This window comes from Lithobates pipiens, unplaced genomic scaffold, assembly GCF_037356315.1.
Source record: "Lithobates pipiens isolate NorthernLeopardFrog02 unplaced genomic scaffold, aLitPip1_a1.2 Scaffold_1, whole genome shotgun sequence".
Taxonomy (NCBI): Eukaryota; Metazoa; Chordata; class Amphibia; order Anura; family Ranidae; genus Lithobates; species Lithobates pipiens.
The window spans coordinates 215,431,606-215,503,694 of record NW_027507685.1 but is presented as its reverse complement, the minus strand read 5'-3'; the positions used below and the strand labels follow the sequence as shown (position 1 = coordinate 215,503,694).

General features: G+C 44.9%; 1 protein-coding gene across 1 annotated transcript; it reads right to left on the bottom strand.

Moving 5' to 3' along the window:
* Positions 1 to 30,442: 30,442 nt before the first annotated feature.
* Positions 30,443 to 56,074, bottom strand: LOC143983100 (uncharacterized). The gene is made up of 6 exons (XM_077482374.1): positions 55,608 to 56,074; positions 45,515 to 45,648; positions 40,475 to 40,605; positions 37,460 to 37,604; positions 34,229 to 34,327; positions 30,443 to 30,680 (listed from the first exon to the last, which is right to left on the bottom strand). Exons 1-6 carry the CDS (start codon positions 55,825 to 55,827, stop codon positions 30,543 to 30,545), a joined length of 867 nt encoding a protein of 288 aa, XP_077338500.1. The 5' UTR covers positions 55,828 to 56,074; the 3' UTR covers positions 30,443 to 30,542.
* Positions 56,075 to 72,089: the final 16,015 nt, after the last annotated feature.

The window sequence follows — 72,089 nt, the reverse complement described above, 5'->3', positions numbered from 1 at the left end:
AATCTCATCTATCTCCTTTGGATTCCCCATAGCAGAAGACAGCACGGCCTGTGCAGAAACGCACTTAAGCACTGTGATATTTGTCACATGACACCTCGCAGTCATGTCATCGAACCGGTTGTGCCGTGCCGCTGTAGGTTGGTGTGTGAGCAGGGAATACGCTGTGTATGAATTCTGACACAAGAGCTCTTTAAAGACCTGACTGGAGTGGAAATGTTATGGAACACAGTGTCTTATTCCGTGCTTTATTTCAATCCAAGGTTGTACAAAAACTCTTTAATTATGAACAAGTTTAATATTTTTTTATTATTATTTGTCATTTTTAATACATGTAAAATAATTAACTTAGGCTAAATTATTCTCTTATAGAGTACAATATTTGGGGTACAGTGTCGGAAGGAACTTCAGAGGGAATATATTTAGGGGTGCTTATTTCAGAATATTGAAAAATGAGCAAGCGGTGCACCTGGGCAGTGGGGAAAGAAAGCCGATTTTTGGGGTGTATCATTATAGGGATCACCAGCCGGAGGAGGAGGTCCAGATTCCCCTATATAGATCTTCAGTTTTTACTAAAGGGATCGCCAGCAGGAACAAGGAGGTCCTGATTCCTCTATATAGATCTTTAGTTACCATTAGAGCAGGGGTCTCAAACTGGTGGCCCTTCAGCTGTTGTTAAACTACAAGTCCCATCATGCCTCTGCCTGTGGGAGACATGTTTGTAACTGTCATTGCTGTAACTGCCTTGCATTGCCTCATGGGACTTGTAGTTTCGCAAACAGCAGGAGGGCCACCAGTTTGAGACCCCTGCATTAGAGGGATCGCCAGCAGGAAGAAGGAGGTCCTGATTCATCTATATACATCTTTAGTTATAACTAAAGTGATCACCACCATGAGGAAGGAGGTCCTGATACCATTATATAGGTCTTTAGTTATCACTAGAGGGGTCACCATCAGAAAGAGGTCCTGGGGGTACTTATTACAGATGATTGAAAAATGAACAGATGGATCAGCTTGGCATGGGGAAAGAAAATATATTTTTGGGGTGTATTACTAGTGGGATCACCAGCAAGAGGAAGGAGGTCCTGATTCCCCTATATAGATCTTTAGTTACTATAATACCGTGTACACACAGTACGCCAGACAATTCGATCATGTGTGGGCTCCAGCGGACTTTTTCATCGTAAAGTCCAGCGGACTTAGAAAGTAGTTTTGACTCAAAATTTGTCCGCCGGACTTGGCTTTCAGCGGACAATCCATTCGTCAGTGTGCTAGTCCGGGGGACTAAGAATGACGCATGCTCTGAAGCAAGTAGGAGAAGGAAGCTATTGGCTACTGGCTATAGAACTTCCTTTTTCTAGTCCCGTCGTATGTGCTGTACGTCACCGCGTTAGAAATCGCCAGACTTTCAGAATGTCCGTGTGTGGCCAAGTCCGTTCGTTATAAAGTCCATTATGTGTCACTTACCTGACACAGGAGCCAGCGAAGTCACCGCTGTCCCCTGTAGTCCGGCGCATCCATCTTCTCGTGGGTTTCGATGCTCCACCGCTGTCATTCGGCAAAGCCGCAATGATGTCACTCCCGCACATGTGCACGGGAGCCGCCACTCGCAGCATATCGCTGTTGATCGCAGCGTGCTCAGTGCGCCTGCATGCCGCTGTCTACGGCGCATGCGCCGCAGACAGCGGCGCATGCGCCGTAGACAGCGGTGCATGTCTTTCGGCAAATATCTCCTAAACCGTGTAGGTTTAGGAGATATTTCTTGGACCTACAGGTAAGCCTTAATCTAGGCTTACCTGTAGGTCAAAGTGGTTGTAAGGGTTTACAACCACTTTAATAGATCTTTAGTTACCATTAAAGTGGTTGTGTACCCTTTTTTGTAACTTTTACCTACAGGAAAGCCTATAATAAGGCTTACCTGTAGGTAAAAAAAATATCTCCTAAACCTGTACAGGTTAGGAGATATTCCCCTCGGTATGCGCCGCTGACTGCAGCGGCGCATGCGCACGAGGGGATTCTCGGCCTGAAAATCCGGCAGTGGCCGGCGGCCGGAAAGACGATATCGCGGCTCCGGCCACTCACAGCGCCGGAGCCGCGATACCCGGAAGAAACGCCGAGGGAAACGCCGAGGGAGCATGTCAGCTCCCTCGGCGTGGATCGTGCCAGATGTCGGGGCCTCGTTCTAAGGTAAGTATTTCATAATGAGCTAGTATGCGGTGCATACTAGCTCATTATGCCTTTTGCTTTGCAGGTGTTAAAAAAACAAAAACAAATAGCGGGTCTACTACCGCTTTAAAGGGATCACAAGCAGAAGAAAGGAGGAACCGTTTCCCCTATATAGATCTTTTGTTAACTTAGAGGGATCACCAGCAGGAGAAATGAAGTCCTGATTCCTGTATTTAGATCTTTAGTTACCATTAGAGAGGGGTCACCAGTAGGAGGAAGGAGGTCCTGATTCCCCTATATAGAGATTTAGTTATCACTAGAGGGGTCACCTGTAGAAGGTCCTGATTTCCCTTTATAGATCTTCCATTAGAGGGATCACCAACAGGAGGGAGGATGTCCTGACCCCCCTATATAGAGCTTTATTTATTACTAGATGGATCACCTTTTCATGTGACAACACTGAAGAAATGACACTTTGCTACAATGTAAAGTAGTGAGTGTACAGCTTGTATAACAGTGTAAATTTGCTGTGCCCTCAAAATAACTCAACATACAGCCATTAATGTCTAAACCGCTGCAACAAAAGTGAGTACACCCCTAAGTGAAAATGTCCAAATTGGGCCCATAGTATCAATATTTTGTGTGGCCACCATTATTTTCCAGCACTGCCTTAACCCTCTTGGGCATGGAGTTCACCAGAGCTTCACAGGTTGCCACTGGAGTCCTCTTCCCCTCCTCCATGATGACATCACGGAGTTGGTGGATGTTAGAGACCTTGAGCTCCTCCACCTTCTGTTTGTGGATGTCCCACAAATGCTCAATAAGGTTTAGGTCTGGAGACATGCTTGGCCAGTCCATCGCCTTTGCCCTCAGCTTCTTTAGCAGGGCAGCGGTCATCTTGGAGGTGTGTTTGGGGTTGATATCATGTTGGAATACTGCCCTGGGGCCCAGTCTCCAAAGGAAGGAGTTCATACTCTGCTTCAGTATGTCACAGTACATGTTGGCATTCATGGTTTCCTCAATGATCTGTAGCTCCCCAGTGCCGGCAGCACTCATGTAGCCCCAGACCATGACACTCCCACCACCATGCTTGGCTGTAGGCAAGACACACTTGTCTCTGTACTCATCGCTCCTCACCTCACACACGCTTGACACCATCCAAACCAAATAAGTTTATCTTGGTCTCATCAGACCACAGGACTTTGCAGGCTTTCTTGTGCAACATCTTTAGAAGAGACTTCCTTCTGGGACAACAGCCATGCAGACCAATTTGATGCAGGGTGCAGTGTATGGTCTGAGCACTGACCGGCTGACCCCTACCCCTTCAACCTCTGTAGCAATGCATTTCTTCAGTGTTGTCACATGAAAAGATATAAGAAAATATTTACAAAAATGTGAAGGGTGTATTCACTTTTGTGAGATACTGTAGATCTTCAGTTTTCAATAGAGTGGTCATCAGCAGGGAAAAGAAGGGGCAGGCTTTATGGACCATTTTTTCTGCCATCACTTTTCTATTTTTGTAATATATGTCTAAGACCGAGTCTGGTTGTTCGAGACCTCAATTCATAATATTGAGAAGTATGTTTGATGTATAACTCCCCATTCATCCCTTATTTCTTTATGAAACCAACAGTTGAAACAGACAACAGGTACTCTAGAGAAGGGATCTCCAAACTATGGACCTCCAGCTGTTGCGGAACTACATGTCCAATAAGGCATTGTAAAACTGACATTCGCAGACATGACTAGGCATGATGGGAATTGTAGTTCCTGAACAACTGGAGGGCCATAGTTTGGAGACCCCTGCTCTAGAGGAACAGAACTCCCACCCATTATTTCCTGCCTACACAATGTAATATGATCCCACAGCTGACACAACCTTGTGTTGTGTAAGTTGTATGTGAAGCCAAAACCTTTTTACTTTGTTTTGAATAGAGCAGGGAAGGTTTATAACCCTGTGTTGGGCTGCATGGTGGGCATAGGTAGGCTGCATTGATGGACATGGGCAGGCTGCATTGGTGGACACAGGCAAGCTGCATGGTGGACATGGGCAGGCTGCATTCGTGGCCACGGGCAAGCTGAATGGTGGACACGGACAAGCTGCATGGTGGACATGGGGAAGCTGCATTCGTGGCCATGGGCAAGCTGCATGGTGGACATGGGAAGGCTGCATTGGTGGCCACAGGCAAGCTGCATGGTGGACATGAGAAAGCTGCATGGTGGACATGGGAAGGCTGCATTGGTGGCCACAGGCAAGCTGCATGGTGGCCACAGGCAAGCTGCATGGTGGACATGGGAAAGCTGCATGGTGGACAGGGGCACACTGCTTTAGTGGACATGGGCAAGCTGCATTGGTGGACACATGCAAGCTGCATGGAGGACACGGGCAGGCTGCATTGGTGGACACGGGCAGGCTGCATTGGTGGCCACAGGCAAGCTGCATGGTGGACATGGGAAAGCTGCATGGTGGACAGGGGCACACTGCTTTGGTGGACATGGGCAAGCTGCATTGGTGGACACGTGCAAGCTGCATGGTGGACACGGCCAGGCTGCATTGGTGGACACGGGCAGGCTGCATTGGTGGACACGGGCAGGCTGCACTGATGGGCATGGATAAAGTTGTTGTTAATATTTATTTTTATAACTTAATTCTGCATAAAACATTTAAGTGTCAGTTCATGAGATAATTTATGAGGGCGTGTTTAGGGGTGGAATTAGGGGCGGGGCATGGTAGGGGTTGGGTCAGGCAACTGGTGGTGAGTAACCCTTGAGGCCTGGCTAGTAGCTCAGAACTTGAAATTTTGAGCCCTGTTATTATCACTGAAAGAAATCTTTAGATAGGGACACTAGTTCTGGTGATTTTGGGGGTAGAATTTCCATAATTTTTAGGGATTTCCTTCATTTTCTGTTTGGTTACGGGACAGGAAGTGAAAGAAAATATCCCCAATGGGACACAGATGGTGAAAAAAAAATCTAACAGGGGTTATAACCCTCCCTGACACTATCCAAACTGAAAAAAAAAAAAGTTTGCCTATAGTTCTACTTTAAGCCCTGGTTCATACCAGTGCAATTTGTCATGCGATTTGACAGTTCAAAAGTGCATGACAAGTCGCACCCAATTGCTGGGATAGGAACCATTCAAATTGTTGCGACTCAAGTCGCAGCGACGTACCGGTACTCATACTTGGTCTTAAAAAATTGTTATCGGTGCATCCCTAGTTTTAACCCTCTCTTACTCTATCCAAAATGGGAAAAAAGTTTTGCCTTTAGATCTACTTTATCTTTTTTGACCTTACCAAGTAGCCTTAAAAAGATTTTGCTATTGCCAGATACTCGAAACCTGCCAAGTCCAAAATACCAGGCAGAGCCCTGCGCCACATCTGTATATGCATGCAATATTTCAAAATGGCAGTGTGGAAGAAAGTGGGAAATGTTCCTATTTAAAGTGGCAGTAAACCCAAAACCAAAAATGTTATACACTTTACTACCAAAAGTATTGGGACACCTGCCTTTACACGCACATGAACTTTAATGGCATCCCAGTCTTAGTCTGCAGGGTTCAATATTGGGTTGGCCCACCCTTTGCAGCTTCAACTCTTCTGGGAAGGCTGTTTCCAAGGTTTAGGAGTGTGTCTATGGGAATGTTTGACCATTCTTCCAGAAGCACATTTGTGAGGTCAGGCACTGATGTGGACGAGACGGCCTGGCTCACAGTCTATGCTCTAATTCATCCAAAAAGGTGTTCTATCGGTTGAGGTGCAGGACAGTTAAGTTCCTCCACCCAAAACTCGCTCATCCATGTCTTTACGGACCTTGCTTTGTGCACTGGTCCAAATCATTTGGTGGAGGGGGGATTATGGTGTGGGGTAGTTTTCCAGGGGTTGGGCTTGGCCCCTTAGTTCCAGTGAAGGGAACTCTTAAAGTGGTGTTGCCACCAAAAATATAAGTTAAGTTGTATGTGCAGCAAAGGGTCTTAATAAAATTAATTGGATAAAAAAAATTTTTTTACTTACCTATTTCTTGCGGTTGCTAGGTGGTCCCACGAAATCTGCCTCTTCCATTGCCCAGGCTAAAAACGTCACTTCCCTCGGCAGCCCGGCTCACTAAGGCTCCTGGGAGAAGTGTGTCACCATTTCCCAGGATGCCTTGAGCATCACCGAGGGCTACAATCGCGTTATTTCCAAACAGGAAGTGACGCGATTGCATGTGTAATTATCTCCATTGCCATCACAACGGGGCGGGACTTCCAACGACAACACCCGTTGTCATGGCAACCGGAGCTGTTGACGGCGCTCGATATTGCGCTGACTGCGCAAGCGCGAGATCTTTAATCGAACGGGCGGTGCATGCTGGTCTTTTAGCAGCACACTCTCCCGGAAGAGGATGCCTGTGGGCTTCACATGCCCACAGGCAAAATGACAACCGTCAGGAGACGGTTTTATAAAATCGTTTTTGATGAGAAAACAGCATGCTGCTGTATTGAAAAAAAGAAAAAGTAAGGGCCGGTTCACACTGCAGGCGAGGCGAGGCGACTCCGACTTGCCTCGCCGCGACCTGCCGCGACCTCAGCGGCAACTTGCAGATGACTTCTGTATAGAAGTCAATGCAAGTCGCCCCGAGGTCGCCCAAAAGTAGTACAGGAACCTTTTTTCTGAGTCGGAGCGACTCGAGTCGCTCCTCTCAGAACGGTTCCATTGTACAGAACGGGGGCGACTTGCGAGAGCGCGGCGAGGCGAGTCGTGTCGCTTCGCATCGCCCGCTGTGTGAACCGGCTCTAAGTGTTATATTTAATAATAATAATGATTGTCAGTATGCAAAAAAAAAAAAAAAAGGATAAAGACAGTGGAATCCCGCTTTAAGGCGTCAGCATATCAAGACATTTGGGGCAATTTCATGCTCCCAACTTTGTGGGAACAGTTTGGGGATGGCTCCTTCTTGTTCCTACATGACTGCGCACCAGTGCACAAAGCTAGGTTTGCTGTTGATTACGTGAATGAACGTTCTCATATCTTCCCTAATTACATAATATACGTAAAGCCCTATTTCTCCGGATACACTAGCCCTCCAGTTTAGGTGAGGACCCATTGGTCACTCTGTAATAATAAGTTCCTACTTTTGGGCACACAGTTAGCTCTTAGTTCTTCTGCTGCACCAGTGATGGGCCTGTTGAACCTGGATGCGTGTGGACAGCTGGCTATATGAACAGGTGTACATTGAGCCTATACAGTGACCAATTCTCCATTCAGTGAGACAATCTCTTTCACACTGGTTGCTTGTGATAGTGACCCCATGTGTTTGTATCATTAGGTCTCTGATCCCCAGGCGGGCTAAAACTTCACCAGCAAACTCCCTACATGGGTATAGACACTGTCACAATCAGGGCTCAAGCTTGGAGACCAGTAGCTATAGCAATAGAGAGGCTCCCACCGACCAGCTGGATAAGTAGGTCACCCTGGTGGAAGACATGGGCTCACCTGAGGTGTGGAGTCTAAGTACTAACCAGTATCACCAAAGCTCCTGATGGTGGAGATGGGTTTTCTGCATGTTAGTAGCGGGTTGCAGTCCTTACGCTTGCCCCACCAGGATATGAGCACAATCTCTTTCACACTGATTGCTTTGCGATAATGACCCATGGGTTTGTATCATTAGATCTCTGATCCCTAGGAGGGTCTAAAACTTCACCAACAACTTCCCAACATGGGTATAGATACTCACAGACAGTGCCAGGATAACCACTTGCCGGATGCCGCATGCCAATATACATTGGCACAATAGCAGTGGTGGGCAAATGGGTGTACCTGTACGTCCCCTTTAAGAGGCAGGGATAGCAGGCCTGCCTCACGCGCCCGGACCAGTGGACCGGCGATCGTGTCACGGAGCCGCAGAACGGGGAAATGCCTATGTAAACAAGGCATTTCCCCGTTCTGGCTTGTGCCATGACAGAGATCACCGCTCCTTGTCATCGGAAGCAGTGATCGCTGTCATGTCAGTGGAAGCCCACCCCCCCAGCCATTAGAATCCCTCCCAAGGACACACTTAACCCCTTCATCTCCCCCTAGTGATTAACCCCTTCCCTGCTAGTGTCATTTACACAGTAATCAGTGCGTTTTTATAGCACTGATCGTTGTATAAATAACAATGGTCCCAAAATAGTGTCAAAAGTGTCCGATATGTCCGCCATAATGTTGTAGTTCCGATAAAAATCTCAGATCACCACCATTACAAATAAAAAATTATTAATAATAAAAATGCCATAAAACTATCCCCTATTTTATAGACGCTATAACTTTTGCGCAAACCAATCACTATACGCTTATTCAACAAAAATATGTAGAAGAATACATATCGGCCTAAACTGAGGAAAAAAATTGTTGTTTTATATATTTTTGATGGATATTTATTATAGAAAAGAGTAAAAAATATTGCGTGTTTTTTTCAAAATTGTCGCTCTTTTTTTTGCTAATAGCGGAAAAAAAGGTGATCAAATACCATCAAAAGAAAGCTCTATTTGTGGGAAAAATAGGACGTAAATTTTGTTTGGGTGCAACGTCGCATGACCGTGCAATTGTCAGTTAAATCGACGCAGTGCTGAATCGCAAAAATTGGTCTGGTCAGGAAGGGAGTAAATTCTTCCGGGGCTGAAGCGGTTAAAGCGGAGTTCCAACCATTTTTTTAACTTTACACCCTCCGCATTTGTGATCGTATTATAATGTCTCATTGGACACTTTTTTTTTTTTGCCTTCAATGTAAATACCGTTTAAATACCGCCCGCCCATTGGCTCCTGGGATATGTGTGTCATCAATCCCAGAAGTCAATGGGCATCCGCCGCTTGTAGCATGTAACAATGAGTGCGCCACGCTTTGTATGATATGCGCTTGTGTGAGATTAGGAGGCAGTCGAAATTTTGGGGCCCCTTGCCTACAGGGCACTTACACCCCCTTCCTGCCCAGGCCATTTTTCAGCTTTCAGCGCTGTTACACTTTGAATGACAATTGCGCGGTCATGCCTCACTGTACCCAAACAAATCTTTTAGACTTTTCTTCACACAAATAGAGCTTTATTTTGGTGGCATTTAATCACTGCTGGGTTTTAAATTTTTTACATTAAAAAAAAACAAGACCAAAAAATGGGAAAAAAATATATTTTTACTTAGTTTCTGTCAGTAAATTTTGTAATGATGTAATTATTCTCCTTCACTGATGTGCGCTGATGAGACGCCACTGATGGGCACTGATAGGCTGAACTGGTGGGCATTGATGAGGTGGCACTGATGAGGAGGCACTGACGAGGAGGCACTAATATGCCGCACTTATGGGCACTGATAGGTGGCACTGATGGACACTGTTAGGTGGCATTGATGGGCACTAAAAGGTGGCACTGATTGACATTGATAGGCGGCACTGGTGGGCACGCATAGGCGGTATTGATGGGCATTGATGGACGACACTGATGGGCATTGATGGACAGCAGTGATGGGTATTGATGGTCAGCACTGATAGGCGGGACTGATAGCCAGCACAGACTGGCATCACTAATGGACACTGATTGGTGGCACTTATGGGCAGTGGTGGGCACTGATTGCTGGCAGTGTTGGGCACTGATTGCTGGCACTGGTGGGCACTCATCACTGGCACTGACTTGTGGCACTGGTGTCACTATTGTAATCAGTGCCCTGATTACATCTGTAGATGTCCCCTGTGAGGAGATGCCACTGACCGGCTCTCCTCACCACACACTGTCAGTGTGAGGCGAGAAGCGCCGATTACCAGCATCTCCATGTTTACATGTGATTGGCTGTGATTGGACACAGCCGATCACATGGTTAAAGAGCCGCAGACGTGGCTCTTTACAGAGATCGGGGTTGCACCGTGTCATAGAGTGCCCATTCTGGAACGCCGTCATATGATGGCGTCTAAGAACGAGAGCCACCTCGCCGACTCTGTGCAGGACAGTTAAGTTCCTCCACCCCAAACTCACTCATCCATGTCTTTATGGACCTTGCTTTGTACACTGGGCCAAAGCATGTGGTGGTGAGGGGATTATGGTGTGGGGTTGTTTTTCAGGGGTTGGACTTGACCCCTTAGTTCCAGTGAAGGACAACAATGAACATTTTGGACAATTTCATGTTCCTAACTTTGTGGGAACAGTTTGGGGATGGCCCCTTCCTGTTCCAACATGACTGATCTGACGCCACATGCTTTTGATAAAGTCAGGTGATGAAACGCATCAAGGAAGTTGTGTGTATGTATATATGCACCCAGTGCATCAAGGAAGTGATTTCAAACAGACATACCAGAACAGGAAACACGAAGTCCGCCATCTTTGATACTCTGTGACTGTGTTTTTAGCTTCCTGATACAATGGGAGCAATTTAACGCAGCATGCTGCAGTTCAGCCCTGGGCTGTGTTGCAATGTGAATGGGACACACAGAAAACAATTGTTTGGGCAGGTGTTTGGCACTGCGGTAAAACGCCTATCACCACACCATGTGTGAATTCAGTCTCTGGTCCAATCAGCAGAACAGAACAGATTTCACTTTTGTGACATTCGCATCCCTTCAGTTTTATCATGTGATGGAGGAATAAACAGAGCTTAGCTGCCCCATGTTACATCTATGGACAGGTGGAGGTAAACTTGTATTCATTTACCTTCTTTTACCTCCAATTTGTCATGTTGACATCGGACACCGAGGACTTCCAGCTGGAGATCATGACGTCATCACTCCTCCTCTCAACCCCGTCCAATCTTAGAATGCCTTGTATTTAACCACTTCATTTCCGGAAGATTTACCCCCCTTCACGATCAGACCGTTTTTTGCAATACCGCACTGCATTACTTTAACTTACATGTGCGCGGTCCTGCAACATTAAACCTAAATAAAATTGATATCCTTTTTTCCACAAATAGAGCTTTCTTTTGGTGGAATTTGATCACCTCTGCGGTTTTTATTTTTTGCGCAATTTGAAAAAAAAAAGGCCAATATGTATTCTGTTACATATTTTTGGTAAAAAAAAAATCCCAATAAGCGTATAGTGATTGGTTTGCATAAAGTTAGAATCTCTACAAACTATGGGATATATTTTTCTTCTAGATCAGTGGTCTCCAAACGGCGGCCCGGGGGCCAGATATGACCCTTTGCTTGCTTCTATCTGGCCCTCAGGACACTATTCCTCCAACTGTAAATAATGATGAGGCACCATTCCTCCCACTGACACCATCGATGGGGCACTATTCCTACTACGAAGACCAATGATGGTGCACTATTACCTCCCACTGACACTATTGATGGGGCACAATTCCTCCTACTAAGACCAATGTTGGGGCACTATTCCTCCCACTGACACCATCTATGAGTCACTGTTCCTCTTACGAAGACCAATGATGGGGCACTATTCCTCCCACTGACACTAATAATGGGGCACTATTCCTCCCACTGACACCATCTATGGGGCACTGCTCCCCCTACTAGGACCAATTTTGGGCCACTATTCCTCCCACTGACACCATTCATGAGGCACTGTTCCTCCTACTAAGACTAATGATGGGGCATCATTCCTCCCACTGACCCCATTCACGAGGCACTGTTCCTCCTACTAAGACCAATATTGGGGGCACCATTCCTCCCACTGACACCATCGATGGAGCGCTATTCCTCCTGTTAAAACCAATAACGGAACAGTTTTTACTCCCACTGATGCCAGGAGTATTTCTACTCACACTGGCCAAAGTCCGGCGCCCCCGGAAGCCTGAAGAACTGTAAACTGGACCTTTGTTTAAAAAGTTTGGAGACCCCTGTTCTAGATTGTAAGCTCTAACAAGCAGGGCCCTCTGATCCCTCCTGTATTGAATTGTATTATAATTGTACTGTCTTCCATGATGTTGTAAAGCGTTGCGCAAACTGTTGGGGCTATATAAATCCTGTATAATAATAATAATACTTTACTTTATTACTGGTAATGGTGGCGATCAATGACTTATAGTGGGATTGTATTCGATATTAGAGCAGAGAAAAACGGAACTTTACATGCACCTTGCAGGGTCTAATGAAAACACAAACCATGGAAATTTGTATAAAAAGATAAACAAATACAAATTTCCATAGTTTGTGTTTTCATTAGACCCTACAAGGTGCATGTAAAGTCCCACTTTTTTTCTGCTTTAATATGGTATATGTTCACTATGGGATGGTACCTTTGTAGGGTCATAATTGTATCACACTTATCCCCCATACCCTTTCACTTTATAGCGGGATTGTGATATTGCGGCGGACATTCTGATACTAACTGACACTTTGCCGGAACCAGTGACACTAATACAGTGCTCAGTGCTAAAAATATGCACTGTCACTGTACTAAAGACACTGGCTGGGAAGGCATAGCTCCCAACTGTCCCTGATTTCGAGGGACTGTCCCTGATTTGGAGCAATGTCCCTCTGTCCCTCTTTCCCCCTCATTTGTCCCTCATTTTGGTCCGATCTATATAGTTGTATATAAAATGCACTTTTTATCTTTCAAAAAGTGTTTCCCAGTGCTAAACATTTCATCTGATTTCTAAATTGCTGCATTTGTAAATTTTAAAGGCCAATATAAAGGAATAGTAGTGGTAAAAAAAAGACCTTGTGGAATTAATTAACCTTTTTTTTGTTAATTCTCCTTTAAGGGGGCGTGTCCTATGCCTACATACATTTGCTAGTAGGTGTCTCTCATTCCCATCTCTAAATGTTGGGAGGTATGAGAAGGGTTTTTTTTAAGTTTTTTTTATTCTTTTATTTTTTCATATATCAAAACATACAATCATAACAAATAAGGATTGCATGGGAAGGGGTTAACATCAAGGGTGATCAAAGGGTTACCTGTGTGCCTAGCCAGTGTTTTACTAAACTGTGGGAGGTGCTTTTACTAGGGGAAGAGGTGGAATTTATTCCCTGCTTTCCCTGTTTTCTCCTTCCCCCCTGTCAGGACAGAGATCTGCCTTGTTCACATAGGCAGATCCCCGTTCGGAGCCTCAGCTTGATGATCGGCAGGTGCCGGCAGACATCGAATCTGTGGGAGCGAGCTGCCAGAGGCGCATATTCGCACCCCCTACCTGGAAGTGTCAGATCATTTATATATATACGTGATCTGGCGCACAAGTGCCATCCGGTAGCAGTAAAACTGTTATAGGGCGGTCCTGAAGTGGTTAAAAAAGGCATTCTGTGAATAACGGCGGGGCCAATGTGCAGAGGGGAAGCCATTCGACACAGGACCCAGAAGATTGTGGCTGTCCCTGTAGTAGCGCAGATTATTATAGTGACCCCCCAGGTATGAGGTATATACACGTATATCGTGCCAAGCTGGTCCAATTTGAGGATGCAATAAAGATCAAACCTGGAGATCCCCTTTAATATTTATTGCTGTGTCTGATTTGAACATGTTGGGAGGAAACGCCAAATTTCCGAATCTGAATCTATAAGCGTAATCTAAAATCAATTTACTAGTTTTGAAAACGCTACAAACGTGTTTGCGAAACAAACTCCATTTGATTTTTCTCGTGTTTTTTTTTATAAGTGTAATTGTATAAATGTAGAGGAGGTTTCCTTTTCCTCAGCAGTATCCAAACACCGGGGTGTGTACATGTTCTGGCCACTTCATGACTTATGAATGCTGCGCCTCGGCATACCACAAATGTGCTGACCAAGGCTGTGTATGGGAAGTGGACTTCTAGGATCGTCCACTAGGGGGAGTACAGAAGAGACTCTACGGGGCCTTTTCTAGAACCAGCACAGCTTGCATTAACTCGACTAAACCAGTTCCCACTAATAGTCTTTTCTCCGCACTCTTATATAAAGTGTGGTTGTGTTCATTTTAGAAGAGTCATTCTAATGATTTCACCCATACCTCCATGGAAAATACTCTAGTTGACATCTGAAGAGGAGAATCTGGTTGCTTTGGACAGCAAGAACTGACCTTGTCCTATCAGCACAAGGTCACTTTTACTAAATAAGTTGCTTGTCAAAGAAGCCTTTATTTACTTAGCTTTTCATCTGCCACATCTCTGCTCCACAGCCGCGGCAAGTATTCGACCGTTAGTTGAATACTTGCTCCTCCAGCAGCGTGCGGTGGTTCCTCCTGCCAGCTTATATGTCCCATAGTAATGTATGAGCCAACAGGAATGGCCTCTCCACAGTCCCCCTATCACCGCTCCACAGTCCCTCCCATCACTTCCTCCACATGCCCCCAAATCACTTCTCCACATCTTATTCTAATTCCTATACACTACCATACTGAGCCCTATACACTGCCATACTGACCACTGTACACTGTCCCGCTGACCCATATACACTGCCATACTGACCACTATGCACCACCCTGTTAACTCCCTGTCCTCCTTGCTGACCTCTGTCCCCTGACCTGCTGGCCCCTGTACACTGCCCTGCTGACCCATGTTCTCTCCTCTACTGACCCCTATAATCCGCCTTACAAACTGCTAACTCCTGTACTCTGCCCTATAAACTACTGTCCCCTGTTTTCCACCCTGCTGACCCCCATCCCATCCCCTGCCCTGCTGACCTCTGCCCTCTGTCCTACTGACCACCTGTAATGTCCCTATTTACACCTGTTCTCCACCCTGCTGACCCTTTGTCCTCTGCCCTGCTGAACCTCTTTATACTGCCCTGTTAAAAAGTGTCCTCTGCCTTGCTGACCCACTACACCAGCCTTTCTCAACCTTTTCAACACTGAGGAACCCTTGAAATAGTTCTCCGGTTTCGAGGAACCCCTGCTAAAAGTTAGAAATCTACAACTCATAATACATTAGTATGATGGTCAGTGAGAGGAATGGTCCTTACACGTGTGGTCATTGGGAAGCATAACCTACTTACAGATAGCTAAAAAGATCAATGGTGTCAGTGGGAACTTATCTAAGAGTCAGAAATTGCCCAATGCTGAAGGAACCCCTAGCAACCTCTGGAGGAACCCTATTTAAGAATCACTGCACTACACACTGCCTTGCTGACCCCTGTCCTCCACCCTACTGACCCCTGTCATCTGCCCTGCTGACCCCTGTTCTCTGTCTTGCTGATCCCCATACTCTGTGCGCCTTATTCCTGTCCTATGCTCTGCTGACCCCTATAATCTGCCCTACAAACTACCAGGGCCATCTTTAAGGCAAGGCAAAAGGGGCAGCTGCCCTGGGCCCTGTCATTGTTGTGGGGCCCAAAGCAGCTGCCTCATACTTGCCAACTATCCCAGTTTACATTCCCATGTCCATTGAGGTTTGAGTCCTGTGCTGTGTCCCAATATCTCAGTGTGAAGTGCTGCTACTAATGCTGCCCAGCTCTGACCTATTGTTGTGTACAGATGACTCACCTGCAGACCCTGTGTTTACATGTAAATACTCAGCATTCATATGTAAATATCAGTGACATGCATATGTAAATAGCTGAGGCCAATGACATTGATATGTAAATAAAGGCAGCATTCATATGTATATCAAGCCCCCCTGCAGTGAGGAGATGATGTGCTATAACCTATAGCAATCAGTGAGCAGTATTACTGTACAGTAATCTCTAGCAGCCAATCAACAAGCAGAAATCATGTGCTGTAACCTCTAGCAACTAATCAGTGAGCCTTAAGGAGTGCCGTAACCTCTAGCAACCAGTCAGTAAGCCGTAATGATATGCGGTAACCTCTGGCAACCAATCGCTGCCTGATCTGATACAGTAAACTGATGTTAAGTCTAGCTGCTATTTATTGTATGCCTCAGAGAAGATGGATAGTCAAATTGCATGGGGGGAGGTGGGCACTAAGAAAGTTTTTGCCCAGGGACCAATCAATATTAAAGACGGCCCTGCAAACTACTGACCATTGTCCTCTACCCTGCTGACCCCTGTCCCTTGCCCTGGTGACACCATCCTCTGCCTTTCTAACCAATATTTTCTCCTTCGCTGACCTCTATAAATGTCTGCAGTCTGTTGCCCTCTTCTATAGCTTGTCTGCAGTCTCTTGTCATCTTCTATAGCTTGTCTGCAGTCTCTTGTCACCTTCTATAGCTTGTCTGCAGTCTCTTGTCATCTTCTATAGCTTGTCTGCAGTCTCTTGTCATCTTCTATAGCATGTCTGCAGTCTCTTGTCATCTTATATAGCATGTCTGCAGTCTCTTGTCATCTTATATAGCTTGTCTGCAGTCTCTTGTCATCTTCTATAGCTTGTCTGCAGTCTCTTGTCATCTTATATAGCTTGTCTGCAGTCTCTTGTCACCTTCTATAGCTTGTCTGCAGTCTCTTGTCATCTTCTATAGCTTGTCTGCAGTCTCTTGTCATCTTCTATAGCATGTCTGCAGTCTCTTGTCATCTTATATAGCATGTCTGCAGTCTCTTGTCATCTTATATAGCTTGTCTGCAGTCTCTTGTCATCTTCTATAGCATGTCTGCAGTCTCTTGTCATCTTATATAGCATGTCTGCAGTCTCTTGTCATCTTATATAGCTTGTCTGCAGTCTCTTGTCATCTTCTATAGCTTGTCTGCAGTCTCTTGTCATCTTCTATAGCATGTCTGCAGTCTCTTGTCATCTTATATAGCATGTCTGCAGTCTCTTGTCATCTTATATAGCTTGTCTGCAGTCTTTTACTAACATCTATATATATATAAATGTAGCACCCTGGAGTTTAGGCAGGGATGCTCCTCACAAATTTACTTGCCAGGAGTAGTTATCGTGGTTGATTGTTAGAGATCTATTGATTTCTCCCTAAGTTTTTGTCTTGTTGCACTTTTCTCTTCTACCACTAGGTGCTGGGTACTTAGTGGTATTAGATATTAGAAGGGCAACCCAAGGTCAGGTTATGGGTATATGGGGTATCTCAGCCAATGGGCATGGGTTTTCTTGGATCCCTTGGCTTGCTGGGAGAGCCTATATATTTAGGTGAAGTCAGTTGATCTGTGTTCTGTGCCACCTGTACAGCTGTCTGGGTGGATGTGTGTCATGTGCCCCAGGCTGCTAGGCCGGAGATTGGGCCTATCCTGGGGGCGCCCGGCTGCTAGGCTGTCTGAGGGCCTATCCAGAAGCAAGAGAGCAGTGTAGGGTTGGGATTGTGGCTTGCAGTCCAACCAGAAGTAACGGTTCTGCCGGCTGGAGAACCTGTCTCGTTCGGAGCTAGAGGGAAAGCTGTCGCTACTAAGGGACCAACCACCTTATTACCAGGGACCACTGTGAGTAACTGAAGCAAGTACCAGAGCAGTATTCTCACCAACCGGGCACGGTGGAGAATTGGGAAACTTCAGGCGGTGATCAAGGAGAGAGGGGGCAGCGCCTGTGCACCCTTAATGCACAGGCCACAGGGGTGGACTGACAACTCATGGGGCCCCCGGGCAATAGGAGATTATGGGGTGCCCGGGCAATAGGGGAAGATTAAGGGGCCCCTGGGCAATAGGAGATTATGGGGCCCCCAGGTAATAGATTATGGGGCCACACAGTATACACACACACACATACAGTACACACACAAACACACAATATACACACCAAATATACACACACAGAATGCACATACACATACTGAAAAGGTACTGGAGAGGTCGGGCAGCTTTAATCTTGGGATTTTTAAAAAAAACACTGATTTTTACCTACTGTCCCTGGTTTTATTGAAGCTAGCAACCCTGATGGGGCCCCTTAGTGGCATGGGGCCCTCGGCCAGTGCCCGAGTGCCCGAATAGTCAGTCCGCCCCTGACAGGCCGCCAATGTGTTATACAATGCTACAATTATTACCGCTTTCCTGCCTCCCCCTTGGGGGAAAAATTACCGGGAACCACCTATTTTTCTTTAGTAAATCAATGCTATTAGCTGATTCAGTGAGCTCCAAGATCCTAACAAGAGAGGGAGCCCGTGCACCAGTCCCAGCAAACAGTAGATGAATGCATGCAGTCACTCACATACACAGAGTAGTGACCACGTGAGCAACACATACAAGACAAAACAACCACAGAGCGTGGGGGTGATTTATTAAAGGGGTAGAGACTATTCCCTGGATGCTCACTGTACGGAGTGAATGCTCACTGAGTTTAGTAAATAAGTTGAAGCTTATGAATACCCAATTATAAGCAAGGGAATTGAAAGGAATACAGGATTTTCTCTTGCACGTGATGAGGGGATTGAAGTGAACACAGCTTTGCCATATTTACTAAGCTCATTTTGGTGAATGAATTTCGCTAGCTTAAAGTGACATATCCTTTTTCTCCAAAAATAATCTGTATACATCTACTACCTAATGGTTTTATAATCTATTTTTCATGAAATAGTTTCTTGTTTTTCTGCCTCCTTGTAATATCCTCTGTGAGCTCCCAAACCTCTCCTTCTCAGCCCTCATTTCGAAAATTCGTTTTGGTCATGTGCACTACTCTATGTACATTACAAATCCCATAGGGTCCTTCCACATGGGGCGGATCAGTGATGATCCGCCCCGTGGATATCCGCTTGCTCAGCGGGGATCGCTCCGTCGATCCCCGCTGAGCAGGCAGATGACAGGTCCGTCTCTGCACACTGCATAGGGATGGACCTGTCAGAGCATCGCTCTCCCCTATGGGAGATTGGATGACGACGGATCGCAGAGTCCGTTGTCACCTGATCCAATGACGGAATGGAAAAGTAGGTTTTTCCTCCGTCACACTTTTTCGGATCAGAGCGGGTCGGATGTCAGCGGACATGTCACCGCTGACATCCGACGCTCCATAGACCTCTATGGAGCATCCGTTCAGGTCCGCCTGAAAAACTGACAGGTAGTGTGAAAGAGGCCTTAGTCTATAGCAGTGTTCCTCAACTTTTTGTCAGTCAAGGCACCCTTTAACCGTTTTGTGACCAACTCACGCAGATATACTGCTGTAGAATGGCTCCCCTTGGGCGAAATCCTGTATGGGTACATCCATTCCTTAAGCGGCCACCAGAGGGTGGATGGCGGGGAACCCGATGCGCTTGGCCAGAGGGCACGATCGCACGAGCACCAGCACGGGAATTTGTGTGTGTAAACACACAAATCCCTGTGCTGTCAGGGAAGAGGAGCCATATTGTTTGTTCCTACTAAGTAGTAAAAACAATATGTCTGCTCTCCTAGTCAATCCTATCCCCCCACAGTTAGAACACACTGAGGGAACACACAGTTAACCCCTTTACCCCCCCTCTAGTGTTAACGCCTTCCCTGCCAGTGACATTTACACAGTAATCAGTGCATTTTTATAGCACTGATTGCTGTATAAATGCCAATGGTCCCAAAAATGTTTTAAAAGTCTCCGATCTGTCTGTCGCAATGTCACAGTGCCGTTAAAAATCGCAGATCACCGCCATTACTACAAAAAAAATGCCATAAATCTTTCCCATAGTTTGTAGACACTATAACTTTTGCTCAAAGCAATCAATATACGCTTCATGCAATCTTTTTTACCAAAAATATGCAGAAGAATATATATTGGCCTAAACTGAGGAAGAAATGTGTTTTTTTAAAAACATTTTGGGGATATTTATTATAGCAAAAAGTAAAAAAATATATATTTTTTCTTAAATTGACGCTCTATTTTTGTTTATAGCACAAAAAATAAACATTGCAGAGGTGATCAAATACCACCAAACGAAAGCTATATTTGTGGGAAGAAAAGGACGTCAATTTTATTTGGGTACAGCGCCACACGACCGCACAATTGTCAGTTAAAGCGACGCAGTGCCGTATCGCAAAAAATGGCCTGGTCATTGAGCAGCCAAATCTTCTGGGGCTGAAGTGGTTAAATCTGCATTTATATCACTTTAATGTCAAGTTTTCATTTCTTTGAGATGATTATTTTTTTTCTATTTTTTTTTTTGTAAACAATTTAAGAAAGCTTTATTGTAATTTTATTTCAAAATCAAATCAATAATATTTTGATATGTTCTCACAGGGCACTTAAAGTGGAACGTTAGTCAGAAAATTAGGTCCTGATACAGGGGCGGACTGACAACTCATGGGGCCCCCGGGCAATAGGAGATTATGGGGCCCCCAGGCAATCAGAGATTATGGGGCCACATAGTATACACAAACACACACACAGTATAATATCACACACACAGTACACACAGACATGTTTCTATTGGCTGAGAAGGTACTGGAGAGGTGGGGCAACTATAATCATGGGTTTTACTGAGGCTGGCAACCCTGATGGGGCCCCCTAGTGGCATGGGGCCCTCGGGCAGTGCCCGAGTAGCCCAATGGTCAGTCCGCCCCTGTCCTGATAGATCACTTCAGGCTGGCCCCTTTTGCAGGCATATCTATGTAAAACATTAAAAATAAATGCCTATTCTGTACTTTGTAAAATTCAGCAATGCACTGTCTCACCCTGCTCTGCACATGCTCAGTTGCTTTCTATTCTCTGCACTGTGCCTAAAATCAGAGCCACTAGAGGCCGCTCATTCGACAGCTTTAAAGTGGTTGTAAACCCTTACAACCAACTTTGACCTACAGGTAAGCCTAGATTAAGGCTTACCTGTAGGTCCAAGAAATATCTCCTAAACCTACATGGTTTAGGAGATATTTGCCAAAAGACAGGCAGCGCTGTTTACGGCGCATGCGCCGTAGACAGCGGCACGCAGGCGCACTGAGCGTGCCGCTGTTAACGCCGATATGCCGCGAGTGGCGGCTCCTGTGCGCATGCGCGGGAGTGACGTCATCGCGGCTCCATCGAATGACAGCGTCGGAGCAGCGAGACCCACCAAGAAGATGGAGGCTCCGGACTACAGGGGACAGCAGTGACTTTGCTGGCTCCTGTGTCAGGTAAGTGACACATAATGGACTACTATGCGATGCATAGTAGTCTATTATGCTTTACCTCTGCAGGGAATCAAAGAGGAAGTAAACCCATCAGGATTTACTTCCTCTTTAAGATTTACTGTTGCTGAAGGGGGGAGAAAGCAACAATAGACTGTGTGGAAGGAACACAGATTAGGGAAGGAGATAAAAGCAGGAGAGGTGACAGTACAAACTCTGCTGCCAAGGAGACACAAAAAAGGTTAAACTTACCAGGACAGTGTCCTAGCTTATTACCTTGATATTCCCTCCTTTCTCCCTCCTGCTGCCTGTGAACTTCAGCACTGTAAAGCTTCTGTCAGACTTCCTCTCTATCTGAGCCAAGACACACGATTAAGGCTGGAAATGCACATATTTTAATTGAAGGAAATGACATATAAATTATGAGAGGGGGAGGGTTTCTTATGACTGCTCTGGGCTTCAACAAAATGGCGGCCTCCAGCAAGAAGAAACAGGAACAATGCTGGAGGCAATTTACAGCACACTAATTTTGGTAGCATAATTATGAATGTGAAATGTATGCTCTTTTGTTAACCACTTGACCTCCGGAAGATTGTCCCCTCTTCATGACCAGGCCATTTTTTGCGATACGACACTGCATTACTTCAACTGACAATTTCGACACTACCAAAATAATATTGATGTGCTTTTTCCACCACAAATATAGCTTGTGTTTGATAGTATTTGATCACCTCTGCAGTTTTTATTTTTTTGTGATATAAATAAAAAACAACCAACAATTTTGAAAAAAACAATATTTTTTAATTTATTTATAAAACATATCCAATAAAAAAATTAAAAAAATTGATTTCTTTATCAATTTAGGGCAATATGTATTCTGTTACATATTTTTGGTTAAAAAAAAGTCCCAATAAGCGTATATTGATTGGTTTGGGCAAAAGTTATAGAGTCTACAAACTATGGGATAAATACATTTTTTTTACTAGTAATGGTGGCGAACAGTGACTTATAGCAGGACTGCGATATTCCGGTGGACACATCGTACAACTGATACTTTTGACACTTATGGGGGACCACTTTCCGGGGAAAGATCGCCGCACATTGTGGAGCGAGCTACGTAATGTCCGGCCCCTCCTTCTCCCCCCCCCCCCGCTGCCTTCTGGGAAACACACAGGTCCCAGAAGACAGCAGGGACCATTCAGAAAACGCAGCGTGACTCGCTCATGCACAGTAGGAAACAGGCTGTGGAGCAGTAAGGCTTTACTTCCTGTTTCCCTAAGTAAAGATGCCGGCACCTACACCGTAGCCGAGGGATGGGTCGGCTTCGGGTGCCGACATCGTGGGCTCCCAGGACAGATAAGTGTCCTTATATTACAGTAGTTGGAGCTGCTGACTTTAAATTTTTTTTTACTCAGGTGGAACTCCGCTTTAAAAGGTGTGGGGCCCATAGGGGTCCGGGAATAAGGTGCAGTACTTCCTTTATCCCCCAGGCTGGCAGGCTCCAGTGCTGTTCTCAAGCTCCGGACTGTGGGTGGTCCCTCGGCGTCATCATGTGCCCTGTAAGGTTATTAACCCTACATTGTACAGGAGGAGGCAAACATGCAACCATGGTCTGAAGCTGCTTAGAGAGGATGCTGCTGAAGACCAGTCACTTGGATTGCTTGCAGAACCAGCAGCTGTGACATTTACCATTTACAGCATGCCATGAATGTAACTGTCTTGGGAAATCGTTAATTTTATGGATCTAGTTCCACTTTAATATCTTCATTTTCCAATGTAATGCAATAATAATGCAATTAAACCCAACTATACTATACAGAAATTCACATGACCTGTGACGCAACGCATCGGGAGGAGCCAGTGACACCACTTCCGGGTGTTCTGCTATACCGGATGTGCAGTGAGGAGGAAAGCTGCGTGCACTACTGATTGTTCAATCAGCGGTTTTTAACCGAACCAAATGTGAGTTGATAGTGTATAGTAATCAGGAAGTTATGAATACACAGCAATCTTGCACAATGATGTCTTTTTATCTTTGAGAGCAATTTCTTAGAAATCATAAGTTTGGGGGAAAAACAGACCATCTGAATCAGGGGAAACGTATAAGCTCATTGGAGTGAGGATCCATGTTCTGGAAAGTGTCATTTGACGGTTTTTGTTTTATTCATTTTCTGAAGGTGAATAGGAACTATTTCTAGGTAGGGTTTTTTCTTCGTTGGAACTCTTTTTTCACTTTTTATTATTATCACTGTTTGTGTATTTGGATTTTACCTCTACTCATAGAGGAAGGAGCATTAGTAATTAGTTATTAGTTATTAATTAGTTATTTAGCACATCTGTGGATTATTGATTATCACATTGTTGTGCATTATCTAATATGTATAGTTGGGTTTAAGCACACTATTACTACTATTGCATTATTTTGTATGTGGCAACAGGGCACATTTAAATAGTTTCAGCTGAACCAGTTCTCACACATTAATCAGATTCATATCAGCACTTTAGTGAATCTTTTTTATTATTTTCCAACTTAAGTTGAATCTGAAAAATGGCAGTTGCTAAAATTGTCCAATGAAATTTGAAAATTGCTGTCACATGACTGTCTGCAAAGCTCAATTCACAAAGCCAAAGCACCAGGACAAGGATCCTTATTTTTTTTTTTTAAACAAACAGGTAAGAGATATTTAAGATTACAGTCACATGAGATCCTTATCCTTGTGTAAGGCATTGCTAATTCAGTGTCTTTTCCTACCATTATGAAATGAAAGGCCTTGTGTTATTCTTCTTTTCCAGAGAGCATGCCTTGATCTGTTCCTTCATACCTTGATCTGTTCCTTCATACCTTGATATTTTCCTTCATGCCTTGATCTGTTCCTTCATACCTTGATCTGTTCCTTCATACCTTGATATTTTCCTTCATGCCTTGATATGTTCCTTCATACCTTGATATGTTCCTTCATACCTTGATATGTTCCTTCATGCCTTGATATGTTCCTTTATACCTTGATATGTTCCTTCATACCTTGGTCTGTTCCTTCATACCTTGATCTGTTCCTTCATACCTTGATCTGTTCCTTCATGCCTTGATATGTTCCTTCATACCTTGATCTGTTCCTTCATACCTTGATCTGTTCCTTCATACCTTGATCTGTTCCTTCATGCCTTGATCTGTTCGTTCATGCCTTGATCTGTTCCTTCATACCTTGATCTGTTCCTTCATGCCTTGATCTGTTCGTTCATGCCTTGATCTGTTCCTTCATGCCTTGATCTGTTCGTTCATGCCTTGATCTCTTCCTTCATGCCTTGATCTGTTCTTTCATACCTTGATCTGTTCCTTCATACCTTGATCTGTTCCTTCATGCCTTGATCTGTTCCTTCATACCTTGATCTGTTCCTTCATGCCTTGATCTGTTTGTTCATGCCTTGATCTCTTCCTTCATGCCTCGATCTGTTCCTTCATGCCTTGATCTGTTCCTTCATACCTTGATCTGTTCCTTCATGCCTTGACCTGTTCCTTCATACCTTGATCTCTTCCTTCATGCCTTGACCTGTTCCTTCATGCCTTGATCTGTTCCTTCATACCTTGATCTGTTCCTTCATACCTTGATCTGTTCCTTCATACCTTGATCTGTTCCTTCATGCCTTGATCTGTTCCTTCATACCTTGATCTGTTCCTTCATGCCTTGATCTGTTCCTTCATACCTTGATCTGTTCCTTCATGCCTTGACCTGTTCCTTCATACCTTGATCTGTTCCTTCATGCCTTGATCTGTTCCTTCATACCTTGATCTGTTCCTTCATGCCTTGATCTGTTCCTTCATACCTTGATCTGTTCCTTCATACCTTGATCTGTTCCTTCATGCCTTGATCTGTTCCTTCATGCCTTGATCTGTTCGTTCATGCCTTGATCTGTTCCTTCATACCTTGATCTGTTCCTTCATGCCTTGATCTCTTCCTTCATACCTTGATCTGTTCCTTCATGCCTTGATCTGTTCCTTCATACCTTGATCTGTTCCTTCATGCCTTGACCTGTTCCTTCATACCTTGATCTGTTCCTTCATACCTTGATCTGTTCGTTCATGCCTTGATCTCTTCCTTCATGCCTTGATCTGTTCTTTCATACCTTGATCTGTTCCTTCATACCTTGATCTGTTCCTTCATGCCTTGATCTGTTCCTTCATACCTTGATCTGTTCCTTCATGCCTTGGTCTGTTCCTGTTCTTTTGCATCAGAGGATCTTGTTCTGGTCCCTCATATCAGATTTCTCTGTTTAAAGGCAGCCATATACATTACAGGATGGTCAATTATGCAGACATGATCCGATTGCCCTCAGGTATTTATTTTCCTAAACACAGACAATTGAGTAGCTAAACAATTTTGTTCAGCCTATGGACAGGTGCAGGGGAGGCAGCCTCTGGCAGGGGACAAACAGGAGTGGTTAGATCAATTTTCTCACTTCCCCTCTCTCAAACCTTGGTCAGTAATGTCTGCTGGTGTCCATAGACTGTTACGAGAGCAGTCTTTAACACGGGGCAAAAGGGGGAGCTGCCCCGTGCCCAGTCATTGGTCAGTAATGTCTTCTGGTGTCCATAGACTGTTACCAGGCAGTCTTTAACACGGGGCAAAAGGGGCAGCTGCCTCGGACCCAGTCACTGTTGTGGGGCCCAAAGCAGCTGAGATGCCCCTTGATCCCACGCTGCCCGCAAAAAATGGCTAAGTGGATTTGGCTATCACTCATATGAGGGAGGAATTGAATGTTGGGGGCCCTGGTGATCAGTTGGGTGTTTTGTCTGCAGGAAAGAGAGGGGCTCCAAAAAAGTAACAAAATGCAGTATCTCTTAGAAAAATTCAAGTTTTTTCATCACAAAATATGAGAAAAGCCACCATACCTTCACCATATTAAGATAAAAATACCAGAATGACAACGTTGTCATACTGATATTTTTTATCTTAGTGTAGTGAAGGTGTGGTGACTTTTCTCATATTTTGTGATGAAAAAAATAAATAAAAAAAGATACCACAGTTTGTTCCTTTTTTGGGGCCCCTTTGATGGGCACTTCTCTGTGCTTTCATCTCCTCTCTTTTTCCATTAACCATAGGCTCGAGGAACACCACCTACTAGCTTTGGTGAGTCAGTTGCTATAATTATGCCGCGTACACATGATCAAACAATCCAGTCGAAAAGTCTGGCAAACTCAAGTCCGCCAAACAATCCCCCCATGTGTAGCCTCCGGCATACTTTTTTGACCCGAAAGTACGGCGGACTTAGAATGCCGTGTTGCACACCAATCTTCCCGGCGGACTCGCATTTCGGCGAACAATCCGGCCGTGTGTATGCCAGTCCGCTGTACTTTTGAAATGAGCGGACTTTACCCGCCCGGAGAAAAGTCCGCTCATTTCGAGCGGGTCTCCAGGTAGGCGGGGCCCGTGAAGGAGACGTCGCTGGCCCCGCCGCCTGGTAAGGACTTATAGGGGAACCCCAACGCCGAAAAAAATCGGCGTGGGGGTCCCCCCCAAGTCCACGACAGACCCTTGTCCGAGCACGCTACCCGGCCGGCCAGGAAAGGGGGGCGAGCGAGCGCCCCCCCCCCTCCTGAGCCGTACCAGGCCGCGTGCCCTCAACATGGGGGGTGCCCCCCCACCCCAAAGCACCTTGTCCCCATGTTGACGAGGACAAGGGCCTCTTCCCGACAACCCTGGCCGTTGGTTGTCGGGGTCTGCGGGCGGGGGGCTTATCGGAATCCGGGAGCCCCTTTAATAAGGGGCCCCCGGATACCAACCCCCCACCCTATGTGAATGAGTATGGGGTACAATGTACCCCTACCCATTCACCTGTAAAATAAAAGTACAAAAAAAAACACAACACATGAGATAAAATACTTTATTGCACAGCTCCGGGGGTCTTCCGTCTTCGGGGGGGTCTTCTCGCCGGACTCCTCCGCTATCTTCTTGTAGCTCTTTTACTAGCGGAGGAGTCCGGCTTTCTTCCTCGCCGCCGGCCTCTTCTTCCGACTTCGGGGGTCTTGTCCCCCTCTTCGGTTCTTCTGCCGGGCCATCGCGCCTTCTTATAGCTCTTTTACAGGCGGTGGCCCGGTCTTCTGTCGCCGCCGCCTTCCGTTCTTCTTTTTGTTGTTCTTCTTCTTCTCCTTCTTCTCAAGGAGATGTTGACTCGACGATCTCTCCGGCTGCAATGCCAGGGACGCGCTGCGCGGCCACTTATATAGGGACAAGGGGCGGTGTCACATGGCTTTATGTCACATGGGTTGGTCACATGGGTTGATGTCACATGGGGACTGTGACATCGTAAGGGGGCGAAGGCCGCGGCGACAGAAGACCGGGCCACCGCCTGTAAAAGAGCTATAAGAAGGGGCGATGGCCCGGCAGAAGAACCGAAGAGGGGGACAAGACCCCCGAAGTCGGAAGAAGAGGCCGGCGGCGAGGAAGAAAGCTGGACTCCTCCGCTAGCAAAAGAGCTACAAGAAGATAGCGGAGGAGTCCGGCGAGAAGACCCCCCCCCGAAGACGGAAGACCCCCGGAGCTGTGCAATAAAGTATTTTATCACGTGTGTTGTGTTTTTTTTTGTACTTTTATTTTACAGGTGAATGGGTAGGGGTACATTGTACCCCATACTCATTCACATAGGGTGGGGGGCCGGTATCCGGGGGCCCCTTATTAAAGGGGGCTCCCGGATTCCGATAAGCCCCCCGCCCGCAGACCCCGACAACCAACGGCCAGGGTTGTCGGGAAGAGGCCCTTGTCCTCATCAACATGGGGACAAGGTGCTTTGGGGTGGGGGGGCACCCCCCATGTTGAGGGCACGCGGCCTGGTACGGCTCAGGAGGGGGGGCGCTCGCTCGCCCCCCTTTCCTGGCCGGCCGGGTAGCGTGCTCGGACAAGGGTCTGTTGTGGACTTGGGGGGGACCCCCACGCCGATTTTTTTCGGCGTTGGGGTTCCCCTTTAAGTCCATACCAGGCGGCGGGGCCAGCGACGTCTCCTTCACGGGCCCCGCCTACCTGGAGACACGCTCGAAATGAGCGGACTTTCCTCTGCGTGTGTGGGCGAGTCCGTTCATTTCAAAAGTAGGGCGGATAGTACGGCGGACTTAGTACGCCGTATTAGTCCGCTCAAAAAGTGCCGTGTGTGGGCAAGTAGCCCGTTCGGAAAGTCAGACGGACAGTCTGGCGGAAAGTCCGCCAGACTAAGTACGTCGGACATACCGCTACGTGTGTACGCGGCTTTAGATATTATCTTGAAGGTACCACTGTTTTTTTATCGTTTGGTGTTTTATCTGCAGCCTGTGCAGTGATTGGCCAGCTTAGTAAGGTAAACTTTGTCAGGGGAGAGTGCCTGTCAGTTCCGGGCAGTCACACTGACTCCTTTCCCTCACCATGTTAGACAACCCACAGACCATTGGCCCACTGAAGAACTTCTACGCCGGAGGGTTTGGTGGGGTGTGCCTGGTGCTCGCCTGACATCCTCTGGACACTATCAAAGTGAGACCACTGGGGGGAGAGGGGCAAAGCAGGGGTCTGTGGAGGTAGCGGAGGGGGTCCTGTGTAATGATGGGGGGAGTATGGAGGACGGGGTCCTGTGTAACGATGGGGGTAGTATGAGGGAGGGGGTCCTGTGTAACGCTGGGCGCAGCAAGGTGAAAGGGGAAAGGGGGTCCTGTGTAATGATGGAGGAGGGGAGCCCTGTGAAATGATGGGGGTAATATGGGGGAGGGGGTCATGTGAAATTATGGGGGTTACTACGGAGAATGGTGCCCTGTGTAACGATGGAGAAGGGGGGTCCATATGTGTGTTTGTTTGTATGTTGGGATGGAGAGTTAAATTGCATAGAGAGTGCCAAAGAAAATGTTTGCACAGGGTACAATCACTATTAAAGACTGCCCTGACTGGCACAGTACCCCAAAGATCTGTGTATGCACAGTCAGGGGCATGTCCCATCGTGTGCATCTGCAGTGTGCATGTTAAAGTACTCGAGAATCACTGCTGGGTCTTCCATGATTTTCAGGGTTCCTCGGACTTACAAAGCTCATGGGGTCCATGTGGAGTCTTCAAGGACTTTCAGTGATTCCTGAAACAATGCTGGGCCTGTCCTCTGGCCAGAAGGAAATTAAGCATTAGCCTTTGAAGTGGAGGTTGGAGTGTCTTTTGCCATCTACCTGAGAGCAAAAGCATTATAATACCTGCCAGTTGCCTGTTTGTTGCCGACCCAGACTCACTTGACTACTCTCTTGCTTGCCATCTACTTAGACCTCTGTTCGTTCCTGACTACTCTCTTGCCTGTTGCCAGCCTCATTCTGGCATTTCCCTCGACCTCTGCCTGGGCACGACTACTCTCTTGTCTACAGAATTAAAAAAATTATCTCTTTTCTTTTTTTTCTTTTTATTGCTTTCTCTCTTTTTTCTTTTTCTCTTTCTTTCTCTCATTCTTTCTTTCTTTTTTATTCTTTCTTTCTTTCTTTCTGGAGCGCTGGGCTGTGGAGGGGGTCGGATCAGTCGGCTCAGGCTCTCAGCAGCTTGCTGAGAGGCTGATCCGGTGCCAGTCCAGCCATGTGGGCGGATCCCTACTCCATTGTCGGGATCTTGCCTGGCCCTGGACCGTGCTTCAGCCCGCTGTCTGCTGAAAACGGGTCACTGGAGTGCAGAACAAACTGCACTCCTGTGATCCACAGAAGTACAGACCAATAAGCTTTGGCTGTACTTCTCCTTTAGTGGTTTTATGGGCAAAGTTTTAATCATGTTTTAGTAAAATAAGTAATAATACCTATAAAAAAAATCACGATCCATTTTGTAAGTTTTTATTGTAATTAGTTAGGGACGTGGCACCTTAATCATTGGACTTTATTTATACTCTCTTGTCTACAGCTCTGTGACCACTCTCCACATCGTGGCCTTTCAATCCCATTGGTAGGGCATACTGACAGCCGCAACATGGTATCAGTTTGCAACAAAGAAAACTGGGGCCTCCAGGGTTCCCAGCCCCTCTCCAACATCCGAAGCTCTGTTGAAGCCCAACTGTCAATCCACGTCTTGAGTGTGCCCACATCAGCTGCCAGGGTGCACCATAACATAGATATTATATTCTCTTCTGATCCCGGTGGATTTAGATCAGGGGTCCCAAACTGGTGGCCCTCCAGTTGTTGCACAACTACAAGTCCCATCATGTCTGTGGGAGTCATGCTTGTAACTGTCAGCCTTGCAATGCCTCATGGGACTTGTAGTTTTGCAACAGCTGGAGGGCCACCAGTTTGAGACTCCTGATTTAGATACAGTCATCTTATGTCTGTGGGCAACATAACATCTGTAGTAACTGATCAGTGTGTATCTCTTTTTGGTATAAAAGTAAAAAAAAGTTTTGGTTGCTCAGGGGTAATGCAGAATGCCTGACAATGTTATTTCCTTAGATACAATTACAAATGACAATCTGAGAAATGATTACTTACCATGGTAACTTCATACTAAGCACTGGTGTGATGTGCTTTTTCACCATATATCAGAAAAACTATCACTCATTCAATCACTAGCATTTATTGTAGAAAATATACTTTTCTGTGACATAAAAATCCTTGACATGGCCACCCAATATTACCAAATTGAAAGTCCAAGGGATCATTACACCAGGAGGCTGCGGTTAAAGTCATAGGCCACTTTCAGCCTTGTTTTCCCGCTGGGTTGGGACCAATGCTGGAACAGGGACTGGAGATGGTGGGAAGGGTTAAATCCAGTGACATGGACAGATACAGAGGCCACCTGAGGAGAAAGAAGCAGTCATGTAAGAAATATGCGGTCGCTTCTAAACCTGATCATAAAAACAAAATGGCAGTTCTATCCTTTTTAAAGCAAATCCTTTTAAAATATTAGAAACGCACTGATAAAATGATTTACCTGTTCACACACTAACTACAGACTACTAGGGATAAGGTTCACGTTCACCGCCACCATGGATTTGAGATGAACCATGAGTGTTGATTTCTTTGGTTGGTGTTTTTACCTTTTTTAACCCAAAAGGAGAATTAGGACCACATCTCTTCTGGTCCTACTTCTCCCATGGATCACACAAGTGCACTTAGTTCTACAGCTGTGATTCAGCCGACAGCAGGCTAAAGCCGCTGTTGGCTGAAATCGCTCAGCCTGTCCAGGATCAGGATCAGTCCCGACTTTAATGTAAGGATCCACCCAGATGCCTGGACTGGCAGCTGGCTTAGCCTTTCAGCATGCCACTGAGAGCCTGAGCCAGCCGCTCACACCACCTCCATAGGACAGCACTTTATTTCACATATATCATGGCTACAGCTATTCACGTTTCAACTTTCCATGCACCATAGGTCACGTCGGGTGGAGGAGGTCTTCAGATTGTGTCTCCCATTCTGGGTATCATACACTATCCTCAGCAGTACTGACATCTGAGATTGCTGCCGTCTGGGTCTGGTCCATCTCTTCATTCCGGTGGCCAAGGCTGTGTATTCCCTTCCTCTGGTTGATGTTTTCCTGGTACTTATCACATAAACGCCAACCCGCCCCTCCACTTTTGTGATTGCATTTTTATTCATTCAAGAAATGTACAATATAATTTTTTGTAATAGTTTTTAATACTACACTATGGAGTGTCTACGGCTACGCCATGTCTTTTCTTTTATAGTTGTGTCCTGAATGGAGTGCCCCCTCCTGGTGAATCTGCAGCAACACCCTTATAGTTAGATCCAGTGCTGGAACAAGGATATGTAAGTGTCCTGGGCGAAAAAGCCAACAGCCCCCCCCCCCCCAAAAAAAAAAAAACATTGAGCACTAAAATTCACACTTACCCCCTAAGCATACATTCCTTTGCAAGCCAAAATTCTCTGCGTACACACGACCGGACTTTCCGGCAGACTAGGTCCGACAGAATCCATCCGTTGGACAATCCGATCGGTGTGGGCTAATCTGATAGTTTTTTCATCTAAAAAATCAGACGGACCTAGAAATAGAACATGTTTCAAATCTGTCCGACTGACTCAATTCCTATTGGGAAAACTGTTCGTCTGTATGCTGGTCCGACGGACCGAATACGACGCAAGGGAAACTATTGGCTACTGGCTATTGAACTTCCTTTTTTAGTCCCGTCTTACGTCATCACGTTTAAAATGAATGGACTTTCGAACTGACTTAGTCTGTTTGTGTGTGGCCAAGTCCGTTCGTTCGGAAAGTCCCCTTCTTCCAGTACAAATCCCCCCCTCCCACCTCAAATCCTCTCCCTCTTCAAATCCTCCCTTCTAGCACAAATCTTCTACCCCTTAAATTTCCCTTCTGAGTATAAATCCTCTCCCCCCCCCTCCATATCCCCCGATTCCAACACAAATCTTTTCTAAATCCCTTCATCTAGAACTAATCCTCCCCCCAAAGTTCCCCTCCTAGCACAAATCCCCCCCAATCATCCCTGCGAGCACAAATCTATCACTCCGAATCCCATTTCCTAACATAAATCCCCCCACCAATTCCCCACCGCGCCCAGGGCAGCCGCCTCTCCTGCCCACCCCTTGTCCTGGCCCTGGTTAGATCAATCCATTTATTATAAGATCTAGGCTACCAACATTCATTTAGTGAATATTTATCATTTACTTTTTGTTAATCTATGGTTGGTTTCTTCACTATTGTTTTTGGTCACAAATTGGTGGCAGACACCATATAATTACAATTTTCTTGACATTCTTGGTTGTAGAGTGCTGTGGTTTCTGTGACACAGACACACACGGAACCTCTGATATAACACAATTTTTTTTTAATTAGACACCCCAAGATGATCTAAATTTTTGACACAATTTTTTGGAAATGAAGAAACATGCAGGTAGTGAGGGGGTTAAACAAAGAGAATGGTGCACTAGATAAGATCAGGTCATACACAGAAGAAGAAGGGAGTGAAGGGGTTAATGTACTGGTCACATAGAAATAAACACACAGATCCACATTCTGTCAGGGGAGAGGAGACAGATTGTGTGTTCCTAGTATACAGGAACACCGATCTGTCTCCTCCCCCAGTCAGCCATAGGTGATCATATGGGCAAAATAAAAGAGGCGATATGGTTAACCGCAGAAGGGCACGTACAGGCAGAATCACGTACCTGTTCGTTGCCCTTTAAGAGGCATGGGGGGCACTCGCGCGGGAAGCTCCGTGAGTCGGGTCGCGGGTCACGTGGACTCGATCGCCGCGGGGATATCCGCAATCACCTCACGGAGAGGAAGAACGGGGAGATGCTAAAGTAAACAAGCATCTCCCTATTCTGCCTAGCAACAGTGACACTGATCTCTGCTCCCTGTGATTGGAGCAGAGATCAATGATGTGTAAAACACAGTCACGCCCCCCACAGTTAGCAACACGCCCCTAGGACACACTTAACCCCTACACTGCCACCTAGTGGTTAACCCCTTCACTGCCAGTGTCATTTACACAGGAATCAGTGCATTTGTATAGCACTGATTACTGCATAAATGACAATGGTCCCAAAAAATGTGTCAAAAATGTCCAATGTGTCCGCCATAATGTCACAGTCACGATAAAAATCGCTATAACTTTTGTGCCAACCAATCAATAATCGCTTATTGCGATTTTTTTTACCAAAAATATGTAGAAGAAAACTGAGGAAAAAAAAGTTTTTTTTATATATTTTTGGGGGATATTTATTATAGCAAAAAGTCAAAAATATTGCATTGTTTTTCAAAATCGTCGCTCTTTTTTTGTTTATAGCGCAGGGGTGATCAAATACCACCAAAGGAAAGCTCTATTTGTGGGAAAATAACAACGTCAATTTTGTTTGTTTGGAATTGTCAGTTAAAGCGACGCAGTGCCGAATCGCAAAAAGTGCTCTGATCAGGAAGGGGGTAAATTCTTCTGGGGCTGAAGTGGTTAATGTACCGGTCACATGGAGACAGCATAGAACTGCCATGTGTAGGGGAGGAGGAGGGCACGAAAGGGTTAATAAAAAAACATTCTCTGTGACAATGAAATGGAAAGAATAAAGCTTCAGCTGCTGATCCATGTATTCTTTCCCCCATTGACAAGTGCTCATCTATCGCTTTCCCTTGCTGTAAGGGGAAGGGGAGGGATCAACACTGTAAATGGTACCATGTGATGACCAATCACAGCCATCTTATGATACCCAGCCATTTGGATCAGCTGGGTACAGTGTCTTACAGTACCAAGCCGTCTAATGACGGCTGGGTACACAGCAAATACCAGGCAGATCTGCCACCCAACAGCTATTTATCCAGCACCATTCATAATAAATTGAAAAAAATCCAGAATAGAAGTATTAGAGAGCACTTACCTTCATTAGTTTGAGCTCTCGCCCCAGTCCTGTGCTCATTTTGTGTGGCTGGATCCTCTGTTTAGGAGCTGGAGAGGACCGAGTTTTGTTTGGCGGGATCTGCGCAAAATAAAACCTGACAAAAGTTAAAATCTGAAGAAGTCAAACTACAGTATATATCTTACTGCAGCTAAGAAAAAAAAATATTGTTATGTTTATGAACAAGAATGCAAAATCCCAAATTTTTACATATAGCGTAGATATTTTTTAAGCAAAACTGAAAGTTCCCTTTAATCACTTAAGCCCCGGACCATTTGGCTGCCCAAAGACCAGAGCACTTTTTGCGATTGGGCACTGTGTCGCTTTAACTGACAATTGTGCGGTCGCGCGATGTGGCTCCCAAACAAAATTGACGTCCTTTTTCCCACCACAAATAGAGCTTTCTTTTGGAGGTATTTGATCACCTCTGCGGTTTTTATTTTTTGTGCTATAAACAAAAAAAAAAGCGTAAATTTTGAAAAAAAAATATATTTTTACTTTTTGCTATAATAAATATCCCAAATTTTAAAAAAAACAAAAATGAATTTTTACCTCAGTTTAGGCCGATATCTATTCTTCTACATATTTTTGGTAAATTTTTTTTAGCAATAAGCGTATATTGATTAGTTTGTGCAAACGTTATAGCAGCTACAAAATAGGGGATAGATTTATGGCATTTTTATTACTATTTTTTTTTTTACTAGTAATGGCGGCGATGACATTGCGGCAGACAGATCGGACACTTTTGACACTATTTTAGGACCAGTGACACTTATACAGCAATCGGTGCTATAAATATGCACTGGCAAATATGTGGCAAATATGTGTCAAATATGCAGTGTTTTCTGTGATCTAGGTATGTAGGCAGGTGCAGTCTACTTTCTCCACTGAAGGTGGTACTCTTCCACAGTGTTACTGTAGTTGGAGAGAAATTTAAGAGGAACATGGTTCCTCTATGGTGTCCTGCATCACTGGGGAAGTGATCCATGTGACTCTAGCAGCCATCTTGGGTAAGGCAGAGCCTATTTAAGGCCCTGGCTCCAAGGCTTGGTATGCATTTTGCAAGGGGATAGAGTAGGGACAGGTACCTGTCCACCTGGTATGGACAGAACTAGTGACAGGAAAAGGTTCCTAATGAGGAGGGAAAGCATAGGGCTTGCAACTTCTCTTGGTAGATTCCAGTTTGGTTTGCCTTGATCACCAACACACAAAATATACCTCAAAATATTACTACTTGTGGTCGATTCTTCACATATTTCAATGAACAATCCTCTAGGACAGTCTTCTCAGTTTTACCTCAGCGGAACACACTGATTACTGTAGAAATGTCACTAGCAGGGAAGGAGTTAACACTAGGGGGTGATCAAGGGGTTAACTCTGTTACCTAAGGAGTGATTCTAACTGTGGTGGAGGGGACTGACTAGGGGAGGAGACCGATCGGTGTTCCTATATACTAGGAACACATAATTTGTCTCCTCTCCCCTGACAGGACGTGGATCTGTGTGTTTACACACACAGATCCACGTATCTGTTCTGTCACCAGCAATTGCGGATGTCCGGCAGACATCACAGCCACCGGGCACGCGCATCGGCTCTTGAGTGACGCAAGGGGCGTGCCCCCTATACCGCTGGGAGGCCAAGGACATCATATGATGCCCGCCCTAAGGGACAGAGTGTTCCTGTGGATGTCATATGACAATGGACGGGTAGAGTTAAACATGGTAAATATCTGCAAAAGATAACCAGTAGAATGATATGTGGCAAATATGCAGTGTTTTCTGTGATCTAGGTATGTAGGCAGGTGCAGTCTACTTTCTCCACTGAAGGTGGTACTCTTCCACAGCGGTACTGTAGTTGGAGAGAAATTTAAGAGGAACATGGTTCCTCTATGGTGTCCTGCATCACTGGGGAATTGATCCAATAGGATGCTGCTGCCCCATGTGACTCTAGCAGCCATCTTGGGTAAGGCAGAGCCTATTTAAGGCCCTGGCTCCAAGGCTTGGTATGCATTTTGCAAGGGGATAGAGTAGGGACAGGTACCTGTCCGCCTGGTATGGACAGAACTAGTAACAGGAAAAGGTTCCTGGTGAGGAGGGAAAGCATAGGGCTTGCAACTTCTCTTGGTAGCTTCCAGTTTGGTTTGCCTTGATCACCAACACACAAAATATACCTCAAAATATTACTACTTGTGGTAGATTCTTCACATATTTCAATGAACAATCCTCTAGGACAGTCTTCTCAGTTTTACCCCAGCGGAACGCTTGAAATCATTTTTAGGACTTAGGAAACCCTTTCTAAAACCAATTCATTCAGGGTCAGCTGAAAAAATGCCTCCCACATTGGTGGTCAATATGAAGAATGTCCCTCTTAGCCCTTGTACACACGGTCGGACATTCTGACAACCAAATCCGTTGGATTTTGTCCAAAACTGTTGCATACACACGGTCGGACAAAGTTGTCGGAAAATCCGATTGTACATAACGTGATGACGTTATTTTGTTAGGACGGGACTACATTCAGGCTAGTAGCCAATAGCTTTGTTCTAGGAATTTGATCTGAGCATGCGTGGCACTTTGTCCGTCAGAGTAGGCTACACATGATCGGAGTATGTCCGAACGGAGCATTTTGTGGGAAAATTTTACGGACAAGTTGGACAACTTGGTCCGTCGGATACTCCGTCAGAAACAGTCTGATGGAGACCACACACAGTCGGATTATCCGACAAAACAGTCCAATAGGACACATTCCGTCGGAATCTCCGACCGTGTGTACAAGGGCTGACAGTGATGGTCAGAATCACACCTTTAAAGACAGCTAAAAAAGTAATTGGTGACATATCAAGTGGCTTTGACCTTGAAACTATGCCGTTACCATCAAGTGAGAGTTCATTTAGCCACAGTTCAAGGAACCCCTAGCAACCTCTGGAGAAACCCTTGGCTTCCACAAAAACCTGGTTGATAATGGCTGCTCTAGGAGGCGACTGAATTTCTTGGGAGTTAATAAGGAGAATCCAGTGACTGCAAACTCAGATAAAAAGCAACCTGCCATTACAGTACCAGGGAATCATGAAAACCCTAGAAACATTCAATGGTCCAATAGAGAACCATTTCCACCCCACCCAAAGAAGAAAAGTAGCTTGTTTCTAAATTTGCCCCATCAAGTTTAGGTTAGGTCACGATCATAGACCTTACATACAGCAGAGGGAAAAATAACCTTGTCATTGGGTTTGATGTTTAGGGATGAGAGGTAGGCGCTTCTTAGTTGGGATCCTTCCCATTTATACAGCATATCAGGATCTTGAGTATGGTCAGATGTAGCCCCCCATAGACAGTCTGCCGATCTGTGATCACATGTGTCTCTGGAAGATAACACAAAATATTCATTTCAACAAACACAGGAACAAAAAATCATATCCAAATAAGTTAAATGATACATTTCTAAGATCTTGTTCCCTCTTATTTTTATTCTGACCAAAGAGCTAAAACACTGAGGGTCGGTTCACACTGAGACGACTTGTCAGGTGACTTAGCCGCTTGACAAGTAGCGTCCCGTTTTGTACAATGGAACCGTTCTAATCAGAGCGAAACAAGTCGCTCCGACTTAGAAAAAGGTTCCTGTACTACTTTGGGGGCAACTTGAGGTGACTTGCATTGACTTCTATACAGAAGTCATTTTGCAAGTTGCTGCAGCGGTCGTGTCCAGGTCACCTGAGGCAGTCGCGCTGTAAGTCGTGCTGCCTCAGTGTGATCCTGATCTCACTCCAGTGTAAGGTTCCTGTATATAACTGTCTCTTTACAAATAAGATCACTATTATCAATCCAAACTCAGCCTAAACCTGCCTGAGAATCACCACCAGAAAGGTTTGGGCCATATTTTCCTCCTCTGAGGGCTGCGACCTCCGCCAATGTTCCATATACTTAAATAGAACTTTGCTCCTCCATAATGGGATGGTTTTACCCGCCAAAGGATTTATTTTTTGGACTTCCAGTCCTGAGATTTACACAGCTCTGCAACGCAGCACAGCTTTACTGACAAGGCAGAAAACCTGTTCAGTAACAGGAGAAGCAACAGACTTATGAGCTTATGTCTCTGTCAGTCTACTCTCTCTTCCTATGAGCATGTCCCTTGTTCCTTGCTTCTCCCCCTCCAAGCATGAGCTCTACAGTACAAACACTGCACCAAGCTGATATCAAGTTAAATTCAGGTATGTACACTACTTGCACTTGCACAGATACATTTATGATGTATTAGGGATTACAGAGCTGCATTAAAGGCGAAGTCCACCTCTCTGACAATGTGCATATTACACCCACATCTAGGACATCTAGGACGTATCATAGTAACATGGTCACAGTCTGCAATGTCAACAGAGTTCTTACTTTTGAATAGCATTTTTTTTCTCTCAGACCAGAGTTTAGCGTCAGTTAAATTTTTAGGTTTTAATGTGTTATATATATATATATATATATATATATATACACACACACACAACGAAAGTGAGTACACCCCTCACATTGTGGTAAATATTTTATTATAACTTTTCATGTGACAACACTGAAGAAATTACACTTTGCTACAATGTAAAGTAGTGATTGTACAGCTTGTATAACAGTGTAAATGTGCTGTTCCCTAAAAATAATTAAACACGCAGCCATTAATGTCTAAACCGCTGGCAACAAAAGTGAGTACACCCCTAAGTAAAAACCTCCAAATTGGGCCCAATTAGCCATTTTCCCTCCCTGGTGTCATGTGACTCCTTAGTATTACAAGGACTCAGGTGTGAATGGGGAGCAGGTGTGTTAAATTTGGTGTTATCGCTCTCACAACCTCATACTGGTCAATGGAAGTTCAACATGGCACCTCATAGCAAAGGACTCTCTGAGGATCTGATAAAAAAAAAAATTGTTGCTCTACATAAAGATGGCCTAGGCTATAAGAAGATTGTCAAGACCCTGAAACCGAGCTGCAGCCAAGCGGTTTAACAGGACAGGTTCCACTCACAGGCCTCGCCATGGTCGAGGTTGTCTTTGTGAAATAGACATATGAGTGCTGCCAGCGTTGCTGCAGAGGTTGAAGGGGTGGGGGGTCAGCCTATCAGTGCTCAGACCATACGCCGCACACAGCATCACATTGGTCTGCATGGCTGTCATCCCAGAAGGAAGCCTCTTCTAAAGGTGATGCACAAGACAACTTATTTGGTTCAGATGGTGTCAAGCGTGTGGCAGCAACCAGGTGAACAGTACAAAGACAAGTGTGTCTTGCCTACAGTCAAGCATGGTGGTGGGAGTGTCATGGTCTGGGGCTGCATGAGTGCTGCTGGCACTGGGGAGCTACAGTTCATTGAGGGAACCATGAATGCCAACATGTAATGTGATATACTGAAGTAGAGCATGATCCCCTCCCTTCAGAGACTGTGCTGCGGGGCTGTATTCCAACATAACAACCCCAAACACACCTTCAAGATGACCACTGCCTTGCTAAAGAAGCTGAGGGTAAAGGTGATGGACTGACCAAGCATGTCTCCAGACCTAAACCATATTGAGGATCTGTGGGGCATCCTCAAATGGAAGGTGGAGGAGGGCAAGGTCTCTAACATCCACCATCTCTGTGATGTCATCATGGAGGAGTGGAAGAGACTCCAGTGGCAACCTGTGAAGTTCTGGTGAACTCCATGCCCAAGAGGGTTAAGGCAGTGCTGGAAAATAATGATGGCCACACCAAATATTGACACTTTGGGCCCAATTTGGACATTTTCACTGAGGGGTGTACTCACATTTGCTGCCAGCGGTTTAGACATTAACTGCTGTGTGTTGAGTTATTTTGAGGGGACAGAAAATGTACACTGTTATACAAGCTGTACACTCACTACTTTACATTGTAGCAAAGTGTCATTTCTTCAGTGTTGTCACATGAAAAGATATAATAAAATATTTACAAAAATGTGAGGGGTGTACTCACTATTGTGAGATACTGTATCTGCCTGGAATTCAACTTGAAATACATGGATATGAGGAAATCCATTAAGATTTTAATAGGCCCAAGCCTGAGGTTTGTTAAGAAAGGTTCTACATCATGCATTGTTAAGCATTGGATAGGATTTTCCTATTAAAGCCAACTGAATAGGGTCCTTCAAAACACATAGGAGACATATCTGAATGGCCACGCACGAACATAAAAAAACATGGTGTATGTCTACCCTACATCCATCCCAATACAGGTGTGTCTTACCTGGTATTAGTCTGTCTGTGCCCCTGCAATCCAATGTCATGTAATAATGACTCCAGTGGTGTTATGTCTTCTTCTGTATGTGGATGGGATATTGGAGGAAAACAGTGTTCAAATATGTGTCCGACACTGCTCTACAACATGAAGAGAAGAGGAGAGCATACCATTACATTGTAATCAATAGTACATGTGTATATCAGATAGTGGTATACATGGAGGGTCTTCTGTGTAGCCGAAATGTTTTTTCTATAGACCAGTGATCTCCAAAATGCGGTCCTTTACTTGCCTTTATCCAGCCCTTGGGGCACTATTCCTCCCACTGTCACCATCAAGAAGAAATCATTCCTTCCACTGACAGTCCTACACCAACAGTGGGGAACCATTCCCCTCACTAATAACAACAATGGGGCTTTTTTTCTTCCAATGACACCAATGATGGGACCCTATTTCTCCCATTATTACCAATGATGGGGCACCATTCCTTCCATTAATACCAATGATGGGGAACAATACCTCCCATTAATAACAATGATGGGGTACTATTCCTCCCATAAATAAAATTGATGGGAGACTATTCCTCCTTCTACTGACTACAGGCTTTATGTAATTTTCTTGCTCCCACTGATGCTGGGGCATTTTCTACTTCCACCAGTTACTACGGCCCCCCTATAGTCTAAAGGACAGTCAACTAGCCCTTTGTTTAGAAAGTTTGGAGACCCCTGCTATAGACTGAAAGAGGGATAAAGCCAACCCTTGTCAATAATTTAAAAGAAATTTGAAAAAGTCATCAAACAAAGCCAGAAAGTATTTTTTTGGCATTCTTTTCGTCTGATTTAAAGCTGAATTCCAGGTATGGCTATTTTTGCATTGTTACTCTAGTCCAGCTTGGACCAATGTAATTATGTATGTGTCATACCTGGCTGATCGCCACAGAAGCTGGAAATCACTGTATTAGGCACTGCTACCACAGTGACCTCCACTGGCTTCTGGGTACAGTGTCGAATGGCTGCCTTTCTGTATTGTGAGCACAGGAGGTCGCTCAGTTGGCACGGGTGCCATTCATAGGCTACTTTGCATTTTCTAAGCGGACATGTTCTCCGATTGGAGAAATTGGAGAGGCAGGGTGGTGACATCACCAGTTTCGCATCATCCAATTAGAATGCTATTTGCATTCAGTGAAAAAATGTTCTGTGAATGGCACCCTTGCCAGCCATTGTCGGAGGGCTCTCTCCAGCTGGCTGGCTGCGGACAACCCTAGAAATTTACATTCCCGAATGTGTCAATTTCCCCTCCTAATTCAGGGGACAGGAACTTGTGAACGGAGCGACATTTGATGGCATTTTCACAGGGAAAGGTAGACCTTTATAGTCTTCTTTACTAGGTATTGGACTAGGTATTGGGTAACAGTTTATTTTATTTTATTAAAGTGGTTGTAAACCCTTACAACACACTTTGACCTACAAGTAAGCCTAGATTAAGGCTTACCTGTAGGTCCAAGAAATATCTCCTAAACCTACACGGTTTAGGAGATATTTGCCGAAAGACAGGCACCGATGTCTAAGGCGTATGCGCCGTAGATAGCAGCGTGCAGGCACACTGAGCGTGCCGCGGTCAACGGCGATATGCCGTGAGTGGCGGATCCCGTGCGCATGTGCGGGAGTGACGTCATCGCAGCTTTGCTGAATAACAGCGGCGGAGCGGCGAGACCCACCGAGAAGATGGATGCGCCGGACTACAGGGTGTCAGGTAAGTGACACATAATGGAATACTATGCGATGCATAGTAGTCCATTATGCTTTGCCTTTGCAGGGAATGAAAGAGGAAGTAAACTCATCAGGGTTTACTTCCTCTTTAAAGCGAGGTGAAGTGTTATGTGGGAGAATTTGCATACTATAATCACATGATCGGTTCCAGTGTTGTAGTAAAATAAAACACTGCAGTGGATTAAACAAAGGCAAATAGATTGTGTACTTTGCAAGTGCAGTTGCTCCAGAGCTTTCATTATACAATCGCATGCAAGCAAAAATTATTATTATTTTTTCATTGCATGTGATTGGGTACACTTTGCAAAGTGAAGCGTCACCTCGTTTACTAAGCTCTGGAGCAACTGCCCATGCAAAGTGCACAGTCTCCATTTACCTTTAGTAAATCCATACCACAGAAGCAGTTATGAATGCTGAAAGAACAAAACAAGTGGGCGCATCAGCCTTGCATATTACCTTGATGGATTCTTTTATTCAAGTAATAAAACAGATGTGTACTCACAAACAGCTAGACATATCAAGCTCATCAACATCAACAGCGATCCATATTGCCTGATCCGCTGCACATATTCCAATCTAGGGAAGATACCTTCTGGACTTATACGGCTGATGCGTTTCGAGGGGGCTCACCTCTTCATTAGAGCCCCAGTGATGATTGCTTGTTGCAGTAAAGTAAGATCTCTCGTTTATAAGGCGGGTAAGGTGGCTCTCATTCACTTACATTGATTTTATCATGTATCAGCATTTCAGGACGAATAGGGGCGACTTGGGGCAACTTCAGGTCGGATCCAAAGTCGCCTCTGTGTGAATGGTCTCTAAGACAAGCAAATCTCTCTCACCACGTTGTTTATGGAAAGCACAATGAGGTTCTTGCTACAACTAGTTGATTTCTGCTTGTGGGTAAGCATGCGCCCTTCCCCATCAATAGAGTGTCTCATGGCCAGGCATTGTGTATATGGGTACATAAGAATTGCAGGTCTTCTATAATGCTCAGAGATCACTTTAAACCATTTCATGACACCAATGACACCACACACTAATGACACCACAAAGCAACTTATTCACTCCTTCATTATTTCCCGCCTTGATTACTGCAACTCTCTCCTTAATGGCCTACCCTTACGCAGGCTATCCCCCCTTCAGTCTATTATGAATGCTGCTGCTAGACTAATACACCTCACTAATCGATCCGTGACTGCCGTCCCTCTCTGCCAATCCCTTCCCTGGCTTCCCCTACCCCACCGTATAAAATTAAAAATGCTAACCACAACATCGCCCCCAGCTACATCACCAACCTTATCTGCAGATATTGCCCAAATCGTCCCCTCCGCTCCTCCCAGGACCTCCTGCTCTCTAGCTCCCTTGTTACCTCCTCTCATACTCACCTTCAGAACTCTCCAGAGCCTCTCCCATCCTCTGGAACTCCCTGCCTCAGTATATCCAATCAGCCCCTAACCTGTCCACCTTTAGGAGATCCCTGAGAACTCATTTATTCAAGGAAGCCTATCCCACACCCACCTAACAACTGTCCCCGATCCACCCCCATCAAATTATTCCCTGCATCTATTACCTTTTGTACCACCACCCCCTCCCTTTAGAATGTAAGCTCTACGAGCAGGGCCTTCCCGTCCCTTCTGTATTGAACTGTGCTGTAATTGTGCTGTCCTCCCCTCTACATTGTAAAGTGCTGCGTAAACTGTTGGTTCTATATAAATTGTGTATAATAATAATTTAAAATATGTATTGATGTGTTTCTTGAATAATTCAGTTTTCATCATCAGTTTTTTAAGTTCAGCTGATATTATTACCTACACTGCAGGTAAAAGATGAAATCAAGCTTGCACTGGGAGTGCCTGCTCTCTAATGCCCTGTACACACGGTTGGAAAATTCAGACGGAAAATGTCCGATCGGATTATATTGTTGGAAAATCTAATCGTGTGTGGGCTCTATTGGACAATTTCTGTCGTAAATTCTGACGGACAAAGTGCCACGCATGCTCAGATCAAATTACGAGACCAAAGCTATTGGCTACTAGCCTCTACATCAGGGGTAGGGAACCTCGGCTCTCCAGCTGTTTTGAAACTACAAGTCCCATGAGACATTGCAATACCCTAACAATCACATGCATGACTCCTAGAGGCAGAGGCATGATGGGATTTGTAGTTTCAAAACAGCTGGAGAGCCGAGGTTCCCTACCCCTGCTCTACATAGTCCCGTCGTACACAACGAACGTCATCACGTTCCCGAACGGCCGGATTTTCCGACAACTTTGTCTGACCGTGTGCATGCAACACCAGTTTCGGACAAAATCCGTCAGAAAAAAATCTGACAGATTTTGTGGTCGGAATGTCCGACCGTGTGTACAGGGCATAAGCTGTTTATTAACAGTCCACATAGCATGCAAAACGCCTTAATTACATTTTGGGGTTGATTTACTAAAATCTGGTGCAGCTCTGCATAGCAACCAATCAGCATCTAACTTCAGCTTGTTCAAATAAGCAAAAACCTGATTGATTTCTATGAGAGCTGCACCAGATTTTCCACTCTCCAGGTTTGGTCCCGGGTCACACTTTTGCGGTGCAGAAAGTTGCACATGATTCGGACAAGAATTGCACCCCATTCCTGCTCAAATCACATGCAATTCTTTGCAGTGTGATTTGAGCCATTCATTTTGTATGGCTCAAATCACATTGCAAATCCAGCTGGTGCAGGCATTTTTTTTTTTTTCGCACTAGAATAGGATCACATGGGTGTTCACACCCAATGCGATCCAATTTAGCCATTCGCACTGCATTTTGCTAACCAGTTTTGGGGTGTCATTAACTTAACATTGATACCCACCATGGTTCGCATGCATGCTGTGCGATTGTGATGCGGTGCGGGAAACGCAGGAATCACTGCGAATCCCGCACGGCATCAGTGTGAACGGGGACTCAGTAAATCAAATCCTAGGTCTGCAGAAAAGCAAACTGTGACGATGCATTATTGCCTTCTTTATGCTATGCAGACACTAAGCACAACAAGGGTGGTTGGATCGAAGAATAATCGCTTTGACAAATCAACTCTTTCCTATATATGAGTTCCAGCCTTGTATTTACTACTTGGCTGGTGTTTCACTTTAAATTAAAAGACATAAACGACAAGCACGATGCGTATGTACACTGTTATGTAGCCATTTGTTGTCCCTACACATTCCTTTCTCATCTTATTGCCCTCCATGGTTCAGGAAACTGATGGAATAAAATGGCAGATTACCAATGTATAGCAAACCAAGCTTACTTTGTTCGGAGAATGTTCTCTTGTACAGAGTGTTGTGCTACTTTCACACCACCATCGGCCACCGCATTGTGTTAAGAGTCCCTCCTGATCATCGCTATGCGATTCCTCGCTGTCTCTGAAAGCCACCCAGCTGTCTGTAAACAGAGGAAAGAGAAGATTCTTGAGAGCATTCACATCTTTTCACATAAATTTGTGTCCGATCCTTTGTGTTTTATCCTTTTTGTGAAATTTTGTCTCATTGCTCCTGGTTACTCTTGGATGCAGCTGGTCACAGCTTATTTAGAACAGACCTTCTCAACCTTCTTACCCCTTGAAAAATTTTGAGGTCTTATGCCGTGTACACATGACCGGATCTCCCGGCAGACTAGGTCCGACGGAATCAGTCCGTTGGACAATCCGATCGTGTGTGGGCTAGAATGAACATGTGTGGTTCTTGAAATAGAGCATGTTTTAAATCTGTCCAACGGACTCAATTCCTATTGGGAAAACCATTCGTCTGTATGCTGGTCCGACGGACCAAATACGACGCAAAGGAATATTAGCTACTGGCTATTGAACTTCCTTTTTTAGTCCTGTCTTACCTCATCACGTTCAAAACGAACAGACTTTCGAACAGACTTATGCCGCGTACACACGATCGGAATTCCGGCCAGAAAAAGACCGATGAGAGCTTTTCATCTGAAAATGTGACCGTGTGTATGCTCCATCGGAATTTAGCTGTCCGAATTTCCACCAGCCAAAAATTGATAGCATGTTCTCAATTTTCCCGACGGAAAAACTTTCTATCGGAAATTCCGATTGTGTGTATGCAATTCCGACACGCCAAAAATCACGCATGCTCAGATTGAACTATGAGACAGAAGCTATTGGCTACTGGCTATTGAACTTCCTTTTTCTAGTCCTGCCGTACGTGTTGTACGTCACCGTGTTATAAACGATCGGAATTTGGTGTAACCGTGTGTAGGCAAGACAGCTTGAGCCGAATTCCGTCGGAATTCCGTCGGGAAAACCATCAGAGCTTTTTCCGATGAGAATTCCGATTGTATGTACGCGGCATAAGTCCATTCGTGTGGAGCCAAGTCCGTTAGTTCCGAAGTCCGTCGGAACTCCGCTGAAAAGTCTGTCGGGAAGACTGTCGGACCCAGTCTGCCGGAAAGTCCGGTCGTGTGTACGCGGCATTACAGAACCCCTGCTAAAAAAAAGAAAAAAATTATTGGAGGTTAATGGGAAGAATACCCCTTGCATTGGTAGTAAATAAAAAAGGAGGCCCCCTTTACATTAGTGGTCAGAAAGCCATCCGTATAGGTAGCTAAAAAAGATCTCAGATGTCATGTAGACATCACCAAATAGAAGGGCCATCAGCCACAGCTCAAGGAACCTGTAGAAACCTCTGGAAGAACCCAGAGGTTTCATGGAACCCTGTTTGGGAATAATTGTTCTACAGCATGCACTGTATAATGTACTTAGATGCAGGTGAAGCAAAAAGATGGTACCAGTGTGTCACCAATCTTAAATAAGTAGTCACAGTTAAGCCGTGTACACACGGGCGGACTGTATGGCCAACTTAGTCCGTCAGACAATCCGACGGACAGTCCGTCCTACTTTCGAATGAACGGACTTGACCACACACGGATGCACAAACAGTCCGTCGAAAGTTTGCGCGATGACGTGTACAGCACGTACGACGGGACTAGAAATAGGAAGTCCAATACACAGCAATGCAACCTTTCGCCAGGTAAATCCTTTCTGAGCATGCGCCATACTTAGTCCGTCGAACTAGCCTACTCACGAGCGGATTGTCCGCTGAAACCAAAGTCTGACGGACAATATTACGGAAATTCCGAAATACTTAGTCCGCCAGACTGCATGCTGAAAAAGTCTGCTGAAGCCCACACACGAGCGGACTGTCCGCTGAAATGTGTTTCGACGGACTAAGTTGGCCAGACAGTCCGCCCGTGTGTACGCGGCTTTACACAACAGTGAACAGGACCTCTCAAGACAACTGTCTTTGGTTTCTAGACTGCATGCTTACCAGCTGCACTAGAGACTAATACCGCGTACACACAGCCGGACTTTTCGTCAGCAAAGGGCTGATGGAACGAATCCGGCGGACAATTCGATCGTGTGTAGGCTTCATCAGACCTTTGCTGTTGAAAAATCAGACGGACTTTAGATTTAGAACATGTTTCACATTTTTCCGACGGACTCGAGTCCGGTCGAAAAATCAGTTCGTCTGTATGCTAGTCTGATGGATGAAAACTGACGCTAGGGCAGCTATTGGCTACTGGCTATGAACTTCCTTATTCCAGTCCAGTCGTACGTCATCACGTTCGAATCCGTCAAACTTTGGTGTGATTGTGTGTGTCCAAGTCCTTTCATTTGGAAAGTCCATCAGAAGTCCGCTGAAAGTTCGTCGGAAAAACTGTCGGACCTAGTCTGCTGGAAAATCCGGTCGCGTGTACGCGGCATAACCCCCAACACCCATCAACACCATCTTTTTGTAGTCATTACAAAGCCATATGGTGTTTCTTGCTTTCTAAACAGATTCTCCATTGTATAGCCTATACAAATAATTGGTTACCTTCCTTGCTGCAATAGCGAGGTCAATTGTGTTGGTGAAGCACAAACTATTGTAGGAAAAATTCTCTCCCTGAAAATGCTCCTTTTTGTCTTGAATTTCTCCTGAAAAAGCAGTGCCCTTCCTTTGCCTAGGCACTTCCATTCTATAGCCATATAGCTGTAGCTGTGTACTGTGAGGCAATCTGAGGTGCTGTGCCTCTGGACTAGCGTCTCATCAGATTTAGAATAAGATTTGGTGATGTCACTACTGTTCTGCTCACTGTGTCATGATCAGAGGGTAAGATCACCTGGGACTGTATCTCAAGGTCTAGTGACCAATGCAACAACTAGGGATGGGCGAACAGTTAGGGCCGAGCATAAGTTTTCAGCACAAATTTTCTGTGTGCTCGGCGGGATGTTCATCCGCCAATCGCACCGCCAATAGGTTGTTAAGGAGCAGGTCCGGGAAACTGGCCGCGGCGTCCTTAACAACGGATGAGTTATTAGCTGTCAGTGGGCTTCCCCACTGATACCTGAATGAAAAAAAAAAACATTGCAAAATTAACCGCAAAGAGAATTTTTTTTTTTAATTATTTTTATTTTTTTTAAAAGCATGAGCCCCCCCCCCCAATCTATACCAGGCACCCCACGCAAAAATCAAGGAAAAAAACAGCATGCCTCCCACCACCCAAAAAAAATCCCTACCACACCCTTATTCATCAATTTCCGCCACTGTGCCCATCAAATGCAGCCACTGTGCTATCAAACGCAGAGCCAATGTGCCAATTGCTGCCAATGTGCCCATCAAGTGCAGCCACTGTGCCATCAAACTGAGCCACTGTGCCATCAAACTGAGCCACTGTGCCATCAAACGCAGCCACTGGGACCATCATTGCTGCCACTGTGCCATCAAACTGAGCCACTGTGCCATCAAACGCAGCCACTGGGACCATCATTGCTGCCACTGTGCCATCAAACTGAGCCACTGTGCCATCAAACGCAGCCACTGGGACCATCATTGCTGCCACTGGGCCCATCAAAGACAGCCACTGTGCCCATCAAAGACAGCCACTGTGCCCATCAAACGCAACCACTGTGCCCATCAAATGCAGCCACTGTGCCCATCAATTGCGGTCAATGTGCCCATCAAAGGCAGCCACTGTGCCCATCAAAGGCAGCCACTGTGCCCATCAAAGGCAGCCACTGTGCCCATCAAACGCAGCCACTGTTTCATCAAACGCAGCCACTGTGTCATCAAACGCAGCCACTGTGTCATCAAACGCAGCCACTGTGCCTATCAAATGTCACCACTGTGCCCATCAAATGCTGCCACTGTGCCCAAACGCTACTACTGTGCCCATAAAATGCTGCCACTGTGCCCATCAAATGCTCCCACTGTGCCATCAAATGCTCCCACTGTGCCCCATCAAATGCTCCCATTGTGCCCCATTAAATGCTCCCACTGTGCCCATCGAATACTGCCACAGTGCCCCCCGAACCCGCCATCTGCCCGGCACTTACCCTGTCTCGGTGGGGCAGCGGGTAACGGTGATGGACAGTGTCCTCGCGCTCTTCATGTCCTCAATGTCTTCTTCTCCTGTCCTCTCTTCCCATCCCCTCCTATAATTGGTTGCCTGATAGACATCCAATCACAGCTCCTGTCGTTTCAGCCAATTGGGTGACAGGTAACAGACCCAAGACCCCATTGGCAGAGAGGCGGTTCAGTGTTAGGAAGCAAATATTAATTCGCTTTTCTAACACAGCTGGGTGAACTGCTTGGCGCTCGCTGTTTACCTTTTTTTATGCCTAATAGAAGCTGAATAGGGAGTGGCAGCGGCGGCCATGGATAGATTCATGCATGAATCTATCTATTGGCCATAGAGGGGGTGGCTGGAGAGAGGGGGTGGCGCCTGTGCACCCTTATGGACGCACTGCCACTGGAACTGGAGGAGGGGTAGGCTGAATCAATTGATTTCCTAGCCCAAAAAAGTGTTTCTCTTAATAATGTTCTCATATATCGGGGCTAGATCTCATATAAAAAAACCTATAGGGCTTGATTTACTACAGATAAATAGACTAGGGCACTTGGCAAGCGCAGTTGCACTCATTTTAAATGCGGCAAAGCTTCACTTTGTAAAGAATACCCAATCAGGTGCAAGGAAAAGTAATAAAAAAAAAAAAAAAACATTTTTGCTTGCACGTGATTGGATGATGGAAATCAGCAGAGCTTCACCACATTTACTAAGCTCTGGGGAATGAGAACAACTGCATTTGCAAAGTGCACCGTCTATTTGCCTTTGGTAAATCAACCCCAAGTGACGGGTTCTCAAATCTGTCTGCAAACGTGGAACTACGCTTTAAGTAGTTAAAGTACTACAATTCCCTTCCTGCACAAAGCAAATGCAAACATTTTATCCGAGATAAAACTTGGATATGGCTGGAGTAACAGCATCAGACTGGAGTACGTAAAACTTCTAGAGGTCTTTTTTTTCCCTGATCAATCGAAAACTTCACCCGTTTCCTATGGACAGGATCTGTGTGTCGTATAGCGGTACAGCATGTTATGTATGTAAACAGTAACATTATCAGCCCACAGCGCAGCCCCCAGTTTAGGAATTTATATCCAGATTATACGGAATTAAGAGGGCAAAGCGCAGGATTTGTATATTCAGTAGATCCGAGAAACTGTGTTTAATGCTGCTGCCTGAAATTACAACAAACTGTTATCATTACATTTTTTATCGCCAAAAGATTTGGGGTGTTTAGCGTGTCTATGAACCTTTTACCTTGGACCAGTGCATAACTCCCTGATCTGGAGCAATGTCCCTCTGTCCCTCTTTCCTCCTCATTTGTCCCTCATTTTGGTCTGATCTATATAGTTGTATATAAAACGCACTTTTTATCTTTCAAAAAGTGTTTCCCAGCGCTAAACCTTTCATCCAATTTAAAGCCAATATAAAAGAATAGTAGTGGCAAAAAAAAAGCACTTGTGGGTTTAACTAATCATTTTTTTTGTATAATTAATCTTTAAGGGGGTGTGGCATGGGGGCGTGTCCTATGCCTACATACTTTCGCTAATAGGTGTCCCTCATTCCCATCTCAAAAAGTTGGAAGGTAAGCAGTTCCGGGACAAGGTCATCTAGAGCCCAGGGTGAACATATCAAACTGCGCCTTCCCCCCTGAAAAACACTGAGCGCTAATCTGCATGCTTATCCCCTAAGCATAAATTCCCCCTCCTTCCAGTGCAAATCCAGCCCCCTGATGAAATCCCCCCTCCCAGCACAAATCTTTGCCGCCCATATACCTAATAAAAGAAATTCACCCCTCCTAGCACAAATCATCTACCCCTAAAATTTCCCCTCCTAAAACATATATTCTCCCCTCCTCCACTTCAAATTTCCCCACTCCCCCTCCTAACACAAATCTCCCTAAACCAGTGATGGTGAACCTTGGCACCCCAGATGTTTTGGAACTACATTTCCCATGATGCTCATGCACTAGTTGTGCATCATGGGAAATGTAGTTCCAAAACATCTGGGGTGCCAAGGTTCACCATCACTGCCCTAAACCAACACTCTTAAACCTCTTAAACTATCCCGCTCCCCATTATTTCTCCTCCTAGAATAACACTCACTTCATGCTGCCCTCCTAATTCCCCTTTCCAACACAAATCTCCTCCCCCCAATCTCCTGGTGGCACCATCCCAAGCATGATACCACAGTGCCCAGGTCAGCCACCCCTCCTGCCCATTATCAAACGCAGCCACTGTGCCCATCAAACACTGCCACTATGCCCATCAAACGCTGCCACTGTGCCCATCAAACGCCGCCACTATGCCCATCAAACGCTGCCACTGTGCCCAAACGCTGCCACTGTGCCCATCAAATGCTCCCACTGTGCCCCATCAAATGCTCCCACTGTGTCCCATCAAATGCTCCCACTGTGCCCCATCAAATGCTCCCACTGTGCCATCAAATGCTCCCACTGTGCCCATCGAATGCTGCCACTGTGCCCCCCCACCCGCCGTCTGCCTGGCACTTACCCTGTCTCGGTGGGGCGGCGACGGGTGGTGTCCTCCACTTCTCCAAGTCCTCAATATCTTCTTCTCCCATCCTCTCCACCCATCCTCTCCTATGATTGGTCGCCTAATAGATGTCCAATCGCAGCTCCAGATATCAACATTGGGGCAATATTTCTTCCGCTGACACTAACAATTAGGTACTTTTACTCCCAATGATACCAATGATGGGGCACTGTTAGACCCCCTAATACCAGAAACATTTCCACTGTTGGCCACAGTCCACCCCCCCTAAAGCTTGAAGAACAATAAACTTTGATTTAGAAAGTTTGGAGACCCCTGCTTTAGACTAAGGCAACACTACCAGGGTAAAGACTATTACTACTGCTAGAATTACGATTCCAAAGTTAATCATAATTTTAGCAGAACTATCTTATCAAAACCGTATTGGCAGAACCCAAAATTATGTTACTATGGTGCAACCCTATACCTGAAGCTAGAATCCTGTTACCATAGGCTAGAAACATTTCCAGGATCAGAAATGCATCCCTAGATCAAATAGAAAGAATAGAAACGAGGTCCATCACCCCAAGGGAACCCTGTCGATGGAGGTCAGAATCTTTTTGGGAGAGATAATAATGTGTTTTCAGTCCTAGAATTGCTGGTTAAACTCATGTTAATAGAGCCAGAACATTTTTAAGAGAACCCAAGTCATATAACAAGAACCAGAACCAGTTACCAAAAGCCAAAACCACATAATTAGAACTAAAGTCAAGCTATGAAATTTTACAACTTGTAACCAGAGGACAGAACAATATCAACAAAGCCAATTTAAAAAGGATAGAACATTGCTACCAAAGATTAGATTGACATCAGAAAACCTAATGCCATATCATGTAATCTGGAACCATGTTACCAAAGACCAGAAAGACATCACAGAACCCAAAGCCATATTATTCAAAATATGACCGTATTACCAATGACTGATGGCATTACAAAGCTCAAAGCCATATCAAACAATCTAGGAGTGTGTTACCATATGCCTGAATGACATCACAAAACCCAAAGCCATATCATGCAATCTAGAACCTTGTTACCGAAGATTACATTGACAACATTGACATCACAAAACCCGAAGCCATCTTATGCAATTTAGAACCTTGTTATTAAAGACCAGAATGACATCACAAAACCCAAAGCCATATCATGCAATCTAGAACCTTGTTACCGAAGATTACATTGACAACATTGACATCACAAAACCCAAAGCCATTACATACAATCTATGACCTTGTTACCAAAGATAACATTAACATCACAAAAAAACAAAATCCTACCATGCAATCTAGAACCTTGTTACTAAATGCCTGAATGATGCCACAAAACTCAAAGCCATATCATGCAATCTAGAACGATGTTAACAAAGACAAGAATGGCAACATAAAACCAAAACCCATATCATGCAATCTAGAACTTTGATACCAAAGATTACATTGACAACATTGGCATCATCAAACACAAAGCCATATTATGCAATCCAGAACCACGTTACCAAAGACCAGAATGGTATCACAAAACCCAAACCCATATCATACAATCTAGAACCTTGTTACCAAATATTACACTGACATCCCAAAAACAAAAACCATATCATGAAATCTAGAACCTTGTTACCAAAGACCACAATGAGATCGTAAAACTCAAAGCTATATCATGCAATCTAGGGCTGTCTTACCAAATGTAAAAATTACATCACAAAACAGATGCAATCTAGAACTTTGTTACCAAAGATTACATTGACAACATTGGCATCACAAAACTCAAAGCCATATTATGCAAGCCAGAACCATGTTACCAAAGACCAGAATGGCATCACAAAACCCAAACCCATATCATGCAATCTAGAACCTTGTTCGTGAAGATTACATTGACATCACAAAACACAAAGCCATATTATGCAATCAAGAACCGTCTTACCAAAGACCAGAATGATATCACAAAACGCAAAGCCCTATTATGCAATCTAGAACCACGTTACCAAGATTACATTGACATCACAAAAATAAAAATCATATCATGCAATCTAGAACCTTGTTACCAAAGACCAGAATGGCATCACAAAACCCAAACCCATATCATGCAATCTAGAACCTTGTTAGCGAAGATTACATTGACATCACAAAACACAAAGCCATATTATGCAATCAAGAACTGTGTTACCAAAGACCAGAATGATATCACAAAACGCAAAGCCCTATTATGCAATCTAGAACCACGTTACCAAGATTACATTGACATCGCAAAAATAAAAATCATATCATGCAATCTAGAACCTTGTTACCAAAGATCAGAATAACATCACAAAACCTAAATCATATCACACAATCTAGCACCTTGCTACCAAATACTAGAATAACATCACAAAACCAAAGTCATATCATGTAATTCGAGAACCTTGTTAATAAAGACCAGAATAACATCATAAAACCAAAGTCTTATTATTCAATCTAGAAACTTCTTACCAAAGACTAGAATGACATCAGAAAAGCCCAAAGCCATGAAACACAATCTAGAACCATGTTACTAAACATCAGAATGACCTCACAGAACCCAAGGCCATATTATGCAATCTAGAATCACGTTACCAAAAAAGCAGAATTACATCACGTAACCCAAAGTCATATCATGCAATCTAGAACCTTGTTATCAAAGACCATATTGATATCATGAAACCCAATCCATACTATTCAATATAGGAGCATGTTATCAGAGACCACATTAACCTGGCAAAACCCAAAGCCATATCATGCAATTTGGAACCTTCTTACCAAAACCAAATTGACATGACCAGCCCCAAAGCCATATCATGCAGTCTAGAACCACGTTACCAAAGGCCAGTGTCACATTATCAGGGGGAGAACCTAATGCTGAAATCATATAAAAAAAGCTCCAAACCATGGGACAATAAAACCGTGCTTTCGGAACCACCATATTTAAAAAAAATCAAACGCTTGTTTTCCTAAAGACCTAAATCATATCACAAGAGCCATACCATACTAGAACCTTATTACCGAAGGCCAGAACCACACCATTAGAACCAGAAGCGATCAGAAGCTATAGTGCTAGGCCAAAATTATATGACCAAAGGCCAGAGTCATGCAGCCACAAATGGAGCCATATTTCTTGAGGCACAATCGTGTAAACAGAAGTCTGTTACTAGCATTCAGACCTTATTACGAGAAGTCAGAACCGCATTATCCGGACCAGCAGTATATTATTAAATCTAGAACTATGTTACCTAAGGCAATAACAATATTATCTTTACCAGTATTCTGGTAATGGAGCTAAAATTGTATTACCTAAGGCCTGAGCCATGTTTTCTTTTGTTAGCTAACTGGCCAAGCTTGGAGTTGTGGTTCCTCTATGGATGGAAGACCGAAGCTTATTTCTTAGTATGTGTCTATTATATATCTATAGATATGCATATAGAAGAGACATTTTATCAGAGGTTCTTACCATCAGGCTGGCATGCATGCAGACCCCTTGTGAACCAGTCACCTTCTTCCTCTCCATCGTTCTGCTGTGTGCCTTGAAATTCACCCCAAAGCACCGAGGACCCTTCCGTCCTTGTCTCCTCTGTCTCCAGCCGCCCATCTCCAGCTACGTCTCCGGTTCCTAGCAGAGAGCCGTCCGCCACAGCCGATACATCGACCGGCTCCTCGGCATCTGATGCCATAGTGTGTCCAACAATCGTCTTTGCTTTTTTTTCTGTTTGTTTTTTTTTTTTTTACACGGGGTCTTTTGTGGCCCCCAACAACATCCTCATTCGCTCCGGCTCAGCTGATATCCCTCAAAGCGAGCAGCTGAGCTTACGCCGCATTCAGCTTCCTCCCCCCTCCTTCCATTTTTTTTTTCTGCGCTCCCCCTGCCGCTCTTTGCCTCTCCGAGGAGAAAAGCTGTTTTCTCACATTCTCACAAAAGCAGCAGCACTGCCACCTAGCAACCCGGCCAATTAAATTCATTATCCGTGTGCAGGAGTGGCGTGCTCAGCTACACGCCGCCTGTCCCTACACACTCGCACACAAGCGCTGTCGTTAAACGTTAATACATCGACATTTTACGCTGCAACTTTATTACCAATCATCCCTTTGACAATGAAATCATTCTCCCGCAAATGGGGTTTAGAGTGTCGCCGTGCCGTGTTCAGATCCTTCAACAAACACGCATAAATTTCAGCGTTAGTCGGGTCACATGCACACCCAGCGTCTTTAATTGACATGCATCAATTTTAACCACTTCAGCCCCGGAGGGATTTACCCACTCCCTGGCCAGGCCATTTTTTTGAAATACGGCACTGCGTCACTTTAACCGCGTAAGGACCGAGCCTATTTTTCAGATTCGGTGTTTACGAGTTAAAATCATTTTTTTTTTTGATGGAAAATTTGTAATTTTCCAGCAAAAATTAATTACTAATTAATTAAAAAAAAAATTAATTAAAAGAACCCCCAAACATTATAGTTACATAGTTAGTCAGGTTGAGAAAAAGACACAAGTCCATCTAGTTCAACCATAAAAAAATAAAAAATATATATAATTAAAAGAACTAATTAATTAAAAGAACCCCCAAACATTATAGTTACATAGTTAGTCAGGTTGAGAAAAAGACACAAGTCCATCTAGTTCAACCATAAAAAAATAAAAAAATATATATAATTAAAAGAACTAATTAATTAAAAGAACCCCCAAACATTATAGTTACATAGTTAGTCAGGTTGAAAAAAGACACAAGTCTATCTAGTTCAACCATAAAAAAATAAAAAAATATATAATATTTTCTTTCTAACACCCGAGAGAATAAAAAATGGCGGTCATTGCAATACTTTCTGTCACACCGTATTTGCACAGCGGTCTTACAAGCGCACTTTTTTTGGAAAAAAATACACTTTTTTGAATTAAAAAATAAGAAAAATTTTTTATATTGTGAAGCATGATGTTACACCAAGTAAATTGATAAATTGATAAATTGATAAATTGATTGGTGGCACAGTGGTGTAGTGGTTAGCACTCTCACCTAGCAGTAAAAAGGGGTTGCTGGTTCAAATCCCTAACCGTGACACTACCTGCCTGGAGTTTGCATGCTCTCCCTGTGCCTGCATGGGTTTCCTCTGGGTACTCTGGTTTCCTCCCACACTCCAAAGACATGCTGGGTATCATAGTTAGTAAGGTTGAATAAAGACACCAGTCCATCCTGAGTGAGTCAGTGTGGGTGCATGTCTACAATTATCCCTATTTATTTAAGGTACCCATATAGTTAATTGGCTTTAGTCCAAGTGACATTATTACAGTAATCAGTGCTAAAAATATGCACTGTTATTGTACTAATGACACTGGCAGGGAAGGGGTTAACATCAGGGGCGATCAAGGAGTTAAATGTGCTCCCTGCAGGTGTTTTCTAACTGTATGGGGGGGGGGGCTGTGTGACTGGGGAAACACACAGATCCGGCTTAGCAGAAAGACAGGATCTGTGTGATCACCCCTGTCAGAACGGAGATTTGCCTTGTTTACACAGGCAGATCTCCGTTCTGTCACTGCGAGGGACAATCGCGGCTGGCCGTCGGATATCGAGTCTGCCAGACCTGCTGATTGGCTCCCCCACGCACCCACAAAAGCGAGTTTCCGCACCGACGTACAGCTACAGTGATTTGCGGGAATGAGCCACCTTACCACAGTATAATGACGACGGCTGGTTGGGAAGTAACAAAAATTGCTAATAAGCCAATCACATGGCAGCAACTCAACGCATTTAGGCATCTAGACGTGGCGAAGACGACTTGCTGAAGTTCAAACCAGGCATCTGAATGAGGAAGAAAGGGGATTTAAATTGTTACTAAACCCAGGACTCTGCATTCACTATATCTGATCGCCCACAATACACAGAACATAGAAAGGCAATTATTTTACTAAGGCCACTTTCACGCTAGTTTAAGCTGCACTTTACCCTTGTTTTAGCGGCACTTTTCGGCTGCTAGTGGGGTGCCGAAAAAGGTTTAGAAGCGTTTCGGAATTCATTTGAAATCAATGGGAGGGGCGTTTTGGGAGCGGTGTATTCAGCGCTCCTAAAACCGCCCCAAAGATGCTGCTTGCAGCAAGCGCACCACTCCAGTGTGAAAGCACTCGGGTTTTCACACTGGGGCTGCAAAAGAGGCAGTTTACAGGCACTTTTCAGTCGCTGTTTTTAGCGCAAAAATGCCTGTAAAGCGCCACAGTGTGAAAGTGCTAAATAACTTTTCTCATCAGCAGTATGATGTGATCGGTGAGTCTCATAGACTCATAGATAGATAGACTCGCCGATCACAGAGTGTGCCGCGCGTGCCCTGCAGGGGGCGCGCAGACCGCTCGAGCACAGGACAACCTCCCGGTAAATTAGGTCCGCGCTGTCGCCGTCTTTTCAGTCTTTCATTGTAAATAGATTTAAAAAAAAAAAAAAGATAAATTTAACCTTTTTTTCCCTTTATTTATAAGTGATCACATTCCCTCTGTTCTCAGCTGCATAAAATCTGGGGGACGAGAAGCAGCAACACACTGAGCTTCCCAGTGACAGGCTGTGTAGGGGGTGGGGTGTGTCAGGACAGGTCTGATCATTGGAGGAGAGCAGGCTGAGTTTCCAGCATAGCTTGAGAACTCACTACGGTGTGCTCTCGTGCTTAGTGTGGTCAGTTTTTAATAGGAAAGCAGAGGGACTGACAGGAACACCAGAGATTTCACAGAAAGGAAGTAATATAAAGAGGACAGCATACTTTCCCATACAAGTTCATGGTACAGCAGGCACATATAAGGATAATGAAATGCTGGGGTAACAAATTAAATTGACCCGGAGCCTGTACAGCTACTGGACCCCTTTCTGTGACCCGAACTCTGGCAGCTGGTGTTCCATTTTTTTTTAGGGGGCGTCAAACAAACCACCTGCCACCCCACCCTTATTGTGACACAACTGGGTGGGCTCAGGATGCAGTGCTCTAATATGGGGCTTCTACAAAAAACAAACAAAAAAAAAACAATCCATGCGTCCGGGGCCCTGCATGTAAATTAGGGGCTGGGCACATTAGGGGGGGTGCCCCGTATGGATGGGCCACCATTGCTTTACACGCACATGAACTTTAATGGCATCCTACTCTTAGTCCATAGGGTTCATTATTGAGTTCTCCGCCATCTGCAGCTAGAACAACTGAGCTGAGTGCCCAGAACCTGCATGGTGAATGCCATCGAGTCAAGTGGAGGAAGACCAGCAAACATCTGTGCGCTAAATAGATTGAATCCAGAAGTGACATGTAAAACGTCACTTCTGGCTTCTGGTGACACTTTCACTGACCCTTGTGGCCAAAGAAGGATCGATTGGAGCCCAATCTTGCACTATTAACTTCAGTGGAAGGCAGGGGAGACATCAGGGGTCTAAAAGACCCCTGTTTTTCAACAAAGAGAACAGTATTATTTCAAATAGGTGACAAAAAAACTCCCCTATGTGATATAAAGAGAGTTAGTGAAAATAAAAATAAAAACAAAAAAAGCCTCTAAAAAAAAAATTCAGCCTGCCCCGCCCCCTGTGCACACACACATAGGAATATAAATGCACCCATTGGGGGCTACTAAGTATCGAAACATTGCTTGCAATAAACATGTTACATATTGCTTCATATCCCTTCACTAGCTTCCCCTACCCCACCGTGTAAAATTCAAAATGCTAACCATAACATACAAAGCCATCCACAACATCTCCCCCATCTACATCACCAACCTCATCTGCAGATATCGCCCAAATCGTCCCCTCCGCTCCTCCGAGGACCTCCTGCTCTCTAGTTCCCTTTTTACCTCCTCTCATGCTCGCCTTCAAGACTTCTCCAGAGCCTCTCCCATCCTCTGGAACTCTCTGCCCTGCTCTGTCCGATCAGCCCCTAACCTGTCCACCTTTAGGAGATCCCTGAAAACTCATTTATTCAGGGAAGCCTATCCAACACCCACCTAACAACTGTCCCCGAGCCACCCCCAACAAATCATTCTCTGCAGCTATTACCTTTTGTACCACCACCCCCTCCCTTTAGAATGTAAGCTCTACGAGCAGGGCCCTCCTGTCCCTTCTGTATTGTACTGTAATTGTGTTGTCCCTCCTATACATTATAAAGCGCTGCGTAAACTGTTGGCACTATATAAATCGTGAATAATCATTTTGCTGCACACAGCGATAGAATAATTCTAGATCCACTATTCATATTTCCCTCTATACTGATGACCTGCTTTTAAAGTGTCACCTATGGAAAATTAAGGTGAACCGAAGTTTGACGTCACTTTGTGGGCAAATTCAAAGCTTGACATGCTGGGTGTTTATCTACTCGGCGCAACCTCATCATTTATATTTTACCCCAAAAAATTGATAATGTATCGTTTTTTATTTTGTGTGCCTTAGAATTAAAGGGGTTGTAAAGGTTCATTTTTTCTTTTCTAAGTAGGTTCCTTTAAAGTGGTTGTATAGTCAATTTTTTTACTTTTACCTACAGCACCTGTACGGTTTAGGAGACATTCCCCTCGGTATGCGCCGCTGACTGCAGCGGAGCATGCGCACAAGGGGATTCTCGGCTGAAAGCCCGGCAGTCGCCGGATCCTGCCGGGATGGAATCTCCCGCACGCATGCGCGGGAGTGACGATATCGCGGCTCCGGCAACTCACAGCGCCGGAGCCGCGATACCCGGAAGAAACGCAAAGGGAGCATGTCAGCTCCCTCGGCGTGGATCAGGCCAGATGCCGGGGCCTCATTCTAAGGTAAGTATTTCATAATGAGCTAGTATGCGGTGCATACTAGCTCATTATGCCTTTTCCTTTGCAGGTGGCAAAAAAAAAAAAAAAACATTAGCGGGTATACAACCGCTTTAAGCTAGTGCATTGTTGGTTCACTTACCTTTTCCTTCGATTTCCCTTCTAAATGTTTTTGTTTGAATTTCTCATTTCCTGTTCCTCCTCAGTAAGCTGTTCTGGCTGACTAAACACCGCTCGGGTGATGGTGTGAAGTTTACTGAGAAGAAACAGGAAGTGAGAAATTCAGACAAAAAAAAAAAACATTTAGAAGGGAAATCGAAGGAAAAGGGAAGTGAACCAACAATGCACTAGTTTAAAGGAACCTATTTAGAAAATAAAAAACAAAGCTTTACAACCCCTTTAACTTTAACCACTTAAGGACCGCCGTATTGCCATTGTACGTCATCGCAATGGCACAGGCAGGCACAAGCACGTACATGTACGTGCCTGCCTTCCAGCGGGTGGGGGGGGTCCGATCGGACCCCCTCCCGCTGGATAAGGCGGTCCGGTTCGCTTCAGGAGCGATCTGAGATGAGGGGATGGCCGTTGGTTTCTGGCCACCCCCTCTCAAACGCTCCTGGCGAATGAGAAGCTTCCTCCCACTGTGTATTGTATACACAGGCAGGGAGGAAGTGATGTCATTCTCCTCGGGGCGGTCTTTTTGACCGGACTACGAGGAGAAGACAAAGTTAGTGTGCACCAACACTACACTGACCTGTAGGCACACACAGGCACACAAACCCCCATATACTACCCAATAATGGTTTTAACCCCCTGATTGCCCCTAGTTAACCCTTTCACCAGCGATCACAGTATAAGTGTCACTGGTGACGCTGGTTAGCCAGTTAGTTATTTAGGTTCCCCATCAGGTTTTTATATAGCGCCAGGGACCCCCATATACTACCTAATAAAAATTTGAACCCCCTGATTGCCCCTAGTTAACCCTTTCAACAGTGATCACCATATAAGTGTTACGGGTGACTCTGGTTAGTTTGCTTTTTATAGCATCAGGGCACCCACCATTTATTACCCAATAAAGGTTTAACCCCCTGATCACCCGGCGGGTGATATCAATTAGGTTTTAGGGTCAGGGTCTGCGTCGCCCCAGGCAGCGCTAGGTTAGTGCCAGTACCACTAACACCCACACGCAAAGCATAAACCTCCCGTAGTGGTATAGAATCTGAACAGATCAATATCTGATCTCATCAGATCTATACTAGCGTCCCCAGCAGTTTAGGGTTCCAAAAAAACGCATTGTTAGCGGGATCAGCCCAGATACCTGCTAGCACCTGCGTTTTGCCCCTCTGCCCAGCCCACCCAAGTGCAGTATCGATCGATCACTGTCACTTACAAAACACTAAACACATAACTGCAGCGATCGCAGAGTCAGGCCTGATCCCTGCGATCGCTAACAGTTTTTTTGGTAGCATTTTATATTTAAATCCGGAAGGCAGTGCTTGGTTTTCGGGGTCCTGTATGTGGCTAGGCTCCCAAACATGTGGTATCTTCGTACTCGGGAGAAGCAGCAGAATTTATTTTGGGGTGTAATTTGACTTATGCCCATAGCATGTGTGAGCAATATATCATTTAGTGACAACTTTGTGCAAAAAAAAAAAAAAAAAATTGTAAAATTCCTGCAACTTGTGACAAAATATAAAATATTTCATGGACTCAACATGCCTCTCAGTAAATAGCTTGGGGTGTCTACTTTCCAAAATGGGGTCATTTGGGGGGGTTTTGTGTTATTTTGGCATTTTATGGCCTTCGAAACTGTGATAGGTAGTGAAATCAAAAATTTGCACCCTAATGCCGCGTACACACGATCAAACAAGCGGGTGGAAAAGTCCGGGAAAACTCAAGTCCGCCGGACAATCCCCCCGTGTGTAGTCTCCGGCATACTTTTTTGACCCGAAAGTACGGCGGACTTAGAAAGTAGTTTTACACTCCAATCTTCCCGCTGGACTCGCATTTCGGCGGACAATCCGGCCGTGTGTATGCCAGTCCGCCGTACTTTTGAAATGAACGGACTTTTCCGGCGGGCGGGGTCTTCGGTTGATGTCACGTGGGTTGATATCACATGGTGACCCCGCCCCCTTACGATGTCACAGTCCCGGAGGATGCTGGGGCTGTCGCCATGTGACATCAACCCATGTGACATCAACCGAAGACCCCGCCCCTTGTCCCTATATAAGTCGCCGCGTGCCCGGTCCCCGTCATTGTGAGCGGAGGACTCGGCGAGGCAACATCTGAAGAAGAAGAAGAGAAGGACAGAAGAACGGAAGGCGGCGGCGGCGGCAGAAGACCGGGCCACTGCCTGTAAAAGAGCTAGAAGAAGGCGCGGTGGCCCGGCAGAAGAACCGAAGAGGGGGACAAGACCCCCGAAGTCGGAAGAAGGGCGGCGGCGAGGAAGAAAGCCAGGCTCCTCCGCTAGTAAAAGAGCTACAAGAAGATAGCGGAGGAGTCCGGCGAGAAGACCCTCGAAGACGGAAGACCCCCGAAGACGGAAGACCCCCGGAGCTGTGCAATAAACTATTTTAACCCTTGTGTGTTGTGTTTTTTTTGTACTTTATTTTACAGGTGAATGGGTAGGGGTACATTGTACCCCATACTCATTCACATAGGGTGGGGGGCCGGTATCCGGGGGCCCCCTTATTAAAGGGGGCTCCCGGATTCCGATAAGCCCCCTGCCCGCAGACCCCGACAACCAACGGCCAGGGTTGTCGGGAAGAGGCCCTTGTCCTCATCAACATGGGGACAAGGTGCTTTGGGGTGGGGGGGCCACGCGGCCCCCCCTTCCCCAAGGCACCCCCCATGTTGAGAGCACGCGGCTTGGTACGGCTCAGGAGGGGGGGCGCTCGCTCGCCCCCCCTTTCCTGGCCGGCCGGGTAGCGTGCTCGGACAAGGGTCTGATGTGAACCTGGGGGGACCCCCACGCCGATTTTTTTCGGCGTTGGGGTTCCCCTTTAAGTCCATACCAGGCGGCGGGGCCAGCGATGTATCCTTTGCGGGCCCCGCCTACCTGGAGACGCGCTTGAAATGAGCGGACTTTCCTCCGCGTGTGTGGGCGAGTCCGTTCATTTCAAAAGTAGGGCGGATAGTACGGCTGACTTAGTACTCCGTATTAGTCCGCTGAAAAAGGGCCGTGTGTGGGCAAGTAGCCCTTTCGGAAAGTCCGACGGACAGTCTGGAGGGAAGTCCGCCAGACTAAGTACGTCAGACAGACGGCTACGTGTGTACGCGGCTTTAGAAACCCTGAAGGCAGTGATTGGTTTTCGGGGTGCCGTACGCAGCTAGACTCCCAAAAAGTCCCACATATGTGATATCCTCGTACTCAGGAGAAGCAGCAGAATATATTTTGGGGTGCAATTCCACATATAACTATGGCATGTGTGAGCAATATATCATTTAGTGACAACTTTTTGTAAACTTTTTTTTTTTTGTGTCATTATTCAATCACTTGGGACAAAAAAAAAAAATATTCAATGGGCTCAACATGCCTCTCCACAACTTCCTTGGGGTGTCTACTTTCCAAAATGGGGTCATTGGGGGGGGGGGGTTTTGTGTTATTTTGGCATTTTATGGCCTTCGAAACTGTGATAGGTAGTGAGGAGTTAAATCAAAAATTTGCACCCTTAGAAATCCTGAAGGCAGTGATTGGTTTTCGGGGTGCCGTACGCAGCTAGACTCCCAAAAAGTCCCACATATGTGGTATCCCCATACTCAGGAGAAGCAGCAGAATATATTTTGGGGTGCAATTCCACATATAACTATGGCATGTGTGAGCAATATATCATTTAGTGACAACTTTTTATAAACTTTTTTTTTTTTTGTGTCATTATTCAATCACTTGGGACAAAAAAAAAAAAATTCAATGGGCTCAACATGCCTCTCCACAACTTCCTTGGGGTGTCTACTTTCCAAAATGGGGTCATTTGGGGGGGGGGGGGGTTGTACTGCCCTGCCATTTTAGCACCTCAAGAAATGAGATAGGCAGTCGTAAATTAAAAGCTGTGTAAATTCCAGAAAATGTACTCTAGTTTGTAGACGCTATAACTTTTGCGCAAACCAATAAATATACGCTTATTGACATTTTTTTTACTAAAGACATGTGGCTGAATAAATTTTGCCCTAAATGTTTGACTAAAATTGAGTTTATTCGATTTTTCTTATAACAAAAAGTAGAAAATATAATTTTTTCTCAAAATTTTCGTTCTTTTTCCATTTATATCGCAAAAAATAAAAATCGCAGAGGCAATCAAATACCATAAAAAAAAGCTCTATTTGTGGGAAGAAAAGGACGCAAATTTTGTTTGGGTACAACATTGCATGACCGTGCAATTACCAATTAAAACAGTGCAGTGCGAAATTGTAAAAAGACCTCTGGTCCTTAGGCTGTTTATTGGTCCGGGGCTGAAGTGGTTAACCACTTGACCTCCGGAAGATTAACCCCCCTTCATGACCAGGCCATTTTTTCCAATACGGGACTATGTTACTTTATCTGGTAATTGCGCGGTCATGCAAGAAATAGAAATAGAGCTTTCTTTCGGTGGTATTTGATCACCTCTGCGTTTTTTTTTTTTTTTGCGCTATAAAAAAAAAAAGACCAACAGTTTCGAAAAAATAAAATATTTTTTACTTTCTGTTATAAAACATATCCAATAAAAATAAATAAAATAAATACAATTTCTTCATGAATTTAGGCCAATATGTACTCTGCTACATATTTTTTGTAAATATATTGATTGGTTTGCACAAAAGTTATCATGTCTAAAAACTATGGGATATGTACTGGAATTTTTATTCATTCATTTTTTTTATACTAGTAATGGCGGCAATCAGCATTTTATTGCGTTACATTCTGACAGTAATTGACACTTTTTGGGGACCAGTGACACTAATACAGTGATCAGTGCTACAAATATGCACTAAATATATTTAAATATAAAATATATATATAAAAATATGCACACTGGCTGGGAAGGGATTAAACAGCTGGGGCGGACATCCATTCACTGGCATCCACTGATCAGCTTCTGCTGTGGCGAATCACACCACAAGCGGTGCGCCTCCTATCCAGAAGCGTTGAATCATGTACCAGGTACATGATCTGGTGCAGGAAAGCTGATTTGCCGCTGTACATCCTCGTGATGCGGTCAGCAAGTGGTTAATGCATTTTTTACGGGAAATTTGTGCTTGATAAACCATTGCGCAATTATTGTGTGACTTAAGACATTGGAACTACCACTATTTAATTTTCTATGGTCTCTGCATTCTGGTACGGACTGTGACATCATTGACAGGGTATGTCCATCGCCATATTTGGTCAATGACATCACCAACATCCCCAATCCTTTCTTTACTGGGGAACCCCTGGCAGGCGGAGGGATGAGGCTGGGCATATGTCAGCAGTGCCGGGACAACGTCACCCAGGGCCCAGGGCAAAGATTCCAAACTGCGCCCCTCAACCCGCTTATGATGTGCAAGCTTCACAGAGCAGTCACTTGCTTGTCAAAATCACTGTCGCTGTCACTAATCCTATCAGCGTTGCAACAGAAGGAAGATGCCCCCCATTGTGCCCAGGGAAGCCACCCCTCCTGCCCACCTCTTTGCCCTGGCCCTGTATGTCAGCCATTGTTAGGACAAGCAACAAAAGATTTGTGTTCCAGTTTGTGACACAGAAATCTGTCTTACCCATCAACATTTATCACGTGGGGCTATGCTGGATTTCTAAGGCCTGCTTCACGCGGGACGTACTACAGCATTTGCTCATGTGATGCAGGCGCTCCGTGCATCCCTGTGCAGGCAGATCAATTGCTGTCAATTGGGACACAGACACCATACCTCCCAACTTTTTGAGATAGGAATGAGGGACACCTATCAGCAAATGTATGCAGACATATGACACACCCTGGCCACGCCCCCTTAAAGAAGAATTGTACAAAAAACAAGATTAGTTAAACCCACAAGTGCTTTTTTACCATTACTATTCCTTTATATTGGCTTTTGGAATTTACAAATGCAGCAATTTAGAAATCAGATGAAAGGTTTAGTGCTGGAAAACACTTTTTGATCGATAAAAAGTGCATTTTATATACATCTATATAGATCAGACCAAAATGAGGGACAAATGAGGAGCAACGAGGGACAGAGGGACATTGCTCCAAATCAGGGACAGTCCCTCCAAATCAGGGACAGTTGGGAGCTATGTAGACTCTGCTCCCAATTTGATATCCTTGAGGGTGCACTGTCCCAAGCGCTGACAGTATGAGTTCGAGGACACGCACCCACACAGATATAAAATTGGGAGCAGTGGCTGTGTCCCAATTGACAGCAATAGAGCTGCCTGCACAAGGATGTGCGGAACGCTTGTGCATTCCCAAACAGGACCTAGCAAAGGTCAACCCCCTCCCCCCTAAAGAGTCTTTATGAATTCCACAGAAACTAGTCTCTCTTCTTGTCCCTGACCTCTAACAACCCCTAATCCCAAAAGCCGAAGTCCAGGCTAAGCAAATATTGCCTAAAAACAAACAGCCTGTGTATTGTTAGGTGAATCTTGGTGTCCTTTGTGTATTTTCTCCATACACGTGCAGTAACCCAGAATGAAAAAACTCTTGTACTCCCTCTATGATGGAGCTTCTTTTAATAAAGACCGGACACTGCTGCTCTCTCTCCTTGTGCAGGGTGACTGGTCTGGTCTCCGCCCCCTCCTATAGTTTTTTGCAGGCAGCCTGTAGTGGGTGGGGCCTGCTGGGTTCCTCCCACAGCTCTGCTCTCTGCACAGGTTAAGTACAGCACAGATACATACCTCCCAACATTTTGAGATGGGAATGAGGGACGCCTACTAACAAACATATGTAGGCATAGAACACGCCCCCCTGCCACGCCCCCTCAAAGGAGAATTAACCCCCCAAAAAAAAGGTTAATTAAATCCAGAAGGGCTTTTTTTTACCACTACTATTACTTTATATTGGCTTTTAAAATGTACAAATGCAGCAATTTAGAAATTGGATGAAAGGTTTAGCACTGGGAAAATTTTTTTGAAAGATAAAAAATGCATTTTATATACAACTATATAGATCAGACCAAAATGAGGAACAAATGAGGAGGAAAGAGGGACAGAGGGACATTGCTCCAAATCAGGGACAGTCCCTCAAAATCAGGGACAGTTGGGAGCTATGCAGATATAGCACAGACGTTGCTACTTTTATACAAGGCAACATCTGGATTTGCAAAAGCATTTCATGTACACAAAGTGGACTTATATCCTTTATACTTAGTATTGATAACTATACTTAACCGCTTGCCGACTGCCTCACATAGGAAGATGGCAGCAGAGCGGCTCTCCTGTGCTCAATCATGTATCTAGTACGTGTACTGGCACTTCCAGGGGGCATGTGGACTGTGCTGTGATTAGTGGTATGTCGCACCCTTTCTTCCTGGTTTGGGGCACACATGCGCACCCCCCCCCCGCTGAACTTTGCTATGATTGGACACGTGCGAGTTTTGCAGCTAATTTTAGCCAATGATGTGGGCTGAAGTCAGCTGGTCGGCTGTGGCCAATTATACATAGAGTTCTGTGTTTACAAAAACACAGAACTCTGTGTATTGTGAACAGTGATCTGGCTGTTTCTTCTCCCTGCAAAGGGAGATAAAAACAAGCCAGTAATTTAAAGTGTTTATAAAGGCAAAAGTTTTTTTTTTTTATCTTAATGCATTCTATGTATTGAGATAAAAAACCTGTGTGCAGCAGCCCCCCTCAGCCCCTCTAACATATTCCTGAGCCCCATCTCGATCCAGCGATGTCGCCGGAGTGTCTCAGCTGCCCGGCACTCTACCTCCTCATTGACTGAGATGCCAGCATTGGCTCCCGCTGCTGTCAATCAATCAAAGTCAGTAAGCCAATGAGGAGAATGAGGAGAGAAGGGGCAGGGCCAAACCGCGGCTTCGTGTCTGAATGGACACACAGAGCAGTGGCTTGGGTGCCCCCATAGCAAGCTGCTTGCTGTGTGCTCCAATGTGCTCCATAGGCGACATTTAAAAGATTCTACAGGTTGCATGCTTTAAGTTACAGTGGAGTGTGGTTTGAACACTGTTTTTATATGCGGGTGCTACTCACATATGCGTTCACTTCTGCGCAAGGAGCTCGAAGGGACAGGGCGTGTTTAAAAACAATTTTTTAAATTATTTATTTTACCTTTTATTTTTACACTGTTTTAAAAAAAAATAAAAAAAATGATGTCACTTTTATTCCTATTACAAGGAATGTAAACATCCCTTGTAATAGAAAAAAAGCATGACAGGTCCTCTTAAATACGAGATGTGGGGTCAAAAAGACCTCAGATATCACATTTACACTAAAATGCAATAAAAAAAAATTGTAATTTAAAAAAATAAAAAAAAAATATGGCCCTTTCAGAGCTATGGGCGCTGCAGTGTAGAGATGGTGGGGGCCGAATGCCTCCGCTGCTGCTGACGGCTCCGGTAAGCGGTGGAGGGCACCAGATCGCGGCAGGGGGCCCTCTCCCGCCATCAATAAAGGTAATCTCGCGGCAAATCTGCAGTAGAGACCACTTTTATCTTGTACCGGACCGCCGGCTGAACGCGGTGATACCGGGGTTATGGCAGCTGGCTGCTGCCATAACAACGATATCCGTCCGTGAGGAGGTATATAGTCGTGCAGCGGTCCGGAAGGGGTAAAATTACAAATCGCACAACTTGAATTTCTGATGCCATTCATTTTTCAACGGCACCTAAAAATCCGGTGCGGTTCTGCCACGATTGTCGCAAGATAAATTGCACTGCAATCGTAGCAAACTGCATCGCGGGAAGCTTGTCACCCGAAAAAGGATCAGGAGCTTCTTTCGGGGGACAAGTTTCACGTAATGCTGTTTGCCTGATTTATCTTGCTGAAATCGTGGGCAGAATACCGGCCTAAGATTTAAAACCCCCAGGTGTGGATGTAGACTTAGGTGCCTACACTGTAGATGAATGAACAACAGACACTTTTGGACAGCAGCATTGTCAGTCTGGGGGCAAGGAAGTGTTGGATTTAAATACACTAACAAATTGAAGCCAGACTCCAGCTCACAATTTTTAAGCAGTTACAGCAAACATTTTTTTCTTTTGTGTATTGTTTTACTTTCGCCTGAACGCTACAGCTCATAAAAGGTCTAGGCAGATGGTGACATCTAGTGGAGGAAAGGGTCAAATGCTACTAAAAGATTTGCGTGACGTCTAAAAAAATAATAATAATTAATCACATGCCACCCTACAAGGATTATAGTCATCATTCAGATTCTTTGTATTTTTTTGCATCTTTGTAATCACCCCTGTTATAGTTATATTTATAGTTATATGGTTGGTCTCATTCCCTACTACTACTACTACTACTGCTTTGTTTAGGACGTTTGAAAAATAATAGACTTATTGGCCAGATAACCAGATGAAAATAAAGGGGAAAAAAATTAACAAAAATGAATGCAGCCATCAGATCTAAGGATTGGTAAGCTTGGTGTGGGGTCGTCGGGGGTTCATTTTTTTTTCTTTCTTTTTTTTAATCTTTTTGTTGGGGTTGTGTTTGGTTTAATGTGGTTTTGTTTGTACAATTTATTTGTATTGTCTTAATGCTGTTTGCATATAAAAATAAAAAAAGGATCTGATACAAAAATAAAAAGGATTGGTAAGCCGCAATATAATACATTTTTGTTTTTGTGTGTAATACCATTTTAACATCAAACTAGAAGGCTTCTGAATTTCAAATCCATTTTTAACACCATTTTTATAGTAAAACTATTTAACCATGGGCGTAGCATCAGGGGTCTCAGGGGTTGCAATTGTGACCCCATTCTTAGCTCCAGGGGGCCCACAGCTCTGCTCCCTGCTGTCATATTACATTTGATTTCCTCCACAAAATCACAGAGCCGGAGTCCAGCTCCTATCTGCCTTGTGCCCCCCAGTGCCCCAGCCAAGTTCTCTAATCAGCTTCCAGTTGTTTGCGCTCTCCCCAGCTATCATTGTCATGTCATTACTAGGAGGGGGGGGGGGTCATGTCATTACTAAGATGGGGGGAGAGACAAGGTCATGTCATTATTAGGATAGGGGAAAGGGGGCAAGGTCATGTGATTACTAGGATGGTTTCTAAAAAATATTTTGAATTACCCTCTAAATATGTACATAAATCTCTGAAATAACTCTTTAGCCACTTGGAGCATCTTGGCGCATAATTGGAGTATTTTGGTGACTAATTGGAGTATCTTGGCATGTAGTGGAAGGGGCGGGTAGTAGTGGGGGGCCCCAGGACAACTTTTGCATTGGGGCCGACAAGCTTCAAGCTACGCCTCTATGTGTAGATTAGAGGAAGATCAGCACCCGACCTTTCTCTGATCTTCTCTCCAGTGAATGAACCCAGAAGCGACTAACATTGTGTTACTTTCGGGTTCAGCGCTGTTATTCCCTGGCAGTGCTTGCTGGGTAAGAAGCTGATCAAGCATGTTTTGTGCTTGAACAACTTCAGTGGGACCCAGCGATGACAGGGGTCTAAAAAAACGCTGATGTCTTCTTAAAGGGGACCTGTCTATTTAATTATTCTATTTACTCACCTCTTATGTGTCTGGAACTGGAAGTAATGCCGCGTAAACACGACCGGACTTTTTGACGGACTTGGTCCGGCGGACAATCCGATGGACTTTGCAGCTGAGATCCGCTGGACTTTCAAACGAACGGACTTGGCCACACACGATCACTCCAAAAGTCAGACGGATTTGAACGTGATGACATAGTATAAGGAAGTTCATAGCCAGTAGCTGCCCTAGCGTCAGTTTTAGTCCGTTGGACTAGCTCACAGACGACCAAGTCCGCCAGAAAGTCTGATCGTGTGTACGCGGCATAAGATTAACAGACAGAAAAAATCCCTGGCTTTATTCTAAATGTATTGTTTAAAGTTTTTACTAGTCATACACTTTCATTTATTTTATTATTTATTTTTATCATTATTAGTAAGTGCTAATTTGGACAAAATAATAACACGTTAAGGTATGTGCGATGTTGTGTTATATAAGAAAATACAATTGTTGATAGTTAAATACAGAGGCGTAGCTTGAAGCTTGTGGGCCCCAATGAAAAAGTTGTCCTGGGGCCCCCCACTGCTACCCGCCC

Excerpts from the sequence above, each read along its gene's own strand:
- LOC143983100 (XM_077482374.1), bottom strand. The coding sequence starts at position 55,827 with ATGGCATCAGATGCCGAGGAGCCGGTCGATGTATCGGCTGTGGCGGAC. Across the intron at positions 37,605-40,474 it reads CACAGACAGACTAATACCAG|AGACACATGTGATCACAGAT; the intron begins GTAAGACACACC and ends GTTATCTTCCAG. Across the intron at positions 30,681-34,228 it reads GAGAGCTCAAACTAATGAAG|GTGGCCTCTGTATCTGTCCA; the intron begins GTAAGTGCTCTC and ends CTTTCTCCTCAG.